This window comes from Hippocampus comes, unplaced genomic scaffold (assembly GCF_001891065.2).
Source record: "Hippocampus comes isolate QL1 unplaced genomic scaffold, H_comes_QL1_v1.1 scaffold7, whole genome shotgun sequence".
NCBI classification, from domain to species: Eukaryota; Metazoa; Chordata; class Actinopteri; order Syngnathiformes; family Syngnathidae; genus Hippocampus; species Hippocampus comes.
This window is the reverse complement of record NW_017842060.1, coordinates 9435550-9505543: the sequence shown is the minus strand read 5'-3', so window position 1 is coordinate 9505543 and position 69994 is coordinate 9435550. Positions and strand designations below refer to the sequence as shown.

General features: G+C 41.2%; 6 protein-coding genes across 13 annotated transcripts; 2 read left to right on the top strand and 4 right to left on the bottom strand.

The window, feature by feature from the left end:
- Window positions 1-22592: 22592 nt before the first annotated feature.
- Window positions 22593-34346, bottom strand: LOC109511458 (stromal interaction molecule 2-like). Of its 2 annotated transcripts, none has more exons than XM_019862578.1 (12): window positions 33071-34346; window positions 30195-30325; window positions 28489-28600; window positions 28302-28413; window positions 28087-28202; window positions 27571-27748; window positions 27309-27486; window positions 27056-27217; window positions 26397-26497; window positions 26035-26288; window positions 25345-25534; window positions 22593-25258 (listed from the first exon to the last, which is right to left on the bottom strand). In XM_019862578.1, exons 1-12 carry the CDS (start codon window positions 33192-33194, stop codon window positions 23803-23805), a joined length of 3114 nt encoding a protein of 1037 aa, XP_019718137.1. In that variant the 5' UTR covers window positions 33195-34346; the 3' UTR covers window positions 22593-23802. The 2 variants fall into 2 exon arrangements, with proteins under 2 accessions (XP_019718137.1, XP_019718139.1); XM_019862580.1 differs by having other exon boundaries at window positions 25345-25528.
- Window positions 34347-34486: 140 nt separating this feature from the next.
- Window positions 34487-40168, bottom strand: LOC109511459 (recombining binding protein suppressor of hairless-like). Its single transcript, XM_019862581.1, has 11 exons — window positions 39914-40168; window positions 39435-39473; window positions 39188-39283; window positions 38894-39059; window positions 38330-38504; window positions 38106-38243; window positions 37868-37980; window positions 36971-37111; window positions 35779-35934; window positions 35587-35690; window positions 34487-35330 (listed from the first exon to the last, which is right to left on the bottom strand). Exons 1-11 carry the CDS (start codon window positions 39931-39933, stop codon window positions 34973-34975), a joined length of 1506 nt encoding a protein of 501 aa, XP_019718140.1. The 5' UTR covers window positions 39934-40168; the 3' UTR covers window positions 34487-34972.
- Window positions 40169-40799: 631 nt separating this feature from the next.
- On the bottom strand, window positions 40800-47958 carry hgsnat (heparan-alpha-glucosaminide N-acetyltransferase). Of its 4 annotated transcripts, XM_019862397.1 has the most exons (19): window positions 47696-47892; window positions 47202-47235; window positions 46792-46910; window positions 46583-46719; window positions 46166-46281; window positions 46015-46084; window positions 45846-45915; window positions 45613-45716; window positions 45311-45387; window positions 45201-45231; window positions 44950-45110; window positions 44758-44873; window positions 44518-44639; window positions 43936-44062; window positions 43743-43829; window positions 42924-43001; window positions 42606-42676; window positions 42419-42531; window positions 40800-42162 (listed from the first exon to the last, which is right to left on the bottom strand). In XM_019862397.1, exons 3-19 carry the CDS (start codon window positions 46870-46872, stop codon window positions 41981-41983), a joined length of 1743 nt encoding a protein of 580 aa, XP_019717956.1. In that variant the 5' UTR covers window positions 46873-46910; window positions 47202-47235; window positions 47696-47892; the 3' UTR covers window positions 40800-41980. The 4 variants fall into 4 exon arrangements, with proteins under 4 accessions (XP_019717956.1, XP_019717955.1, XP_019717958.1 ...); XM_019862396.1 differs by lacking the exon at window positions 47202-47235 and having other exon boundaries at window positions 47696-47958; XM_019862399.1 differs by lacking the exon at window positions 47202-47235 and having other exon boundaries at window positions 47808-47902.
- Window positions 47959-48016: 58 nt separating this feature from the next.
- On the top strand, window positions 48017-50165 carry dctn6 (dynactin subunit 6). 2 transcript variants are annotated; one of them, XM_019862402.1, is made up of 7 exons: window positions 48017-48259; window positions 48513-48582; window positions 48694-48799; window positions 49270-49355; window positions 49457-49504; window positions 49600-49742; window positions 49870-50160. In XM_019862402.1, the coding sequence occupies exons 1-7, from the start codon at window positions 48140-48142 to the stop codon at window positions 49960-49962; spliced, it is 666 nt and encodes a 221-aa protein (XP_019717961.1). In that variant the 5' UTR covers window positions 48017-48139; the 3' UTR covers window positions 49963-50160. The 2 variants fall into 2 exon arrangements, with proteins under 2 accessions (XP_019717961.1, XP_019717962.1); XM_019862403.1 differs by having other exon boundaries at window positions 48195-48320; window positions 48518-48582; window positions 49870-50165.
- Window positions 50166-50923: 758 nt separating this feature from the next.
- Window positions 50924-61803, bottom strand: gtf2e2 (general transcription factor IIE, polypeptide 2, beta). The gene is made up of 8 exons (XM_019862401.1): window positions 61581-61803; window positions 59494-59674; window positions 54898-54980; window positions 53265-53372; window positions 52982-53164; window positions 52788-52881; window positions 52301-52416; window positions 50924-51503 (listed from the first exon to the last, which is right to left on the bottom strand). The coding sequence occupies exons 2-8, from the start codon at window positions 59651-59653 to the stop codon at window positions 51384-51386; spliced, it is 864 nt and encodes a 287-aa protein (XP_019717960.1). The 5' UTR covers window positions 59654-59674; window positions 61581-61803; the 3' UTR covers window positions 50924-51383.
- smim18 (small integral membrane protein 18) lies at window positions 55008-58844 on the top strand. Of its 3 annotated transcripts, none has more exons than XM_019862404.1 (4): window positions 55008-55955; window positions 57164-57245; window positions 57340-57357; window positions 58183-58844. In XM_019862404.1, the coding sequence occupies exons 2-4, from the start codon at window positions 57215-57217 to the stop codon at window positions 58521-58523; spliced, it is 390 nt and encodes a 129-aa protein (XP_019717963.1). In that variant the 5' UTR covers window positions 55008-55955; window positions 57164-57214; the 3' UTR covers window positions 58524-58844. The 3 variants fall into 3 exon arrangements, with proteins under 3 accessions (XP_019717963.1, XP_019717965.1, XP_019717964.1); XM_019862406.1 differs by having other exon boundaries at window positions 55011-55955; window positions 57164-57208; XM_019862405.1 differs by lacking the exons at window positions 57164-57245; window positions 57340-57357 and having other exon boundaries at window positions 55016-55955.
- Window positions 61804-69994: the final 8191 nt, after the last annotated feature.

Sequence of the window (69994 nt, the reverse complement as noted above, 5' to 3'; positions counted from 1 at the left end):
TTCAGAAGAGATTGAAAAGTCTCTTAGCGTCCTCCGTCTCATTTCTACGCCTGTCACAGATCTTTGCGGTGGAATAAAGAAGACGGGATCCTTAGGAGTCTACGTATAGATCAAACACTTGACAATGCCGTCCAATGAAACTGGAAACTCGAAATGGCATTAACTGTAATGACCCGGTGCCAAATCAGCACCAGCTTTTAAATCAGACATACTGTACATTTTGTGTTGGCTAGTTGAGGTTTGCGGCAGAGGAGACGTTTGAGAAACTTCGTGGTTGTGGGGGCGGGGGACAGCAAATGAGAACGGGAGGGGAAGGTTCTAGATAAGATGAGAAATAATTGCTTCTGTCATAAAAAAGAGGGGTAATGCATGGAGGGTGGAGGAGGGTGGAGGTTATATCACAGTCACACTCTCCAGCTTTTAAAGGTCACCTGTGATGTCAGTGTGGGTTGTGAGCACATTCTCACCATTGCGACCTCTGCAATGGCGCAAATTTAAAAATTTGTCTCACTGGTTTTATCATCCATGTCAGAGTCAATGCCAGGGGTCAAGTATTTTCAACTCTGTCAACTCAACTTCATTGATATGGCGCTTTCACAACAGCTTGCAGCTGTAACAAAGCATGGCACTGAAGCTATTGTGTGCCGAAAATATTTAATGTGAGAGACCAGCCACACACGGACGCTACACATTATCCACCCGTTGAAGTCTGCTTGCAGTCCCTCACAAATGCTCTTTGCTCGCTTCCTGTGAGTCTATTTCTGTTTCGGCAATGTCAGATGTCATGTGTGTGCCTCAACTGCGCTGACTTTTAAGCGAAATGTGAGGAGCCGGTTTCGTTGGCCAGGAAGTAAGTCGGTTGTGTTCCCTCCCACAATGGCGCAAACACCCCTTTCTGACTGTACCCCTCTGTAAAAATGCCAAAACAAAGAAAACTCCACTCATGTGAGTTGCAATAAAAATACAGCCCTCGGCATCAATATTTTACGACTTGTGTCATTTAACTTCCTGCGACCTTCGTGAGGATAAGCAGCTCGGATAATGAATGGATATTATATAATTAATACCTAATATAAAAGAAAAAAACTTGAGTTGATCATTTTCTTGGGGATTTTCTAGTAGTTATATGGACATTGGATTGCAGACATCTTGCTCAAAATGCAACCGACAGCTGTTATGTCATTACTCTATTTTTATTGTAGGGCACAATCTGTTCGGACAAGAATCACATCTTCCATTTGGCGAGACAAGTAAAGTCCTTTTAGGGAGAAATACACTCGAGTGGATGAACTGTGTAAAATCAGGACTTTGCACAGTCTTCGAAAATCCTCAGCACATGTCTACGCTATTTGTTCAAAAGCTTAACTTTAAACCGAAAAGGAATAGCACAACAAAGTATGATGCGATCAAAGCAAAGCATTTCACATTTCCTATTTTCCACTTGATGGTTCACATCTTGGCTTATTGGCCTTGGCTTGGGACAGTTGATATTCTCCTCAAAGTGCATCCTGGGAGACTGAAAAGCATGCCCCATTGAAGGATCAGTAAGAATAGCGTGATACAATAAGCAATAACAATGGAGGAGGAGAAGGGTCTCTTGTATTTACTCCTCAGTATCAGAAAATGCATTCTATTCAAGAGGAAAACTGCAGGCAGCAACAAAACAGAACACGCCCCTTGAGTGCAAAACGCACTTTTTATTGTAAGGCAATCAAAGGTGAAGTCATAGGCAGACATCACTGTGCCTCATCAATGATGTCATGTCATTATCTCAAAGCTCTTCGGATGTTCAACACCAACCCAGGTTGTAGTTCCAGAGGGGCATATTTGTATATCTGGGAATTGCTTTGATATACTGCCACATGTTAATCAGCATGGATGCTGCCAGAGATTTCAAACCCTGTGGAAAAAAAAAAAGAACAACACTTTGGGTCCCACCACATCAATGCCACAAATTCTCGAGAATTTTCGAGGGCTTCTGTCAGTCGCTTGGATCCTTATGGCACCCTTGTTAATCAGCTTTGAAATATCGTCAGGCGGCAGGAATCTATGAGCATCCGCACATTTTTTTGAGAGTGAAAATTTCGAGTCAGTTTTATCCAGGAATAAGTTACCCATTACTACTGTTGACGCAAAATGTTTTTCTTCTCCTTCTTGCTGACACGAGCTCTCTCTCTCTCTCTCTCTCTCTCTCTCTCTCTCTCTCTCTCTCTCTCTCCCTCTCTCTCTCTCATGTCTTGTCACCTTTGACTTACCAGTTTTCTCTACATTCTATCAGCCCCATAGGTCTGATCTTTGAATGTGTAAGAGGCTAACCCATCTTCACCTCTGTTTGGCTTATGTTGAACCTACCTGACCCACCACCTCCGCTTTTTCACAAGAACCACCCACCCTTTTCGCTCACAAGACACAGAGATGGGTTATCAGTGTGACTTTTCTGTATTTTCTTATCTTCTTTGACTCACCGCGTCCCTTTGAGTACGTTCAAGTTTTTTTCCCCCTCCCCAATCACCTTGATGTTACCCCTTTGGCTCTAAGACCTGGCAACTCTCCTCTTGCACTCTGCCGATTTTCACTCTCATTTCATGTCATCCTATCCTCTTAATCCTCCATTTACTTTCCAGATGTCACACATTCTACCCACTCCACACCCCCCCCCGCCTTACTTTCACGAGCTCATCATCTTTCACCTTTCCTATCCTGCATTCCCTCTTTTCTTTTTAGAGGCTCCTTCATCCTTTTTCTCAAATGCACGTCCTCGAGCGAACCTCACTCTACATATCCTCCTGATTCGTGACCCTAACACAGTACGACCATGTGATGCAGAACACACAGGTGCTTGACAAGTTAGATGACCGTATGTCTAAAATTAGACATCTACAATATTGTCCAACGGTTGAGTTTGTTGAACAACTTTTGAATCTAACTATTTGATTTCAAGTCCTCATGTAGCAATTAATCATTCTTGTAAATATATTTGTTCCTCGTAGCAAGAACCAGATACATTGTAGCCCATGGTCCAAGAGCATGTGATAAGCTAAAGCATGCCAAGCTGAAGCATGAGCTAGGCTCAGGCAATGCTAACCACTATTTTGTCAAGGTTAATGGTCTATTTCCTTGGTTATATTTACTTCATGGGGAAGTCAAACCAAAGAAATTCTTGAGGATAATATGTTCTATGCATCTCAACCGGCCTAAACATGGCATTTTGATAAATATTGCTTTTTGTGAGTTAAGCAGCAAAATCCACCGGTTGTAATCCATCTCATTGGCATTTTGTGGCCAATCACGGCTCATCTGTTTTTCTGAAATTGAGCCCTGACCAACATTACCAGAACCCTGAGCAACTGTGATGTCATTGTGATGTCAGTCGACACCAATTTGCAACATGGGTGCCCCGTGAGATGGACAAAAACAGGTGGATTATGACAAAACCTGTCTGGGGACACTTTTACTATAACTATAAGATAACTATAATCAAGATAACTAAAATAAAATCAAACACCTGTGCGAACCCAAATGAAAAGATGAAACAAATGGGGGGGGGGGGGTAAAAGGCAAAATAATCCGGCAGGCAGTGCAAAGGGGCTGGGCTGCAGACAGGGAAACAGACAGAGGATTTGGCACAGAGCAGAGGAGAACGCACCAACGTAGGCTATGCACGCGGGCCTGCAGGATGTCCTGCGTACCTCCCACCAATACCACGTTGCTCTCATTAATATTTCCCGTCTTTCATTTTGTTCATTGTTGTCAAATTCAGTGTTCACATATGTATGTGACAGACGCATGGGACAATTAGGAAAATACGGAACAAACCACATCCCGGATTGGTTTAATACGGGACCCAACAATTAATTCCCAATCAAAGGATGATTTCACATTTTACAGGACAGCTAGCAACCTTATCTGTCGACCTCTACAGATGAGGTACGGCGACCCCATTTGACTTAAATTTCCAATGCAAGCAATTTGTTTGAGCACTATGAGTAAAACCGGGCGGCATATGACCCTGGGCCAGGCAACACCCTCTGAACCAGTCAAAGAAAAACTGAGGGGCACAATAATGCTTCTGGTAACCACTGCAGGATGCTCTGAAGGGAGGGCCATTTAAAGAATGAATTGTCATTGCGAGGAACTGGAGAGGTTGACCTCCTCCACCTCGAGCATGCTGTCAAGAGCTGTAGACTGGACGAGCTCGGCACAGAACATCTTGAACTGTAATATAATCCCGACAGCAACAGAGTCACTAGTACTACCACCGTGCGTGTTATGCGCACAGCCGAGAAAGGACAATCACAAATTGTTGGCAGCAAAAGGATATGACAGGTAATAACCCTCCATAGACATGACAGGCCTCACACATCCGACAAAATATTCATATCAGGGAAAGTCATTGTCAATCTCGCAGCAAACACATCCCCACACAAACGGGCTGCATCGAATGCCAGATCCTCCGCCCACCTGCAATCAAACATACACACACACACCCACACGAACACACACTACCGTCCCAGCGGGCACGATGGCGCTGCATCTGTCTTGTAGTAGAGCCCGTGGCTCTTACCAATTAGCAGAGCAGAAGAAAGAGATTTGAAACATGATGACACCATAGTGTTTTTGCTCCCACAAGCCACAGAGGGCCCCCAAAGCACAAATCACAAGTGATCAGATCACATCAAAGTCCCAGCACAGACCAAATGACACACACTTATGCGCACACGCATACCCCCCCTTTAACACACACGCGCGTGCGCACACACACACACACACACACACACACACACACACACACACACACACACACACACACACACACACACCACGTGCACACGCTAATGCACACTAGCCTGTATCACAGCTCTCACACTGATGGAAACGTGCATCTGCAGCAATTACTGTATGGAATTCAATGTCCTAAATGGCAATGAAATGTTGTTGAATGGTGATGCAAGAATGGATAAAAGGGAAACTTTTTCATTGCAATAACTAGATGAACAGATTTTTAAGGTAAAAAGCATTATGCAATAGAGCTACATTGAAGATATCTCCACATACCCCGTTTTTTAAAATAAATATGTTCCCACTCTGTAGCATGATAGTTCCAATAAGTTACTGAAAATGATAAGGCAAGCTCTGTTCCTAAAACATTCTAAAATAAATCCGCTGTTTCGTGAACACGCCGCGTTTACTCTCTTTTACAGTAATTTCATATAACCCAGGGAATTCCCCCTTGCTCCAAAGGAGTAAGGTAAGAAGAATCGTGCCGTCGCCATGAGCCATTGCTTGTTACAGTATCAAAGCAGATTTTAATCTTTTTTTTTTGTTGTTATTGTTGGCGTTTTTTTTATACTCGCAATGGCAATTTTTTAAAATAAAAATAAAGTACCAGAATATCCTTTAAAAGTGCTTTTCGACCACTCTAGGTCCAATTTTTTTATATTTGTTTGACTACAATAAAAGCAGTGCGTGCAAATTTGTTGGGAGTGACTCGGTACACAGTCCTGCAGCTTGTCGCCGTGAGCCACTTCTTGTGTTTGCCTCACAGATGCATCACTCAATGGCTTTGCAGGGGTGTCTGTGTCCTGCCACTTTATCAGCTCAACTCTCATCCCATCTCAGTGGGAATATCCCGCCAAAATAAAGGCTAAGGGTTTACACTCGCCTGCCTGACCTTGTAAAGAGCACAATATGTAATCAGTTCACATGTTAATGGACCCTTGTGAACCGAGCGTGTATGTGTTCGCTCTCGAAGGCAAAAGTGCCCCTAAGTGTGTTCATGCATAGTGGGGGCGATGTTATAAAACAATAAAACCACTTAACTAAAGGAAAAATAACCTCGATATTGAGTCATTACCACGCTGTTGTCTTTTTCTCAAACTCAATGCCTCCCCTATATGGTGACGGACATAAAAGCTTGCCATTCATCTATTTTTCATGCCTCTTGTTTAGTTTCCTTGCAGGAAAGCCTGCATTCGAAGACTTCAGCCTCCATTCTCCACTAAAAATAGGATGTCTTTAATATCATCCACTACCTGCAATCCTCCATCAACTCATCTTCCCTCTCACTGCCTCAGGAGAGGCGCGTGTAAGTGTGTGTAAGGAGGTGTAGTGAGCTTGTAGTCGGTGCATCTGTGTGCGCGCACTTCAGCGTCTATATAAGAAAAACAACTCATCTCCTTACTCATCTCCTCCCGGAACAAATGCTTCCTGAGTGATTTTTTTTTTTTTTTCCGAGGCACCATTTCCCCTCCAACAAACGTGTGGCCTTTTAAAGACACTCTGTACTGCACACACGCACACGCGCACACACACACACACACACACACACACACACACACACGCACGCACGCGCACACACACAGATCTACACTGTCCGTCTGGCTGCCCCAGTTTGGAGGACACGATTCTCAGTGCTCCTCTCAGCATGTAGAGGAGGTAAAAAAATATCGGTGTCATGTCAAAAATGATATTAGGAGAGCAGTGGAGTAGGACGAGAAGACATTGCATTAATGTATTTGCTTTATAGCGTGTGTGTGTGTGTGTGTGTGTGTGTGTGTGGGTGTGTGTGTGCGTGTGTGTGCGTGTGTGCGTGCGTGTGTGATGCGTGTGTGTGCCTTTCAGTACAGATGACCATATGTTTCTTCCATGTGTGTGCTCTTTTATTCATGATTGTTTGCAAGCTGTTGCACATGAATCTGATTGCAATTCTTGATAGATTTTTGCTAGAATGGAAAACATAGGAGTGAAAACGCATGAACTATATTGGTTCAAATAGCAAATGGTTATAAGGGATGTCGTCATAGCTTCTTAACATTTCAGACAAATCCCGAATTATTGGATGTGAACAAATAACCTCTTTTTCTATAGGAGATGTCTACTTGTAACTGGAGCCAATGAGATAGCCCGTTGGCATGTATTACTGCAATCGTACGTAACATGTTCAAGATAGAGGCATCCATTTCATCTGACCAAAATGTATCCTTACCCTTTGCAAATGAGGCATAGTTGTGACCGCGACTGAAGTGCGAAATGTGTAAGTGTGCGTGCGGTGATCCAAGCGCTACGACTGCCCTGCGGTGTATCGCAAGTGAGCCGGCAAAGATAGGTTAGCCCCACAGGTTGGACCTTGTCTCTTCTTGTTATGACATGCAGGTAACATCAGGTAATAGAACCCCCCCGCCCCACTTCTCAGTGTAACCTGGCCTGAGGTTTCTGGCACAACTTCTGACCGCCACGTGCTGCGGTGCACCGGCCATCCTCCTCACTAATTGAATTATCATCTTTGAGAAACGGCTATGAGATGGTATTCATGTTGGACATGCCCCTTGGCATCAGCCAGCCGGCTGGGAGGAGGGAGCGGGGAAGCGTTCTTTGGTTCGAGACAAGCATGTGTGTGCGGAGATGCAGATGAGTCGTTGTGCTGAAGGCGGTGTTTGAGCGCGCGTTTGCGTACGTGTGTGTGGTGCGGCTCCACTCTAATTTCTGTCTCAGAGGAAAGTGTGATTGAACACAAGCCCTTCAGCCAGCGGCTCCAAACAGTCACATGAGGAAACGGCACAAGTGCAGATGACAAGAAAGTTTTTTTTGGGGGCCTTTATTTTCCTCCTCCTCGCCGTCTATCTTTCTCCATCTTTCATCTGCTTTTGCATAATTACATGGATAAGGATATATTCATCAACAAAGCGATTGGGTTTTCATTACTGTCTTTTTAATTTCTTTTTTTTTGTAGTAGTATTTTAGATAACCCATTTCACTGCCACACTAACTTTTTGGATGGGTAGGGTTTCAGGGCTATTATCTATCTATTGATCGATCTATCTATCTATCTATCTATCTATCTATCTATCTATCTATCTATCTATCTAGATAGATAGATAGATAGATAGATAGATAGATATATGGTCAGTGGTTAGTGCGTCAACCTCACAGTGCAGAGGTCATGGGTTCGATCCCTGTGTGGAGTTTGCATGTTCTCCTCGGGCCTGTGTGGGTTTTCTCCGGGTTCCCTCCCACATTCCAAAAACATGCATGGGAGGCTGATTGAACACTTTAAATTGTCCTTAGGTATGAATGTGAGCATGGATATATATTCGTCTCTGTGTGCCTGGCGATTGGCTGGCAACCGGTTCAGGGTGTCCCTTACCTACTGCCCGGAGACAGCTGGGACAGGCTGAGAGAGAGATAAAAGTCATCAACGTCATCATGAATGTGACGTTTACTTCCATTCGAGTTAAAAATGTAAAATAAGATAAGATAAGATGTCCTTTAATTGTCCCACACTGGGGAAATTTACAATGAAAGGGTCCAATCCAGCAGGTGAGACCCCATTTTAACATGTTGAACACTGTCCTCGAACAACGCTGGCCGCTTTGCAGCATATGTAGAACACCAAAACTAGATACCGGGTCCTAGTTTTTTCCAGTCTAGCGAGTCATCAGATGTGCGGCACCCAATTGCTCAAGTGCAGTGAAGAGTCGCCAACTGTAATTTTTGTTTTTTGTGATGGTCCGCTTCAGTCGCATTTGCCGACATTCATGTGCCTCATCCAAAATGGAGATGAAAACAATCAAATCAGTGATTGTTGGATGATTGTGTCTTGACTTTGTCCTGTTTGGCAACGTTTCTGTCTACATATAAGTGTAGCATGATGTCAGCGATGAAAGCTGAGCTCTATCCTTGCGAACCTCTCCAATGGCACAGCTCTTCCAGACATCATTAGTCTGTCTCCACAGTGACATACAAATAGGAGTACAGCCACAGATGGTTCAACTCAACCGGCAGACAGCTCGTTTACCTGCCGGTTGAGTAGAAGCACCCGTGGTGAAAGCCAGACGGTGGCAGGGTTTGCACTTTCTGGACCTGGAATTTGACACCTGTGAAAATCCCTTAATCACTTGGCATTTTTCAAACAAAATGCTTCTTTTCCATCATACCCAAAGAATGAAGCATCGTGAAAAGACAACATTGTGTCAAATTCAGGAAGTGAAGGCACTCGAGCGGGCTAGCTTTCCTGTTTCCTTCAATGGGCTTTGATGTTGGCATGTTTTAGCAAACGCGTTTCTCACTCCACCTTCTAGTTGCATTCTGCTCGGAATCCTTCAGTGTGCGCGTGTGTGTGCGTGCGAGTGTGGGTTTGTGTGTTGTGTCGTTTGCTGACCATCTGGCCTCACTTGTTCTTTCGATGGTTACAATCACAGTAGGTGGAGGGGAGAGCGATCTTCTCTCACTCATTTAACGCTTCCCTCCTTGTCTCGCTCGCTTCATTTAACCTGCTCCACTTCTTCTCCGCTATGTGCGCGCACCCATCTTTGCCATGTGAGTGTGTACGCGGGTGTGTGTATATGTGCGTTCCTCGTTTAGCCTCTCTCTAAAATGTCACCCTGTCTGATTATCTTGTGTCGGTCAGTAATTGAGAACAAGTCACCTGCGTGCCGCAAATGGGAGGTGTTTGGCTTGTGAGTCTGCACTCAACATCAGCATGACTCAACCTGCTGACTGCTAATCTCCATCAGGTCGACATGCGACTCACTCGCCCTGATATTAATGGGTATGAACACTCAAATGATTAAAAAAGATTAATCAGGCTAAATGGATAGGAAAGTGTTTCGTTGACGCTGAGAAACATGCAGACGTGTCGTCGTGAGAGTCGGTGTGATATTTTGGTCAAATCTGTTTGGCACTGATTAACCCCAGGCCCAAAATGTCATGTGATTTTTTTTTGTTTGGTCAACTTTCCATTCACATCCACAAACCGTATCGACAAAACACTCATTCACAATCGGATTCAAACATATGGGCAATTTTGAGTCTGCAATAAGAATAACTGAGTCTGACATGAGAAGAGGTCTCGATTTTCCAGTGTAAAATACAGTATGCAACACAAGTCATTCTAGAGGAATTTGATGCATAAATTCTTTAAACCATGCAGATGAGAATGTAAAAACGAAAGATCCATCGGCCACCGATTGGGATCTGCCTCACCTATTAGCTGTATGCATCGCAAAATATGAAATTTCAAAAGTGAAATCAGTGAACTTCTGGGTCTACTTTCCAAAGTAGCTCCAGCGGAAGCATCGGGTTAAGTACTGTTGTAAATCATCAGGGGAACCGCGTGCACTCAAAATGTAACGAACGCCACAGACGTCTTGTCACATTATGGACTTTTGACCAGTCAAACAAAACAAAACAAAAACGCATGAACGCTATTACTTTGTGACTGGGTTGTCGCGGGCGCGGAGTTCCACTTCTTGGTGTAAAGTCTTTTTGCTCACCAGACACTTGACAAGGCTATAAATACTGCAGATTAGCTTTCAGGGTCATAGACACGATGACAGCAAAGAACGACCCTGGAGTGAATGACGTGTTTGCTGTAATGTCTTATTTCACGGAGCCGGTCAATGATGTCAGTGATAGATCGCATCAGTTTTGACATTACAGTCGATCAGCGATTATGCATAGAATGCAAAATATCGCCCGCTTTCGATGCACTTAATTAGATCAGTGTACTTGAGATAATGACAGCAAGCATTCTACAACAGGTGAGTTTATTGTATGACCGTTAAGAAAAAAACAGATCATCGAAGCTTTATGATTGTGGCTGTGGGTGTCATTGTTTTGTTGTTGTTTGGATTTGTCACATATTGAATCTTGTTTCCTTGTGGTTGACGTCTTTTCCCGCTCATTGGGTCTCCCCACCCACTCCCCACCCCCACCCTGCCTGTGTTCGTCAACCCGGTCCCTCGTGTCTTCCAATCGGCTCACTCAGCCACTCGTGTATTGTCCAGTTGTTCGTCGTTGTCTTCCCTTTTTGCTTGTATTAGGTTCTCTGGTTTTTTTCTGTCTCTTTGGGTTCATTGTGTTTGTTGTTTCTGCTGATGTCTGTCAGTCACAGTTCTCCAATTCATGTCTTGTTTTCTTTTATCGGTAGCTTTTGCCCAGATATGGTGAGTTACTTTGTATCTAATGTTTGGACTTCTTTTGAAGTCATAGGTTTTTTTTTTCCTTCTGCCATTTTTGCCTTTTGGTTTTTTTGAAATTTTTTTTTTTTTTTTTTTTTCGGGTGTGTGAGCACTGCATCCTTTCATCCAGGCATTCGGCTCCAAACTCTAAATCGTCACAGTTTGAATCCTGAAAAAAATATACAGGTACTGTATATGCATTTTACATCATATTTGCTATGAGACAAGAAAAACCCAAACATTGTGATATTAATTTTTCAAGGTTCCACTGTCATGCGTGTGTGTGTCTGTGAGAAGGTTGTTAAGTGGGAGACACCCTCATTAATGTGTCTGCTGCTGCACAACGACGAACACAACTTCAGAGCTGCACCGTCTTCCTGGTAAGAAAATATCATCCTGCTGTGCGGTATCGTGCACTTGAGGCAATTACGATAATGCTTCACAAAGTGACATTAGGGGTGTTCACACGGCAACTTTTACTGCGGTGTAGCGCTGGGGCTGCCCCCCGTAGAGCGTTCACACGTACAAAGTTATACCGGTGTAGCCCCTAAAAACAGCTTAAACCGGAGCAAATTTAACCCTGCTCAGGAGGTGCTTTAAAAATTTACTCCGGAGTAAATGCTAGTTTGTGGGGCAGCACCGATATAAAATGGGACGTGTGTATGCTACGGGGGTAGACTCACTACGCGTGAGAAGAGTTGATTACATACGGGTATTGCATAACTTGCATCCTGGGCATTTTGCACTTCTTTCCTTTCTCTCTCTAATCCTTTTTGTCTGATAGACCACAGCGCTGATTTGTCTGGAGAAGTATAAACTATTGGTTTTTCGAGATGTCACAAACAAGGCGGGGAAAAGGAAGTCCACTTCACGCATGCGCATGTTTTATTTCGTATTGCACGGCCGCAGAAACTGCCGTGTGAAGGCAAGTGGCGCTGCACCCACCGTGGTTAACACATTTCTCTTTAGTAAGCAGCTTTATACGTGTGAACGCTCCACAAAATTTACACCGGTGTAAGATATATCGCAACAAAATACATCATGTGATTGAAAAATGACACGTAAGAGACACTTGACAAGGCTATAAATACTGCAGATTAGCTTTCAGGGTCATAGACACGATGACAGCAAAGAACGACCCTGGAGTGAATGACGTGTTTGCTGTAATGTCTTATTTCACGGAGCCGGTCAATGATGTCAGTGATAGATCGCATCAGTTTTGACATTACAGTCGATCAGCGATTATGCATAGAATGCAAAATATCGCCCGCTTTCGATGCACTTAATTAGATCAGTGTACTTGAGATAATGACAGCAAGCATTCTACAACAGGTGAGTTTATTGTATGACCGTTAAGAAAAAAACAGATCATCGAAGCTTTATGATTGTGGCTGTGGGTGTCATTGTTTTGTTGTTGTTTGGATTTGTCACATATTGAATCTTGTTTCCTTGTGGTTGACGTCTTTTCCCGCTCATTGGGTCTCCCCACCCACTCCCCACCCCCACCCTGCCTGTGTTCGTCAACCCGGTCCCTCGTGTCTTCCAATCGGCTCACTCAGCCACTCGTGTATTGTCCAGTTGTTCGTCGTTGTCTTCCCTTTTTGCTTGTATTAGGTTCTCTGGTTTTTTTCTGTCTCTTTGGGTTCATTGTGTTTGTTGTTTCTGCTGATGTCTGTCAGTCACAGTTCTCCAATTCATGTCTTGTTTTCTTTTATCGGTAGCTTTTGCCCAGATATGGTGAGTTACTTTGTATCTAATGTTTGGACTTCTTTTGAAGTCATAGTTTTTTTATTCCTTCTGCCATGTTTGCCTTTTGGTTCTTTTGAAATTCTTTTTTTTTTTTTTTTTTCGGGTGTGTGAGCACTGCATCCTTTCATCCAGGCATTCGGCTCCAAACTCTAAATCGTCACAGTTTGAATCCTGAAAAAAATATACAGGTACTGTATATGCATTTTACATCATATTTGCTATGAGACAAGAAAAACCCAAACATTGTGATATTAATTTTTCAAGGTTCCACTGTCATGCGTGTGTGTGTCTGTGAGAAGGTTGTTAAGTGGGAGACACCCTCATTAATGTGTCTGCTGCTGCACAACGACGAACACAACTTCAGAGCTGCACCGTCTTCCTGGTAAGAAAATATCATCCTGCTGTGCGGTATCGTGCACTTGAGGCAATTACGATAATGCTTCACAAAGTGACATTAGGGGTGTTCACACGGCAACTTTTACTGCGGTGTAGCGCTGGGGCTGCCCCCCGTAGAGCGTTCACACGTACAAAGTTATACCGGTGTAGCCCCTAAAAACAGCTTAAACCGGAGCAAATTTAACCCTGCTCAGGAGGTGCTTTAAAAATTTACTCCGGAGTAAATGCTAGTTTGTGGGGCAGCACCGATATAAAATGGGACGTGTGTATGCTACGGGGGTAGACTCACTACGCGTGAGAAGAGTTGATTACATACGGGTATTGCATAACTTGCATCCTGGGCATTTTGCACTTCTTTCCTTTCTCTCTCTAATCCTTTTTGTCTGATAGACCACAGCGCTGATTTGTCTGGAGAAGTATAAACTATTGGTTTTTCGAGATGTCACAAACAAGGCGGGGAAAAGGAAGTCCACTTCACGCATGCGCATGTTTTATTTCGTATTGCACGGCCGCAGAAACTGCCGTGTGAAGGCAAGTGGCGCTGCACCCACCGTGGTTAACACATTTCTCTTTAGTAAGCAGCTTTATACGTGTGAACGCTCCACAAAATTTACACCGGTGTAAGATATATCGCAACAAAATACATCATGTGATTGAAAAATGACACGTAAGGCATTCTACTTCATTCCTGTTAGTGGCATTAGTGCATTGTGATTGGTTGCAAATCGCCCACTGTTCCTCCAGCCACAGGATGTGGAGACTCACTGACTTACATCGCCCCGCCATGTGGCCCAATAAAATGTTACCACTTTTTAATCATACACAAGATTTTAAAATGAGAACTTATTCAAAAATCTTATCGAGCAGTTTAACAGAAACATAAAATCAACATTTCTCTCTAGTGTTCCACGCAGTTTTTAAATCAGTGCTTCATCGTTAATATTCCTGAAAATGAAAAAGGAAATCTCTGTAATTTTAAAGATTGTAGTCTTGTTGTAAACTCTGTACTACAATATCATTGAGAGCATTTCACAATCAATATGTGTCTATTAACATGGCAAAAATTGAAAAACTTTAAATACATCGTAATCACCAGACATGCTGAGTTTTTATAAATCATAAAACCCACCGTTTCTTTTTGTTTTTTGTTTTTTGCCTGCCAGGCTGCCACCACTTAAAATGACTCTGATGAACTCGAGTTGTTCTAGTAGGCTTATTGTGACATGTATTGCTTCCTAGCAGAAGCCTGAAGATTTGGCGCTTACACTGACGACTATTTTGAACTATTCATAATTCCCCTCCGCAATGTCAAAGGCCCCAGGTCCAGATGAAGAAACAAATGTATGGTTTCCTTTTCATTTGTGCTTTGCGCCAAATATACCTGTTTGAATCATGGCCAAAATGTTCAACATTGCTTTCAATGGACCGTAAGACACTTGTTTGGGAGAATTTTGTCATGGTCTTGTGTGGGATCGCTTGAGACTGTGCAGCTGCACTAAATATTGTGGCCGCTGAGTATATTCAATCCGAGGCATCCCTATTGCTCTGTATTTCGATGGCCTACCCACTAAGACTTGCAAAAGCACTTCCTACATAAAGTGTGTTTCCGTCATTTCGAAAGGGGCGTTTGTCCTTGAGGACTAATTAATTCAATGTAGCAAACCAGCTTGTGGCTAAAGTCGGCTGTTAAAATTGTAATTAATAGGTGACGATGTGGCTGTACAAAGATGTCTCATATTTAAATGAGTTTCTTGTTGATCCTTGAGGTTTAGTGGCAACTCAAGACAATTAAAAATACGCCGCTTGAGGCCCACCCCTTCGCTCGCTTTTTCGCTAATTGAGTGGAAATATGTCATTGAGCACCCACTCTAGATTTACCCCGACCCCCCCCCAAAAAAATAAATAAATAAAAACTCCCACCCATGCACAGTAGTACTTAATTTTTCCATTAGGACCCGGTATTATCTGAGTGATTGCATTTAGTCATGAATCAACCTTTTGGTTTCGATCTTGGGGCAGGTTTTACATGTTCTCCTTTAAATCATATACTTAAAATGAGAAATTACAAAGGACTATTGTATCTACTCTGAAAAGAAAAAGGAATAGTATGCTTTTAAGAAGAAGCCATAAACCTGGTGATCTTATGAGCAAACTGTCATCTTGATTTCAATGAACAAATTTCAAAATTGTCACATTGACCAAAACGCGATAGTTTAAGATCAGTAGACGATGTCTCGCTTTGGAGACCTGTCGAATGTTCATACAATATTATCCATCCATCCATTTTTCGATTGGCTTTGTCCTCACAAGGGTCGCAGGGGGTGCTGGAGCCTCTCCCTTCTTCGGGCAGTAGGCGGGGGGACACCCTGAATTGATTGCCAGCCAATCGCAGGGCACACAGAGACGAACAACCATTCACGCTCACACTCACACCTAGGGACAAATTCGAGTGTTCAATCAGCCTGCCATGCATGTTTTTGGAATGTGGGAGGAAACCGGAGTACCCGGAGAAAACCCACTCAGGCAAACTCCACACAGGAAGGCCGGAGTTGGAATTGAACCCGGTACCTCTGCACTGTGAGGTCAACGCACTAACCACTGTTCCAACGGGCTACCCAGAAGTCAAGTATGGTCTTTGCACATGCCACGACCAGAATTTGAACCAGGATTGCTGCGGCCACAACACAGGGAAGTAACCACTACGGCTAAAATCATCAGTGATGCAATTTGCCTCCCATGTTTTCTTGATCGACTTGTCTTCACAAAATGACATCAAAGTCTCTCTTTACTGATTGTGCAATTGCAGATGACTTGAGCTTTTGCCACCCGGAAGCGCGCGCGAAACCCTTGACTGACCTCATCTTGATATATAGAAGGAATATGTTCATTTTCACAGTTGGCAAATTTATTCTTACTTTCAAAAATCCAGTTTCATTCTCTCAATAGAATGATTTGGTTTTCTTTTCAAGTGTGGCCTTAGCATACTCCTTTGTAAGAAATAATAGGTTTCTTTGGATTGAAAACAAAACTGCCATACACGAAGCCAAGATGGTTTTACAAATGTGATAGCAATGCAACATTTTGCAGTTGCAGAGAGCATTCAAGCAACATACCAAAACATTCACAGATGCTACTCAATGACACGTAACCACTTGGGATGAATCCGAGGCATGTCAACAACCTCGACCGTAAAAACAACATCGTAATGAGTTTGTTTGGATCGCACAAGGACATGGAAAAACTCTTCTGGGCTGGGTGTAGAAAATGCGTCAGACATTTCGTTCGAGTAGACCTTGACTGGAAAATACAGCCGTGAAATGAATAATAGCGTTGTTTTTGGTTCGCGCACTGAATATAGGGAGCAGATTGTCAATGTCACATTTGTCGGTACCTACATGATGTTGTGCTTCTCAATAATCGACAATGAATACGCAAACATATATTGGCCATCTGGAAAGACGCACACCTGGAATCTAAGAATAATGTGCTCTGCACATATGAACACATTTATCATTTCCTGCCTTATAGCCATTATTATTCTTCCATGCAATGCAATTACAGCTAGTGTTTTTTTTTTGTTTTTTTTTTGAGTGATTGTACATATGTCTGCTAGGCAACCGAACAAGATAATTGGACAAAGAAAGATCAAATGCTCTTCTCTGTACTCTACAGTGAAATATCATTTCAACTTTAAATTGAGCGGTCAAGTTTAGACTTTGTCTGTTTTGTAATTTAAAGACTTGGAAAAAAAAAAAGTCTGATGGAGGCTCATTTGTGTAACCTTCACTATCACCTTGGCAACCCTTGAAAGGAGCCATGGCCACGTAAAAAAATAAAATAAAATAAATATATGTGCTAACATCTATGTTTTGATGCTTGGGTGCAAATTAGTTGGTGGTCTTTCAATCGTGGCTGTTTCTATTCATCCTTCCATTTTCTATAAGCTGCTTTTCCTCATTAGGGTCACGGGCAAGCTGGCTTATATTTTGCACCTTGGACTGGTCTCCTGTAGAGTATACCTTTCTATTTTTTCTTCTGACATTCACCAAAACACCATACTGAGGCTTTGTGGGTGTCTCAAAAAGCCAAAGAAAAAGTGAAAAAATTGCTCAGCAACTGACTCTCTCTGACCATACGTGCTGGTTGATGTCTACCATGTTGTGTCATTTAGGCTCCAGCATGCCCACGACCTTTGTGAGGATAAGCGGATTAGAAAATAGATGGTTGGATGGATGGTTTCTTCCAAAAATGAGATGTTTGTGCTGGCCAGGAGATGTTTGCGAGTCAGGTGGAATTTCTAAAAACAATCAATCAATCCATCCATTTTTGAAAACCTCTCACAGAGAGCCGCAGCCTATCCCAGCTCACTCTGGGCCAAAGGCAGACTACACCCTAGGCTGATCACAGGACACAGACTGCGTCAAGACACATGACCATTCACTCACAGATTCACACCGTTATTGAGTAGTAACCGAATCCAGGATGCTTGTATGGAAGTGAGATGAGTGAACTACCTACTCCACTATCAGTGACTTAGAAAGTCAGCATCTATCCACTCACTTTCTATAGCGCTTATCCAGTTCAGAGACATCAGGAGCTGTAGCTGAAGCGTATCCAGGCTGATTTCAGGGTCGCCAGTCAATTTCCAGGCAAGTATGGAGATCATTCACTGTCAGATTGACGCATTTTGTGGACTGCGAGATAAACTTTGGGAAGACATCAAATTTCAGTGAATGGTTCTGTGAAAGGTTATTTGTGTAGCTTCTATTGGTAACTGAACAAGTCACTAAGTTATACATGATGTGTCGAAAAAGTTCCAGGACTGGCGCTTAAAATATTATTTCAAACTCACATCACATCCTAAGGGGTTTCCCTTTCAATGTGGGCCAGGTTATCAACCAGCGTATCTTCAAAGTGGCATTTTGTTTTGTTTGGTGCGTGAGAAGAGGTGAGGTTTTGTGTCAGGACGACTCTGGCTGCTTCACCATGACAACAAGCCTGCTCATAACACCTTGAACATCTAACAGTTCCTGGGAGAGAAGACGCATTGTCATGCTGGAGCATCTTTGTGACAAGAGTCCTAGAATTTTTCAGATGCAACTCGTAACATCCGATGATGTAGCTTTGATGATTGATATTGTCAAGAGAGCTATGAACCCTTTCAGGGACTGCTGTTACTACAGTGGACAGTTGATCATGTTATCAGGTTACAGGGTGCATGAAGGGGTTAATGGCCTTCAAATGGGTCACATTTGTTTCACATTCATTAACATCGTTACCCTCACTTTTTGAACATTTTTAATCATTTCTCGGTGAATAATGCATGAGACATTTAAACGTGCAAGAGAAAGGTGGATAATTCCGGGCTGATTTAAATTCTGCGCTGAACTAAATAGTTTTTTTTTTTTTTTTGCATCACGGCTGAGTATCGCCCCCCCCCCCAAAAAAAAAAAACAATCTCTGCGGGGCACAGTGGCAAGGAGGAAATGACACTTCTCAAATTGTATCAATCGTATAACCAAAGTTGAAGGGCAGACAATGGTACTTTGAGTCCAGCCATCACACTAGGCTTCATAAAAGCTCCACATCGCCATCTAGTGCAGTGGCGGCATATGTGAAACACAATTAACAGAAAAGTGCCCGCACGCACAAAGCGAAAAGCTTTTCGTTTGAAATTCAGCCCCCCGCCCCACATCTTAAGGGCCGTTGGGCTGCATTGAGGCTTTCCTTGTTAAAGAACTGAAATTAAAGCCATTTTTTCTGTTCAACAACTGCAAGCAGGTGCCATCTTCACGCACTCGTGCAGACTGTCTGCACAATTCTCTATTATCGTCATCAATTACAGATTGCTGCTCTGACGCTCCGAGATGTGCTTTATCTGAAAATATGGGCTGGGCGTCCGACGATTAATCACAAACGACAACTCCACATCTGTTTCTCCTCCATTTTGAGGATATTCCAAAGCCGGACGCTATCAATTCGCTCACCCACACTCACAGTGCCGTGTTCTCAAACTTTCCTGGTTATCACCTGGATATGATTGGCATTTATAATCACCAGATGGAGATTTTTGTTTGAGCTCGACAGCAACAGTAATGATAATAATGATGATAATAATAATAATGATGATGATGATTCCTTTTTCTTTGTAGGACTGTTTTGCGAATCAACAACTTTATTTGAGGAGCAACTTTCTAAAATGATGGGGCTTTTTTTTTTTTTTTGCAGGTTAAACTGAGGGAACCAAATCAAAGGTTTTATTAAAGGGATAATTACCTTTTTTTATTTTCAGCAGTAAAAGAGGTTTTTTTTTTGGTATAATGAATCTAATCACTCCATTATTTTCATGTACAATTAACACCTTTATAAACGCGTTTTGTCACTTCCTGTTGACTCAGGCTATTCATAACCAATCACGGCTCATGTGAAGTTCGCAAACTGTGCATGAAAAATAATGAGGTTATTAAAATCGATATTGCCCAAATATTAACTTTTTACTCCTGAAAATACCCAAATTAGTGAAGTATCCCTTCACATAATAAAAATATGACAATGTATTTAACATTGTCTATGGCAGCAAACTTTACTTTCTTGTCTGGAAGAAAAGCTAATTACATTCAAAAGAATGGGGCTGGTTGAAGAGAAAGCATACCACAGCAAAAACTGTTCAAGCATTTAAACGCTGACCTGAAAAGGATTAGGATTTTGGAAAAAGAATGATCTGATGTCTGAAAAGAAGACAAAAGCAGAGATCTACCCATGTCGTGCAGATAGTTAAGTGTAATTCTTGATCTTTGGATAAAGTACATTACCCCTTTCACATTCAGTTATATTGTGGATGGCTCACATCAGTGAAGTCACCCCAGCCACTATATGAGGAGAAATATCCAAATCAATACTGAGCAATGTCAGCTTTATATCTCTCATCTGTGTACTTATGTAAAGAATAGCTGATGGGCATAACAAATATGTGACAAGTATTATGGTTCTAATTTCCTGTGGTGTTTCAGGAAACAGAAATGTGAATCCCACATTAATCACCAACGCAAGGCTCCAGTGGTCGACCGCGCCGTTGACATTTGACAAGTGGCTGAAAATATTTATAGCTTCTCTCCATGCCCTCATTTATATCGGTTTGTTACTGCTTAGAATTTGAGGGTAGGGGGGAAGCAAAGTTACAAATATACTCGATGACGATGTTGGACTAGCACGGCAACCGCAGTGTGAGGACAAAATCACATTATAGTTGGGGACTCGTCAATTTGCACACAAATGGCCCCTTTGCAAGCCCGCCTTGCATTGCTGACGTGAAAATTTTTCAGCACAGTTTAGCTTTAGCATCCAATGGCTCTCCAGGCTCCACTCAGTCATACATAATTTCTGTTTAGCTCCCTCTTTGGAATTGAGTTGGAGTTAAAAGTGCTTTCTCGCAAGGCCATGGTGGAATAAGTTAAATTGCAATGTATCACAGCAAATACAATTTGATGCATTGATGTAATGCCGCTGTGAGAGCAATGTAGCTGCAGTGATCCCCGCCGCTACAGATTCCAAACTGAAACATTTTGGAAGGAATCATTGAGTGATTCAGCTCTGCTGAGGCCGAAAAACACAACGGAATGTGCTCAAGGAGACCTCATTATTTGGGTTTAAATATGTTGTATTTTCAAGAGCATGGTTGGACATGAGCGTCCTTGAAGAAGAGGAGCAAAACACTCCAACTACGAGCAAGCTTACAATTTCCCAGAAAAAAAAAAAAAGTTTAGCATATTGCCTGCAAGAACCACCGGCCTGTTTTATTTTATTTATTTTTTTTGGAACGTGGGTTGGAAGTCGAATTAAAAATCGTCATTCCTCATCATAAATTGAAGTCGACTTCAAGGTTAGTTACTGAACTGTCAAGTCTCTGCCAGCTTTTGCTTTGGGGGCATGGCGAACATGTCCGTCAAATGATTTAGATGGACTGGAACCTACTGAGTGTGAGGACCCAGTAATCTATTTTGTTATCAGGGAACATCATTAAAAGGCGTGTCCGCGTGTGTGTGCGCGTGTTTGTCTGGAGAACGGCCAGCAGTGGCATCTGTGTCCCACTTTTTACCGTTTGGTCAGTGCTAATGAATCAAAGTCATCAATGTAGATCACCGGATCACACTGGACTTTGGTCGCTGCCTGTCAGTTTCCGTTTAGCCGCTCTGCGCTTGGCTCACATGTTAACCATAAATTGATTGCCATTTATTTTAGGTGGGTTTCATTTCATGTTATTAATCTCTGTAAAGCAACTCTTGTATTCCTGAGTGTGCAAGCGGTCTTGATTTTGCGGCCCCACTCACTAACACCAACACATACAACATTGAGGAGTGAATGTTGAGCTTCCACTGTGGTCTTAAAATGTATCCACAATGGTTTTCTCTTTCTAGTGTGCCCGCCTTGGCCACAAAGAGGCAATATGATACTATAGTAATGCAGATACTAATGAAGAAGAATAGTTTCCTCTTCTACAACCACTCTAAGTCACTCAGTAAGATGCTTTGATAGTCATTGTTCACAGAGGACAAAGAATATATGCCTGTGTGGATTGTTACATTAGCTGTCTACGCTGCTTCACCATTTGTGTTCAAATGTCCCTAGTTTCACAGTGGTTTTCATTGCTAAGTGTTAGCATGTCAGTGGTGTTTTGCTTTGTAAGTCCTACACTATGCGTACTTTCCCAAGGCAAATGTGGAGTTGTTTTAAATAGACAATCGGCAAATCTCTTGTTTTGTGTTCAGAGCGTCCTAATGAAAACTTCTGCATTTGTTCTGGCACAGACACTGATTGGCTCTCTTCTGACTACTACTTCCATACATGAGTAAAAATTACAAGAATTTACTTCCAATTAAGGACTGGTTTCTTCTCCTTCTCCACTTAGTGGCAAGTTGTTGTTCATTGTGCAATTGAAATCTTACTGTCTTTACCCTTGAGGTTTGAACTTTACTACTAACCAGCGCGGGCTTGCTCACAATTTAAGAAGTGACCTTCTAATGAAACACTTTATGATACTATTTACCATGGACAATAATTGGTAATTATTGTTTTGGACCTGAAAGTCATTGTGGAAAGAAAGTCGGCCAAAATCGATTTACTCTAACAACCACGAATCACAAACAGGTCTCGATGAAGCACTCCTGACCCCTGGTGGAGAAACAATGCAATACTTGTCAAGCTTTGAACTATACAGTACAGTATTCATTTAAATCCATAACTCCCTTTTAATTTTTTTAATTAAAAAAAAAAGGATGAAGAAAAAAATGCTAAAATAATTAAACGGTGGTTATTTTGTGCATCACGTGTAAATTTGTATTTCTTTGCAGGTGACCTTCAAAAATGTAATTCTTCTCTTCTTTTCAGGACTTCGAAAGGACTTTTGACTGCATTCCACGCGCACGTTGCAAAACAACGCCGTGACTCAAAACGGATTCGAAAAAAATGCACAGGCAGGCAAAATGTAGGACATTCATAATGCTTAATGACTTTTATTCTAAAGGAAATGTGCGGAATCAGCAAACAATAATATTAGGCTTTCTACAGTTCCGTCAGAATTGTAGGCCTCAAATAAAGAAACAAAGAAAGTTTATCATGTAATAAAAAAAAAAGCTCAAATCTGCTTTGAAACAATTCATCAATTAAACATCTTAGTGACACGTCTCATTAACAGGTATATAAAATTAAGAAATATTGCTCAAGTTGATTGAGTTTGTAAACAATGAGGGTCACGTTGATCCGTAAATGACATCAATATTTCAAGTTTCACCGAAACATATGCTTATTAGATCTGGCAAAACATAAATGGGATTGTGATGACAGAAAATTGTATTTATTACAAAGGGGGCGTGGCAGTAGTTAGAAACTTTTAGTTTTCAGATAAAACACATCCAAAGTGCTGATATTGCTTGGAAATGAACAAAAAATATAGTCAGCAAATATGCAGCGTTTTCCATGAAAATACAACACAATTATTGGCCATTGTGTACAAAGCTAATCATCAAACAAAAAGATGATGAAGTAAAAGTGTAAGAGATTTATGAATGAATTATTTACATATTTGCGCATTCATCTGTCAATAATACTAAGGATGCCTTTCGATGATCACATTCATATATAAGCTGCACATCTATAAGACCTTTGTGTCATCAAATCTGTTTATTTTGATAAATGTGTCATCCCTGTGACTTGATCTCCGATCCACAGCCAAGAAAACAGGTAGAAATGTACAACCAACCAATGTCAAAATGTCCAAAAATACTACCCCCCCCCCCTTCAAAGCACGCTGGGCCCCCACCTGGAGTTCAATTGGGCTCAGTTACTTTATTATGATCCATATGTCAACATAAACGGACGTCTATCAAATGACCGAGTGTAAATTCTTCTGAAGGGGAAAAAAAAGGAGGCTTTTGAAGGGATTAGGTGCTTATTTGTTTCAAATCTCGGGCCATTACTTTGAGACCATAGGATAACATCACTTTGATGTTTTGTGAATAATGTCTCGAAAAATTATTGCTTCATTAATACCTCAATTCTTTCATACACCCTGTAACCTGATAACTTGATAAGCTGTCTACTTGTAGGAACCGCTGTCCCTGAAAGGGTTCAAATGAAACCTCCGCTGGATGATTTCATTTCGGGGGGGGGGGTGGATACAACAAATGTGTGCTCAATCCCATCGTCAGAGTTTCTGGAGACCGCTTTGTTGTACCTTCTCTGTCATTGCCTCATTTTTCTTTTTGAAAAGATTTTTCAGCTTCAATGACTTCTTGCTCTTCTCTTTATCCCTGTTTCTGTCATCTTTCGCTTCAGTCGAGGATGGACTGGATTGGTCGGTTCCTCTTGCTGGCACCACTGGTGGCTCCAACAGTGCCTGACTCTTGGGAAAGCTCTGGGGAACGTTGAGAGTTGAGGCAGAAAGGCTCATTGGGGTTGCTGCCATGGAGTTGCAAGACTTCTCTAGGATTCCATCATAAACAAGCCGGCTCAATGGACCAACTGCAAAAATATCTGCAGATGGCTTCCATGGCACGTTGGAGGTCGCGGTAAGGTCTGGCTGCTCACTTTCACCGGGCACTAAGTTTGATTCAGACTCTTCAGATTCGTCCCTCACTACTCGATGACGATGTGCTTCTATGGGTGATTCGAGGGGGTTGTTTTCTTGTGTAAGCTGCTCATCTCTCGACAATCGAGGTGCTCTCCTTCTCAGAAGTACGTCACGTTCCTCTTTACATTGCCCCCGACTTATTGAGGCTTCGGAACCCAATTCTAGCTTCTCCGTTGAAGATGTGTGGTGCATTTGTCGCTCTGTTTCCTCTCTGGGGAGAGCCTGTGCGGACACAGTGTCTGCAAAATACCCCTCCTTTGAGATTTTTCTTGAGGGTATTATAGGCACCTCAGCCATTTTGTCTTTGGCTGTCCCTCTCACAGAGCAATCAGGCTGCCAACAAGGACTTCCATCCAAGGACATTCCCATTGAGTCTCTCGTAATCCTTCTGGCGACCAAGTCAAACGGACCCTCGGAACCTTCCAGTAGCTTTCTTGAGGCAGTGTCTACCGAAGCCCCCATCATAGCTCTTGATAACTTCTTTTGTCCAAATTCTGATGCCTCCACTTCATCCCAAACAATCTTCCTGACTTCAAGTGGAAACTCACCTCGATCTTTTGGTAGACTCCTCGATAAATTGTCTGTTACGTCCTCTATTATTTCTGTTTTGCAAGGTGGGAATTCTGCATCTAATTCACTGGCCGATACCTTTCTAATTACAAAATCCGGTGCACTTTCACTCCCACCTCTGGATCGCCTCCTGAATGACGCCTCAATTAACGATCCATCTTTTGACATCATCATCGAAGGATTTTCCAAAGAACAGTCCAGAGCTTTATCTTTCACCATCTTCCGGCAGGAAACATCAACAGGAGTTTCAAGTTCTTCCAGAGAAATTTTTCGAACTGGAGATTCAACATCGGATTCAGTTTCTTTAGTCGCAGGCTTTGTCAGAGACCTTTCGACAAGAGGTTCTGTTTCGTCACGATAGAGTTTTCGATGGGAGCCATCAGCAGGGGAACAAGGGTACATTTTGCTATGAGGAGGTGAAGTGGAATGGTCGGAATCTGAGAACCTTTCTTGGGAGTCTCTATTGAAACAAGGAAAAGGATAACGACAATTTGAATTAAAGATTTAAAAACATTGTACTGGAATATGAAGGTACCAGAGACTTACTGTTTCTTTACAGTTTTGCGAAAGACTCCGTCATCCTCATCGAAACAAGGATAGGGAGTTCGAATTGGGATGAGAAGGTCGGGGTCTGCCGAGATTAGAGTGGTAGGCGGTTGTGTGACGCCGTGACGCCGTGACCGGCGTATGGTAGACGTTCGAGGTCGAGGGGAATTCTTAAGTGGTACGCCTGCAACTAGAGTAAGACATCGTGTAAGCCAATCAGCAAAGCCAATCGTTGCAAACAAGCAAACAGAAAGAAGTACGAAAAGGTGGGCCACGCCTAACACATCATCAGAATTTCATTTTCACATGAACACTTATGATTACTACTTGGCACATGCTGGGCACTGCTTTCAACTCATTTGTAAGGGTGGAGGTTGGGACTGCGTAATTGTGTCCAATTTTGTCCAATGCGCAGTAAAATTACTTCTTTGCATTTAACTTGTCCCAAAGGATTATTGTGGTGTAACAATAAAAATATCTAGCAAGCAAGCTAACATACTCTACTTGAGGTGACAGAATCAGTTTTAAAATTAAGGCTCTGATTTTACTCATGACACATAGTATGCAATCATAACTTTTGATTTGAAAGGGCTGCAACTCGGAGTCAGTGTCGGCGGACTCAAATCAACGACCAAGTCACTCCACATAATCGCTGAACAACAAAGACAAAAACTTACAGTAGTACCTCACCTGGAATTTGAGACAGCATCGCCGCGGAAGACTCTTCTAACAGGTCCTCGATTGACTCATGAAGTGAGCTGTGCCATAAGTGAGATGGCTGAGGGACTCGGGGAAAACCAACAGCAAGCGAGTCTGAGTAGAGCAGAGCGGTGAGGTTGGTAAGGCCAGGATTCCTGATGATGGGGAAGCCACAGATGCGCTCTATGTGTTGCCAGCGATGGAGACGCTCCCGCAGGCATGCGGTTACGTCCGACAAGGCATTCCTTTTGGAGAGAGATAGACGTTAGTGCTTTATTTATCTCCTCTTGGAGAGACCTGTTTACTTTGGGAGACTAAAAGTCAAACCTAACTATAGTCACTATGCGACTCACTTTGCCTCGAGAATCTTGTGGTCAACCTGATCCAAAGATGAACTGTGGGCCACATGGAGAGTCCCAAACACTGAGCTTCTCTTCTTTTTAATCTTTTCTGCCTGAAGAAAAGGATGCAAGAAGATATTCAGATTGAAATGCTGAGTCACGATTAGTTGCTATTCGTACGGTGAATGTCAGAAAGGTTCCGGCACAGGTGTCACAAATACAGCAATCGCCTTGGAATCAAACATGCTGCCCGGGCATTCTCTGCCACGCCTTCGTGCACTCTTGTCAGGATTTTTTTTTTTTTATTTTAGATCCTCCACAGTTCTGTCATCATGACCGTCTTGATGTGGTTCAGGTCTTAAAACCTATTCCACCGATTACCGTTTTGAGTTTTGGGGAGGAGGAAAAAAATTAAAAATCACACAGAGCCAGCTCGGGTGAGTAGGGAGACTGCTCTCGCAGGGCAAATTCCTTCTCGACCAGGAACTGTTTGGAGGCTCTGTAAGCAGGCGTGTTGTCCTGATGAAGCAGCCACAATTTGTCTTGCAACACTGAGCTGCCCTAATTTGAAGGGACAAGGTTGTAGTTTGAGTTTGAAATCTATCTTTTGTGACGGCAGTCCCGGAACTTCTCTGACACACCTGTTTCGACTGTATTTTTCCATGTCTCACCTCTTCTTTGGCAGTGGCGAGCTGTAATTCAGCACTGTGTTTCTTGACATTGTAGTACTGGACCTCAACTTCATGTGTCAACTGGAGCCACTGCTGGAGGACTTCTGAGGCAGTCCAAGTTGCATGCATGTCCTTTTCCGCCTGCCTCAGTGCTCCACGGACCTGAGGCCACGATATTTGTCCGTTTTTAAATGCTTTGTTTAAAATTGGACCGACCTTTGCACATTGCTAGCTATGAATGCATGTGAGGTACCTGCACAAGTTCTTCTTCTGCATATCGGAGGCGACTTAGTTCACTGACGGCGCCCTGCCTCAGCTCTTGCAGTCGATGAGCCTCCTCCTGTGCCCCTATGATCTCATCCCTCATCTTCTCCTCCAAGTTTTGTTTCTCCTCCGCCACATTACGTTTCTCCTCCTGGGCTCGCTCCAGTCTGAATAGGAGGCAAATTGCATCGTCGTGTTGATAACGTCAATTCCTGGCGATGAAGACTGTGGGATTTGCCTTGTGTGCTTACTGTTCCTGCATGTCGAGGAGGCTTTGTTCAGCTCGCTGCAGACTTTCCAAATCCTTCATCATCTTGTTTATATGGATCTTGCTGCTTTTGTTCTGGACCTGAGCAAACCAGCAGCCCCCGACTCCCATCACCACTGACACCATGAGTAGTAGATCTTTCATATAATTGTGAGGGGGGCCTGTGAGAAAGAAAAAAAAATGGTTGTGATTAAAAAATGATGTATTTTTCATGTATCATGAATAAGTGGTTGATTGCTTCTTTGCGACGTCGACATAATCAATAGCAGCTGAAACGAAGTGTTATCTTGCACCTAATGTACCGTGAATACGAGTACAATTTTGCAAGATGGAGCTAGGGGCTTTATTGATCCAGACATTGATCATTTAAGACCTGCAAAATCTCTGGAGCTCTCTGAGAGTAAAAATTCAATCCGAGCATCGTCATTGTCATGAGTTGTCCTTCACATTTCGAGGAAACTTGTGTTAAAAGAGACAAGATTTCATCCATGTTCCTTACGGGTCGGTGGTCCAAACAGCACAACATCAAGAGCTTTGATGTTGAGCTTCTGTTTGTCTCTCTGATCCTGAACTCTCAGCTGGCCACTCAGGAATGAAGGCTCATTGGCTGCAATTCTATAGAAAAGGCAGAGGGATGCTGTTTTAGCTGCTCTTGTTGTTTTAATTAAGATGAGTGTGTTTTCAGACATTTGCTTGGACACAGAATATTATCACCTCGGGAGTGTGTTTCCATTGACTTTGAAGTCTTTAAAGTTCTTTTCGTACTGCGGCAATTCGACAAACTCCCTGAGCCAGCGAATAACGTCGTCTTGGGTCCAATTATGAACTGGGAAGTGAGAAAACAAGTGAGACTTGGTAAAGTTTCAAATGTTTGTACACATTTCATCTTCTGGACAAACACCTTCAGATGACTTCCAGCCTTTCCAAAGCTCCTCCACTGTGATGTGCTGGTCTTCTCGGTGCAGGTGGCTATGTTTGTTGGTCTGCTGTTGCTTCATGTCTTCAATGATGAACTGCAAGATTTTAAGAAAAGGTTTGGAGTCAGCAGCAACAGGTTGAAAACACCTTGGGGAAAAAAAAATCACAGCACAGTTTATATCCAAAATACTAATCTGATCGATTGATCAGTTGTATTGTTCTTTGCTTACGTTTTCTGCTTTAGGATCACTCGTTTTTTGTTTAGGGTTTTTTTTAGACTTATCGAATTGAAAAGGCTTTGGCAAGGTACAGTCAGGTCTCCATATTCTGAGCTACAATTCCGCAATTTTTATTCCTGTGCACCTTTTTTGCAAGTTTTATGGTCTGACAACATTATCCTCATTTACATGCCGCTCCAAAAGCAAATGAAAACATTTTATCCGCATACCGGGTAAGTAACACGAGCCTGCTCACCAACTGTGTGTCCAGGTCTGACCGGAAAAGTGTATTTTTAGCATTGTAGTCTGTGTATACATTAAGGAGCGGGGCTATGGAAGTAATGTGTCTCCACTTGCCAGCATACATTTACACTTGGCTGGTGAAGCATTTTCAAGTTCATGAACTTGAGCTGCACATATGGATCAACACCTCTGCCTTCCACAACTGTACACAGTTTCTCTCCGCTAAATGCATACATTCAGACTGAACTAATATGGTCAATGATTTATAGGTTTCATTAGTGGAGCAGAAGTTCAAGCAGGGAAGCCCTCTCCCGCGCCGCTTTGTCCAGCTCTTCCGGAGGGTTCCCGAGGTACTCCCAGGCCAGCCGGCAGGCATGGTCTCTCCAGTATGTCTTGGGCTGTTTCCAAGGTTTCCTCCCTTTATGACTGACCCGGAAGACCTCACCAGGGTGGCGTTCAGAAGGCATGCTAGAGCCACCTCATCTGGCTCGGCTCGATGCGGAGGAGCAACAACTACACTCCGAACCCATCCCATCACCCGCATGCTTCGATCCTTTCATCAACTTGGGTGACTTACAGGCAATAAGCATGCCCGCACCTGCTCAGCGCCACTCACCGAGGGCGAGTGGAAGGGCGTCTTACCCTTCTCACCCTTATGTAATTTGTCTCATCATAGGGGTTTTATCTGGTCCCTCACCTCGGACTTCTTTACCCCGGGTGACCTCGCGTGGCGTCGTTTGATTCTGTATTTAAAATAGATACTGACACTTGTCTGCATAGTGTCTAGAAATGTAGCCTTGGATAAAGATGAAGGCTTCATTTGATGACTGAAGACATCTTGGGACTGTGCTGTGACGAGCTCATGTCACTCCCTTGATGTCTCTACGGCAACCGTAATTCGAGGCCTTATATAATGGAGCTCAGAAGTCCATTCTGGAAGGTGAAAGGGCAATCACGAAAATCACATACATGACTGTGCAATGTACACGATGAACTTAAAAAACATTGAGATGACTGGGTCGATGTGCTGCAAAGAGTGCCAAATGTATGAGAGCAAACCTTTTTTGTCAGGGGGCCAAAAGCCAAGTTAAACTGTTGCTATCCTTGAAGTAGCACTTTTTCTTTAGCCAAAGCACCTGTTGTCGTTGATTTTAATTCTGCATGTCTCTTGCAACTTGGTGAGGATATGAAATTATTTCAGGAAGGATGAGAAAACATCGTACAGTACCTCCACACTCTCCTCCACCTCAATCCCTCCATCCTTGTCATCATCCATCATCTGATGGATGCTCTGCAGAGCCTCCAGGCTGTAACGATCGGCTTCACTTATACACGGTGGCGACACCACCATGCATGGGTCTACATGGGTCCAAAAGACAAATAAATGACACTGTTACCGTACAGTATACGACACTATTTCAATCAATACATAAATGAATGCTTCATTTGGATTTTTTAACTTATTCCTACTCCGTTTTGGACTGGTAGGACATAGTGTTCTCTGTGTTTTGTACTGCATGTTCAAAGTAAAAACAAAACAAAAAAAAGTCTGAATTAAAGCGATTGACTGGTTCTATAGTTTGAAAACAACATATTGCAATTATTTTGCAGTTCTAACAGAGAACTGCCTTGCTTATGTTGTTGAAATGTTTTCTCGAACTGACAGACCGCGCTGTTTAGATGATTGCTCCGTTGATGTTGCTCCAACAGACGGCACTTTCGTTTATTTTTTCTTTTTATTAAAACAACAAATAAGATGGTTTATTTTTGTTGACATTTTGTTTTAATTTTAAACAATTAGACAACACAACTTTGTTGCGCTAACCCCTCCCCTCCTAAAAAACAACTAAAGCTTGTTGACTTTGTTATAAGGTAAATATTTATTTGTCAGAACTGAATGTTCTACGTGAGGTTAGGACAGGGGTGTTCTAAAATATGATGTTGTAAGAGGCAGATGGTTTGGCTGTCATATACTGTAATTCTAGAAAATACGTGCTTAATGTTGACCTGGTTCATCATTCAACATATCAAAACAAACCGTCTTGGGTCAGCGTTGAACTGTATAGCATGTTCCGAAATTAGGATCTGAATAGAGAAAACCAAAATACTGTAGTGGAAAATGACCTACAGATTATTGTTTTTCCAGGTCTCTTAGTCACAGCCCATTTTTGTCTCTGTGACTCAGATATCTTTGTGCTCTGGACGGCTCGAGAGACAACAAGTCAAAAGATCTGCTTGTGAAATGAGTACAGTATACCAGAAAGTTCCTGACATGCTTGCCTCTCTGTGAAAAATATTACCATTGTCTGTACGTTGAATTATATTTTTTTTTTTTTGTACACACACACACACACACACACACACACACACACACACACACACACATATATATATATATATATATATATATAATTTTTTAAAGACGTTTACATAACACTAGTAGGCCTTTTCTATTGCTGTGTTTACAAAGGTACATTCTATAGACCAGTGATTCCCAACCAGTGTGCCCTGAGCTTAACTTTCACTTAATTGGTGGGACAATTATTTATTAATAACAAATAATGTATTATAAGAAATAAGAAATCCTTTATTAGTCTCGCAATGGAGAAATTCCCATTTCACATTGTCAGAACTGAATGTTCTACGTGAGGTTAGGACAGGGGTGTTCTAAAATATGATGTTGTAAGAGGCAGATGGTTTGGCTGTCATATACTGTAATTCTAGAAAATACGTGCTTAATGTTGACCTGGTTCATCATTCAACATATCAAAACAAACCGTCTTGGGTCGGCGTTGAACTGTATAGCATGTTCCGAAATTAGGATCTGAATAGAGAAGACCAAAATACTGTAGTGGAAAATGACCTACAGATTATTGTTTTTCCAGGTCTCTTAGTCACAGCCCATTTTTGTCTCTGTGACTCAGATATCTTTGTGCTCTGGACGGCTCGAGAGACAACAAGTCAAAAGATCTGCTTGTGAAATGAGTACAGTATACCAGAAAGTTCCTGACATGCTTGCCTCTCTGTGAAAAATATTACCATTGTCTGTACGTTGAATTAAAGGAAAAGTTATTTCAGTGAGTAACGATGGACCAACATTAACCTTATTGCTCGATGACATGAGGTTATTTAAGGTATTATTTGCTCAATCATCTTCCCATCTGTTCGTACACAACCAAAGCAAGGGTCACGCTCCCTTGGTTTCTGATGAAATCCTGCAGTTCTTCACTGATTATGGCTATTAATTCTCAATAGTGTACAGGCAAAGACTTTCTGAGCTACAAGTGCGTTATTAATAACAAATAATGTATTATAAGAAATAAGAAATATTTTATTAGTCTCGCAATGGAGAAATTCCCATTTCACAGCAGCAAAGTTATGAAAGAAAGAAGTAGAAGAACAAAATATAGGAGCTGCTGGAAAGGCAGCCACTCTCGCAGCGCCATATTGTTGTCCATCTATGCCAGCAACTTATAGTGACAGAAAGAACAAATAAACGCCCCCCCCCCAAAAAAAAAAGTATGAGATGGTAAAAAGCATGAAATTGTCATATGTATTCTCTTTTTGTGACAATTTTTTTGGGTGGTGCGCCATGTGATTTTTTTTAACTTAGAAAATGTGCCTTGGCTCAATAAATGTCGGGAATCACTGCTATAGAAAACAACAAAGTATCTCCACCCATTTTCCGAATCTGGGGGGGTATGCTTTGCCCTCAGGTACTGCGCACAATTAGTTTTATTTTCCCCATAAGCTGGAAATCCTTTGGAAGTCAGTCTAAACTTGAAAGAGTAAATTAGTTACTCTATTCATTACTCAGTTTCTTTACTAATTCTGCTACTTTATTCTTAAAGTAACTACCGGTAGTTAGTGGTGAGGGTGAAAGGTGCCACTTGCAGAAATTCTGATGTTACCCACATGTGGAAGTATTCTACAAATTAATGCTTTGTGATATTAGAAAAGAAACAGTAGTCCTATCACTTGAATAGAAAAAGTACGTAAAAGTAAAATGAATTGGTCTTTACTCAAAAATATGCATACGTGGAGTACCGTGTTACTTCGTGATGCTTTACAGGAATTACTGTGTGATTCATTCAGTCAACTTACCCCCTGGATTGAAACCTGTACCCCCACTTGGGAAACTGATGCCTGGCAGCTCACTGGCACTTTGCACAACGACCAAAAAAGCAGTAGGGAAAATGAGGAATAAAAACAAGACAAAGGGAAGCATGTCGAAAGTTGAGAAAATCCTGAAAACAAAAATGAAATGCGGACTGAGGAATGAACAAGTTAAAGTACCGAGGGCAACTGCACGGTGCCTAAACCGTTGCCCAGTGGAATTCCGGAAAAATCTCGGAGTTATATTCCTTAGATCATATTAAAAAGCCGATGATGGCGCATCCAGAAATTGTTCCATCTTGAAGATCTATCTGGTGATCACAGAACAGTATCAAATCCAGAGGATGAAGATGAACAAAAGATGTCTTTAATCCTGTTTCCTAGTGTTCACTTGGTATCTGTGCTGTTTAGATAAACAAAATCCAGTACTTCAGTCCTCTTTCACAGTTGTGTAAAGACCTCAAGACACCGCTCTCTCTATCTCTCTCTGTCTCAGTCCAGTAGCAGGGTCTCATCACATTATTAGGTTTCCTCATACGCCAACCCCCATCCCAAATGTGTAGAGGGTGGGAAAAAAAAATGCCGTTAACAGTTGTTCCGCTGACTGCCATATACTTATTTTCTGTCTTTGATTTGTTTTCGGATTATAGTGCTTACTTAGGTGGCATAAAAAGTTTCCATTTTAAGCTTTCGCTTGAGATCCGAACAGGAATAGCATGACATTGGTCATGGCTTTGCTGGGTCGGAGACTCGGATGAAACTCGTTTCAACAACTATGCCAATTAACTTTGCCTGCAAGTTATTGGTACGGTGTGTGTGTGTGTGTTTCAGCAGACATGCTCCACAACCTAGTCTGGCTGTAGAACCCAAATGATTATGCAAGTACATTAATAGCGCAAAAGGACACAAACAGTCTCACAGCCGCGCTAACAGTAGCCTAACAAAGTGTAAGGTTTCATTCCAGCAATCTCCTCCCAGTTTAAAAATAGTGGCACGGCGTTGACCTGTAGCCATGCCCAACAGGGCCCCTGCAGCATTGAGCTAAGTAGGGTGCACTAGGTTCTTGAATAGGAATACAAAATCTAATTAGACCCATGACCAGAGCTGTATTGGGTCTCCCTAGATACCGACAAGAAAGTGTGTTGAATTTAGTGCTGCGCCGTTAGGTCGATCGGCCGCCAAATCATGATCGGCCGATTTCTGTGGAAAATTACGATCGGCATGACAATGAATGGCTTTCATTGCCGAACACACAAAAAAAAAAAAAACGATCACTTACAGCTCGTACTTTGTAGCCTGCAGCCAACACATCCCCTTGCCCTTTCGGTATCAGAAGGACTCACTCACGGATGATCGGTATCCCTGATCACTAATACCCTTAGCTGAATTAACACCGAGGTTTCGATGTAACAATATGTTTATTATTGTTTATAGTGTGCAGTACTGAATCATACGAAGAGGTTTTCTAATATATTGTACTGCTCATGTTGCTAAATAATGTAATCAAAATAAAATTTACGTAACTATAGATTCAAAAGAGCAAAATTTCTATGTTGAATGGTATGTAAACTGAACCTCAGCAAAAGCTTGTAAAACAAAGCAGGAATACAAAGAAGTCAAATCTTTTGTACTCTATCTCTATACAAAAACTGCCGCAGCAATGGTTCCTGGCACACAACAATGAACAATGTCGTTTGCCCTTACGGTTTAGGAGCTGAAAGGCCCATCCTTTGCCTTGAGTCCAAAAGCCTGATATGCGTGTCCAAAATACTCCACTAGATGGAACCAAACACTTGCGCTTCCATCAAGTGTTCTCAAAGGTCCTCCTCAGAAACGCAAAACAGTTTAGTCATTGTGCATGTTTCAAAAATAACACGCTTGCTATGAGTATCACGATGACAACATGGACATGGCTGATGACCCTGATAACATGCCTGAGTCACAACTACGGTAAGCCACCTGGCCATTTGTGAGTGCGCCCAGTGAGGAGGGAGGTGAAGACGAAGAGGTCTGGGATGCTGATGCTGTTGATGAGGAGCTGGCGTGTGTCCTCAATATGGCCTCAGCAACACTGCAGTGAGGTCGGGGTCCTGGTTCTGAAGTGTAGGTGAAGGTGAGGGAGGTGGCATAGATGATTCCATCATTACGGACCAGCGTGACCGGGACCTGCACTGGCTGCCTGACCCAGCGCCAGCCCTCTCTGAAAGCCGAAATGTCCGGCACCACACAGAGGATGATCTCGCCGCATCTTGGAAGACACATGAATATCACAAAGCTTTCTGGATTTAAGTTCACACACACACACACACACAGAAGGTATACTCCTCACAAAGACTTCAGAATATTGGGCTTTCAGCTGAAACTTCAGCTAAAATCCTGAAATGTCAAATGAAGTTCACCTTTAAAGCATTTCAGGTCCAACCAGGAATTTAAGACAAAACCTGAAAGAATATCACTAACTTTTTTTGGGGAGTAGTGTACATTTGTACTCACAACTATCATACCTATATATGGTATCAGCCTCCACATCTCCAAACCACACCGTTAGTTTCGGGGAGAAGTTGTGTCCAGTCAGCTCTAACATGGCTACATCTCCTCCGCCATTTAACTGAAACGACACAGCCATCAAACATAAAAAAAGGTTGTTTCAAGGCAACAAAAAGCACATTGTCCAAACTCTGTGTGTGCGTGCGCACCTGCAGGCTCTCCACGACAGGTACAGGAGTGACTGAAGTGCTCACAGGGCCCATGCCCTCATAGAATGTATACTCAGCCTTGTCTGTGCTGATGATGGTCCAGCAGGCGCCGTCGTTAATGATCTCCTTGTTTCCTTCTTTGATGCATGGCGCAGCCTGAAGCAACAAATCATTTTACACTTACGTTGATATATGGTTGAAGGTGATTTCTGTCAAGTGACGGTCAACTCGTTATTAAATCAAAGGGTATGCTTACTTTCTCCTCCCTGTCCTGTGAATGCTTTCCATGGTTTGTTCAAGAAAAATATAAAAACCTGTACGTTTTTTATGTTGTTAGTTTAAGCCGACGGTTTATTCATTCTTTTCAATCGACATTTGAAGACCGACTTAAGCAGAAATTGAAGAGATTCCATCGGATTCACAGACTTTTCTCCTCACTGCATTGAAGCTATCTTTTGAAAAAATAATTCCTCTGTGGCCCCATCTTATGCCTTTGATTTAATTTTTCATCATCGATTTTTAAAACTTTCATCACGCAACAAAACTAGCCAATCAGAGACTGCAGAGACTTGAAGACGTGACTGAGAGACATGCCAATCATTTGCTCACATCCAGCGACGCTTACAGAGCCTTGTGGGGACACATGCAGACTATTTCAGTTTCTTGGCTGGATTGTTTAACTCCTGTCAGCAATAAAACTTAAAATGAAGGAATTGGCTAGCTCTCTGCTTCAAATCTTTTCTCAGTTTTGAGCGGTATTTCTTCAACAATGCAAACAGTCTTCCACTGTCTATTCACGACGCAGGAAGCGCAAATTCACCTATCGCCTTTTTTTTTTTAACCTAACCTGTTATTGACGAAAAAAGTACTATCTGCTGTTTCTGAGCTTTGTAAAATATCTAACTGCCACAAGATGGGGCTATAGCCTCGTGTCTCTCTCTCTGGGGGGTGTAGCCCCTCGTCTCTCTCTCTCTCTCTCTCTCTCTCTCTCTCTCTCTCTCTCTCTCTCTCTATACAGTATGGTTTTTTTTTACACTGCACAAAGCAGCCTTAAATTGGCATCAAAGCCCCGACGAGCAGCCTAAGATTCCACCAAGTGCAGACTACCGTTTTACTCATCATTGGAAGTACCTGTATATCATACTTGGTTTGATCTCTGACCAACTTGAAGTGCATTGCTTTAGGTGCCTACCTGGTATTGAATTATTCTATCCTGTGAGAGACAAAGGTACATCCGTTCTGTGTCTTTCAGGTAAAAGGCACACTTGTGGAGCTGTGACACTGGGTCATCTGCATCCCACAACGCTGCCTGCTTATCCACTTTACGGATGACCTAAGAAATTAAGGGGGGGGGGGGGAGCACGTTTAGCAGTAGACACGTACTAGCTTGGAAGCATCATGGCACATCAGTTGTACAAACATCAAATCTCATTAAATACAGTGTATAGACATAAAAAAATAGTGACAAAAGGCATACCTTGTAACCTCGTATTCCTTAATTGACTTAACCCCTTTTGTTCTTTCTGAAATTTAATTTGTTGTCGTACAAAAACATTTTGTACAATGACAACCTTCAGTGTCCCAGAAAGACCTTACAGAAGGCCGATTAAAAAATAAATCAATAAATACACGCAACTGTAGTATAGCGACCAACCATTAAATTAGACTGAAAAATAACATTCCAAATCCTCCATGCATCATGGTAATGGCAAGACAAGTTATTCAACATTTGTAATTCTCTCTTGAATCAGCAACATCATTCTGATAATACTATATGGACAAAACGATTGGGACATTTGTTTAAATGAATTAATCAGGTACAAAACAGACACAGAAGTGCTTAAATCTTCATCTTGAACAATCCTCGCTTCTATCAAGGCACAGAACACTGTGATGCACTAGAATGGAGATTGTTTCCTCATTTGGAGACTGTGACTCTGATTTGACTTCAGAAATGTTCTTCTCTACGAACGCATAGACATAACTAGGCAGACACATTCCAAAATTATTTGTCTTCCATTTTGCCTTGAGGTTGGCCAAGTTACCCAATTATTTTGTCCATCGAGTGTATGTGAAGTCACATGCATACCAATCTGGGCAGTGCCATGCCAGTTACAGAGCAGACCAGTTTGACTGTCTGGCCGTAATGAATGTAACCGTCTCGCACAGCAAACTCCTCCCCTTCAGATTCATCATCGTCCACTGAAGAAAATGAGAAAAAGCATCATGATGATGTGTGACATCACGACATGAAACAATGCTGGAAAAGAGCAAGTGGAAAGGGAATTCGACAGAACAGACAATTGTAAGTGGATAGAAGGACTCACAGAGATGGATGTAGAAGGCCCCCCACTGCAAGGAACTAGCATGAAAGTTTCCACCCTCCACATGTAGATACCTGGTGCTGACTGTTTGTGATCGCAGGCGGTTAAATAAAGCTACCTTTGTTCCCGATGCAATACACACTGTGAGACACGACGGCAAAGATGAGAATAGGTACTCTGTCGAACACATTCCAAAAAGAGCATATTGTGTATACGTTCATACTCACAGTCTGCATTTTTCAAGGACTGCTTCTTCTTGGAAGGCTTGGAGATGACTTTGATTCTCTTACTGAGGAAACCTCCAATGTTTGCGCTGTTGGCATACAGCATTCTCACAGACAACATGAAGTGTTTCCTTTTGTCTGTGTCACTGATATACAAGGTCTTAGCAGCGCAGAAGTTCTAGTGCGGGGACAAAAACACCAGAGTTGTTTCAGTAGAAGTGAAGCACAGCGTGACATTCTGAGCCCTACAGTGGGGAAATTCTGAATTATGAAGTTTGTTTTGGTTCTGGCTCACCTTAAAAGGACACACATCATTCATACAATGATGTACCATCTACGTAAATCTTTTAGGTCTTTACAATGTTCAAGGAAAATAACACTTTATTTCCACTTTGCTTCACAATGACAGAAGCATGAATCTAATAACGTTTATTATTATGGTTGTAGTATGCAGTAGCATAGAATCGCAATAATATGTATATGTAGTACAGTATAGTATATATATGTAGTAGTACTTAACATTGTATTCATATATCGCACTACCTTCAGTGGCACAAGAGTTCTCACCTTCCCTTCCAAATTGAGTTGCTGCATCTCCACTTCACTGTTGCCAATCCCGATGAAAGCACAGGGTTGAGCCTCCTGCTCTGTGCAGCCCTCCTTCTGCATCGCCTCGAGCTTCTTTTTCCAGCCGCTTCCCAGCAGATAGACGCATGGTGGAGGGCAGAAAAACCTACCCATATAAATAAATAATTAGGGATGATCATCAAAAAACGACATTCTTTGTGAAGCCAAGTACACACACACACACACACACACACACACACACACACACACACACACACACACACACACACATACCTTTTCTCATTGCCGTAGGACTTTTGTGCCACTTTTGCATGCAGAATAAGGACTGTTTGATCATCTTTTTCCTTTAAGTACACTCTCATTGCCTCCCTGAAAAGATCATGTTAACTCTTTGAGTTGGACAAAACATAACAATAACAAACAGCTCTCAGTATTATGCAGTCCGGTTCTACCTAATCAGAGCCTAACAGAGTAACAATAATAAATGCCACACATTATTTTTTTTACATATTTTGTTTACCTTGTTAAACGTTGGGGTTGACAGAGATCACCAAATTTCCTACAAAAATAAGGCAAGTTGAACGTGACTAGAAAAAATAGAATTATTATTATACATGTAGTGATAGTATTGTTACCAAGAAAAAAAAACATTCAAAGAATCATGAAGACGTATATCAGGAACAGATCATGCACTGAGTCGGAATGAATGGAAAAAGTTACTTATTGATAAGTACAGTATTAAAACTTGTACTGTAAATAGGAAAAATATTTTTCGCTAATGGGAACTCAATAAATATTCATGCACGCACGATCCACGTTAGGGTCTCTAGCTTTGTTGACATAGTTTGACACTGTGCGACCACATGCGGCAGGTACTGCCGCCAGAACTTTGTTTGAGCACCTCTCTGGAACACAGAACCTTCTCAAACTTAAGCGAACCCAGATGGTCTACACCAGTATTGAGCAAGCAAACATTTACTCAATAATATCTCCACTTACCCAGTAACAACGGGCGCCATTTTCCAAAAAACGCCCCCCTCCCTCCCCGAATAATCGCGAGACCCCTCCTGAGGGTACCCCACACCGAGCCCACTATCACCATACCACCAGGGCCAACGGAACCAAACTGGAGGCAGCAGGAGGAGTACGGTCCAAGTTCGGGGGTTGACAGAAGGGCACCGAATGGTGAGAAAGTGAGGGAGGCAGGAGCCGCGACGAGCCGCCCAAACAACAGGCGTGGGAAAGTTGTGAAGTCGCGCGTGAATAGGAAAATTCTCACAATAGACACCCATTGACAGCGCTCGGTGCTATCGCGAGATCAACAAGCACTCACACATCTGTTTTTTTCCTCTCAAGGACGTTACAGTCTACATTCCCACGGTGTGTTGAGCAATGAAACAAGTATGGAGACGTGTTGTAACACAGGACAACGGTTAAATATCACACAAGCTCACTGGTCACAACAGTAGAAATATCAAAATAAGCAAATCCAATGTTAAACCAAGAAAAAGGAAACATTTTTGCTTTAAAGTATCTAAGTCTTAGTGCAAAGAAAATAAAACTACTGTATAGTTTGCAACAGAACAGATGTGGATGTGGCAATACATTCGGGGGGGGGGGGGGGGGGGGGGGGTGAAACAGTCAAAACAATGCCACCATTTGTTTCCATTCAGAAAAGGTTTATAATTTGTTTTAAAAGAGAAACTAACAATTGTAATAACAGTAACATGGCCCTCCAAATGCAGATTTTTGGCATTTACTCAAACAAGTGGTTCTGCTCTAGCTAGTGCATATTTTGGTAAATGTTGGGGTTATTTTGTTAGCAAATTAAAAAGAAATACAGTTATTAATCAATGATTAGATCTGAAACCCTTATTTACATTTATTTTTTTATAAAGACAACATTGCTGACATGTTCCACAAAAACTGACCTGCATTCATTATGCAAAAGTGTACTCAGTCAGCAGGTACATGAGAAATCAAATGCATTTAAACGAGATGCAGTTTACCGTAGACATGCCAAATATATCGTAAACATCATAGATATGAACAGTTATTACCGGTATATACATTTTTCAGAGGTAAATTTTAAACACACAACCCACATTTAAAGTCAACCTCAACAAAATTCTGCTTTGTGTGTGTGTGTTTTTAATATTAATATCCTTTCAATAGATGAACAGTAAAAGTATAGGTTACAAAATAATATCATTGACAGCAATGGGATTTTTGCATGACCAAGCAATATTTAGGAAGTCTGAACAAGACACTGGCAAATACATCTAGCAAAAGATCAGTCAAGGTAAAATGAAGTGGATCACTTTCAGAGAACTTTTGTTAATGGGCTACCCAAAAACAAACTAACTGATAGTGTGTCAGCACAGAAGTTAATTTATTTTGTGGTAACTATTTTTGGATACCTGAGGGGAAAAAAACAAGTCATGCCTACTGCTGTAAAACCCAACAGACAAAACAGTGAGCTAAAATACCAAAATTACTTCACTGTTTTGCAGAGAATTTATGGCAGTGCAGAGGTCTGAAATAGCACTTGGTTCATGACTATACATTCAAACAATTTCAGTTTTACATGAAATAGAAATATCAAACGTGAAGGTGAATGTTTACTGCTGGGTGACGACTGGAGGGATACCAAGGTCCAAGTGGCCTACAAAGGGGCTAGACAGCTACACGTGACTACTTTCATACTTGCAGGCTGTGCAAAATCAGGAATTAAAAATCAGTTATTAGTGTTGAGGAAAACAAAGATTAACTCTGACCATCATCATATTCCCAATACATCAATCTATTTTGGTCCTAGTACTTCCTGAGTCACAAGATATCTAGCACAAGTCAGCTGCTAGAAAGCCATGTCGAAAATCATTCAGTGTCCTTCATACAGTATGCATGTGAGCAAAATAGCAAAACATTAAGAAACAAGATCATGCAAACAGAACAGTCATAGAGATTTTCAAATACAGCCCCGATGCGGTTGAGTCCCCTAGGTTCCAATTCCGAGCATTTTAGAAGATTAATCCAGCAAGGCTGAGTCCAAAATCACAGCACCTCTTAGATTTTCCAGAATATCTTTTTCCTGTACAGCACGTAGGAGATGAGAACCCAACAGGAAACAGCCACCACATTCTGGGTGAGGTGCTCAGCATGGGACTGAGTGTTGGCCATGCGCCAGCGGAAGGGGAAGTAGTCCTCAAACACCTCATGGCCCACATACACAAGGATGGAGTTCATGCCTGGTTAAAAAAACAAAACAAAACAAAACATAGGTGGAAGATAGTTGTGATACTGTTTAGCTTGGGGATTTTTTTTTTGTTCTTATTTCCTGAAACACACCCCATCTTTGTCACGACAGAATGTGTGCCACAGCACTTGTATGTAATTCCATAAGACCATGCAGGTGTACCCAATTTTCGGCTTGAAAGGTCTATTAAGTGTTTTCTGCATTGCTAAACTGGAATCTAGCGTCGCGACAATGAGTGCAGTGCTCACCTGGGTAAAAGAACGGTGCTCCAGACCACCACTTTTTCACATCTATGGTGTAGTAGACCACAACAAGCAGTACATAGGCAAAGCAGGCCAGTGTTGTCACATAGGACAGAGACCTAGAAATAAAAGGGATGCTGTATTCAAGTATTTTAGTAAAAAAACTTGAAAGACCAGAGAACATCATAATTACCATAGATTCTTATTGACAGGTATGAATCCGTGGTCTGTGGAACACTTCGTGAGAACAGCTGATATGATGCCCTGTGTGTGACACAAAATACTGATATATTATACCAGATTGTCATGACCGTGCGGGTGTGGTTAACAAAGTATTCCATGAGCAGAGTTTTAATGGTTACTTTAAATATATATTCTAATAAAGTTACCCGTTTAAAAAAATGTCATCGCTAATGTAATCCAAGTACTGTACAGTGTACCATCATATCAAAGGACTGCTATTTCTCGAAAATAACACGCGCTTGAACATTATAAAAGCTGAAGTGCTCACCAAAAAGAGACCCCAAATGAGGAACCTTGATATAATACTTGAATGAAGATCTCTGTAGTGTAAAATGATCTTTCCTGCCTGAGAAAGTTGAAGAGACAATGGTTAAAACAGTTTGCAGTAGAGTTCTTCTTTGCTCTAATGAGCTACACACATCGAAAGAAAATTGTTGGTACCTTTCTGTTATGAAATATAAAGGTACAATGTTCACTGAACAAACATGAGTGCAGGTGGGGGGATTCTAACAATTTACTGAAAATGAACAATTGCAAATCAGACATTACATACATTATACTTGACTAATTATTGTGTTGCACTACTTTTTGAGGCAATCGATCACATTTCTGAAAACTCAATGAGATGTGTGCACCTGTCAGCATGTATTTTTTTCCCCAATCCTCTTAACGGCTCAGACCGGATGCTCCTCAGAAAAGGCATATGGTTTGTTTTTTAGCCATTTATTCATGTTTTGGCTGCATCTGTGCTATGTGTCATCTTTTTAGAGGAGCCATGACCTGCAGCTGAGGACAAGAGAGTCTTTGCATTGAATTGAACCTTGCACAGATTCAAGACACTCTTTGCTGGGTGCAAAAAAAAAAAAAAAAAACAGCCCCAGAACATCACCAAGCTCTCCCCATGTTTCATGGTAGGTTACGGTATTTCTTTGTTTCCGCCTGTGGCTTTGTGACTTGTTAAATATGCATTCCTTTCTTGTCAACAACCATTGTGGGTTGTTCTCTCTTAAACGGCGTGTCACAATAATTTGGCCTACTTGTGTATAAGTGAAACAAAAATCGCTAAGAAAGAGACAGAAATATGTACCTGTAACCCCAAAAAAGCCATGACGATGGAGTTGATGCTGCCAAGGACACCCTCAGGATCATATGGTATGTGAGTGGCATAAATGACCTTCAATGAAAAATAACTTTAGTCCACAAAGTTTGCAATACGAATATTTTCTAGTGTCTGGTATGTGTCCATTTTAGTTAGCCAGTTGTATTTGTCTCTCACTCACCCTTGCAGAGGGCGTCTGGTAGATGTGGTTTTCTCCGAGCAGCCAGCGGTCAACAAGACCAGCTGCTCCACCAGTACAATTTACATACATGCCCATGTCCCCGATCCCACCTGGACCAAGATAGCCACTGTTCCAAAAGAGAGGACAGACGAAAATCAGATTCACAACAATATAAAGGCAGTTAAAAAACGTTTGTATAAAATAGGAATGTGACCTATCACCATGGCAAAGTTTGGCTTTGAAAACATTTACCCACGATTTACGGAAGCCGAAAAATGTGTCGGATTTTGAGTAAATCTTGTGCACAGCCCACTTCGGATCGGCCATTGATTTTTTCGTGCAATTAGGTCTGGACTTGTGCTAAAAATTTATCTGGCGAAGTCACTCTTTTGTTATTTTTGATTTCGGCTCCAGTTGTACAAGTTGTGGGTCACATCTTTTTGGATTGTGCCAATAACAAACCAACCAGGCAAAAAGATAACCGCTTTAGTGGTGGTATCCGTCCTTTCGGCAAATTACATGACAACATATCATAAGTACCCAAACTGTACACACTAACACACTCCACTATCTTTAACTCACGTTGGGCAGCCCGGTACAGGAAGCAGAAAAGTGAGGCAGAGCCAAAGGATTTCTAAGAGGAGCACAAAGATCCAGGCTGGCCAGTAGAGCAACACTTCAATGCAAGAGTACCACCATGCATCCTGGGGAAAAGACATATATTTCCTCATAGACATATTAACAAAACATGACCACAGTCAGGATGCAATTAGATGTAATTTACACCTTTGTAGCTCTGAAGTGTATATAAACGTGTCTAACCGTTGGTAGGATGTCAAGATGAGCCCTTGCCACCAACAAATCCAGGCAGGCTACAACAAAGTATGACCAGGCAAGGCGCTGCAGCACACCTGGGATCCGCAAGTTGTCCCATGACACTGCGGTGTGGAGTAGAACTATTTACAGAGCTGAACACAGCAGAGTAGCAAAAACACTCACAAAGCTCAAACTCACAAAATCCCTGGCAGTAGTTGGGATTGATGATGAGGACGCCAATAATGAAGAGCTGCAGGCTTCTCCACACTACTTTCTTCAGCAGTGAAGTACGGCTGGAGCCTGAGCGGAGCATGGAATTGATTGAAAGTGCGATAGATGTTCCCATTATGAAAACAAACCTGAAAAGAGAAGTGAGCGCTAGAAATCATGACAAACATAAATGGGAAGTGCATAAAAATGGAAATGACGGTTGAAACTTGGATCTTTACCAAGGGAAGACCAGATCTGCAACAGTTAGGCCTGCAATGAAACAAAGAGCAAAAAGTCCCTCAGGATCTGTTTTTGGGGGGTATTTAAAGACAATGCAACAAATCCTCACCGTTCCAGCTCTCATGTCTGAAGAACCAATATCGCCCTCCTCCATAGTTCACAAACACCATAATAATCAAGGAGATTCTGTCAAGTAATTAACATGACAGCGTAAGACAAATTAGTTACAATTGACACTTCTCCAACTCTGGTTTTAAAAAAAATTATACAGAAGTTACATTCCTTTGCCAAGCACACCTCTATTCTGTTACTTGTCAAGAGGTGATACAACTGCCAAACCAAACAGGTCCACCAACAAAGTTTAAGTAGGCGAGTGGGGCACATTGCACAAAATAAGACAGCCAGTTTTACCCTCTGAATGTGTCGAGAGATCGCAGCCTCTTGCTGGGATTGGGTGGGGGTGGAAGGATGTTGTCAGTCACTGGCATCACCATCCTGCCAGGGGAGCCCAGCTCCTGGAGAGAGACATTCAGCTAATAGCACCACTGAATACATGCTACCTCATTCAGTGACCAAAGTAGAATACACACATCATGCTTCTGAAAATGAAGGTAAAAGACACAAGTACTTGGTTAAATACTCACAGAGTTGATCAGCCTCTCTGTCTCCATGGTACCCCCAATTCTGAAGAGGACACTTCTTACTAAATCAAGTCTTTTGAAGAGATAAATAATTGGTTATGAATTTCATTTTACATTTAAATGTATTTAAATTCGGCCATCATTTATTTTCACACATCATGTCATGACTTACGCTAAAATCGCTCTTCCCAAAGCAGTCAATAATCCCAGCCCAGCAAAGACAAGGAATGCCACCAAAAGGGCTGCACAGATTTTAGGACAAGAATTACACTGCATCAACAATTAAAATCATTCTTATAGTATAATTTGTGTGATGGACTTACGTATGTAACTATTTACTGGGTCTGCATCAGTCACAATTGAGCAGTTGACCGCCGAGTTATTTATATTTTTCAGCCATAGAGAATAGTTGCCCTGCTCCCCAAAGTGGAACGGAACGCTGCAGATGAAAAAGAACTTGATTGTCACATCATGCAAAAACAACTCAAACAATTGGCGGTTAGAATTCTGAAGAGACCCACTTAGCAGTGAGGAGCCAAACAAGCTTTAGCCAGCAAGAAAGTACAAAGATTGCAATATGGAGCAAAGAATGAAGAACGTTAAGTACAAAGATCTACTCTGAAGCAATGGAAATACAAGGAAAAAGACTGGACTTGGTTGTTGTTGTTTCTTACATTATTCTTTTTTTCATTTCATTTACTGTTCCACTAATAGCAAATATTGTGGTTTCTCCAACTTACGAGCAGAGGTCGAGGCTGACAGGGGTGGTGTTGACTTGGAGTGTAATTTCATGTTGTGTGCTAACAATGAACTCTTCCGAGCTCGGCTGACCTGGGCTTGTCACAGCAGGGACCACCCCTAGCTGTTGATAAAGACACTAACAGACCCAAAACAGAAGAAAAATTACATACAGATTAGGACAATTAGGTGCAAGTGAATATACATTTACCTGATAGCATCGCTGTGACACCCAGGACACTGCCACCTCGGTATCCAGTTCATTGATGACTGTCAAAAAAGCTTCATCCATCTTTAGGTTTAAGTGTTGCTTGGACTGAGATAATCCAACTGTAGAGAGAAACAGAAGCACATCATCAGTTATGACATCCACTTTGCGTGTATGCGTTTGTGTGCACTGAGTATGCGATGATGAAGTTCCTCCTTGTCTTCTGCAACCAGCCACACCCTCATATTCTTTGCAACAACAAGAATATTATATAAATTAAATCTAATTCGAACCAGTATATTTACCAACATAATGACGTGCAAATGGAATTACGTGCCACACAAATCAGAGAAAGGCTATTTTGATGTCCTAAAACTGATTAGAAAGTCAGACAGAAATGCACTTTAACTTACCGCGCAAAATTGACTTCCAATCAGCATGATTTGACTAATATTCCAAAGGAAACGGATGTGGAATTTGATGGTGAGGGAAAAATGAGTACACAGAGAGATGACACGGTTAATGCCTTCAAGATAGAAGCATGTGAGCTAGTGGGCTGGCTTTGTGACGGCTGCAGTCACATGCTCATTTAATCCGACAAATACCCCCGAGAGGGAATTTTAAAAGCCTGAAGGTTGTTTTTTAAGATTTACGTGAATGCATAGACGCTGTTGAATTCGAGTGCAGGTTTAAAAATGGCTCTAATGTGTTATCTTGCTCACACGGGATTGAATCAAATGCCTTATAGTTAGTAAATATGTAGGATTCAGTGAAATAAAACGATCTCTCGAGATGAGGAACTGGATATTTAAGTCACGTGGAAAATGGTGTGATTTAATTAGCTATTAGCTTGCTAACCTTGCCATCCAAGTGACAATGCGACTTTAATTCTACCGAATATACTTACAGGAAGACAGTTCAGCTTTCAGTGGTGCTACACAAATGGCTATTAGTGAGGCAATAACTGGACAGCAAAGCATGCTATATTTCTTCGGGTTTGCCATTTCGCTCTCTTGTACCTTTTTAACCGGGGCGACTGAAGTTGCTTCCCTATTATTTTTGTTTATGTTCCTTTTTCCCATGGCAGAGAAATATCACTTCCGACTTGATCCTGTTTTTTGGGTATTAGTGGAAGAGAGAAGGGTCAAAGTACATTGGCAATGTCAACAAACGAGCGTTTATTATATTCGTGAATCGCCTTTCGATCGATATACGTTTGTGTTGGTGAATTGGTCACAAAGACAACACTATAACGCGGTTGGGTGGATAATACAGACAGCATTTTACTGATATTATCAAACAAGTCACGAGCTATTGCAGTTTCTGTGCGTCTAAAAATAACTGATGAGCAATGACTGCACAAGAGAAGTGGTTCGGAAATCTGTTTCATGCCTCGGAGGGGAAGAATTTGCGCATGCCCCTTAACTTCAACGGTAAGGCTGTCAAGTCGATTATCGAGTGCAGTCGAGTGGGTACAGATCTTTTCTGATTTCATCTATCACAATGGCAGATAAACAAAACTCTCAGAAAAGGTAAGGACGAGGAAAACCTACCAATTGACGACGCCGGGCTACCTTATTTAGTACTTGAGGCTAACCAAAAGACGAATAAATCGACGTGTAGCTAACGTGTAGCTAAGTTGGGCGTCTACGCTGTGTATAGCTTGTTAGCGGTGCTCGGTTGTTCGCCAATTTTTGCAAACGTGTATGTAATATGTTCGTTTTTGCAGCGTCAAGATTGCAGCAGGGGCTGTGGTGTGTGTTGAAAGTGAGATCAAAGGGGATGTTACTATAGGTAAGATGCTTCGCTTTGTATAGCGTACAAGCAGCTTCACGGTTGATAATGTAGCAACCCACTATCGGTACACTGCATCCAATTACGCTGTATTCTCTTGCTTTAACTCAGGCCCAAGGACAGTGGTTCACCCAAAAGCACGAATTATTGCAGAAGCGGGACCCATTGTGATCGGAGAAGGCAATTTGATCGAGGAACAAGCTGTCATCATTAACAGGTGACGCTGGATGTCAGTCACGACTGATGTAAACCAAAAAAAATTAATAAAACTACTCGTCTGTTCGCAATCACTCCCTGTCCACTCATTCGTGCCTGGACCAAATTGTAGCTCTCGCCAACTGTAGTTTGATATTTCCAATTCATTTCCAGATAGCTGTATTTCACATAGGGCATATACCTACTGCTGAATTAATTGCACTATTTACTGGCACCAATTTTGAATCAGGATGATAAGATCGAATTTATCAAGGGAAAGACGGAGATTAGTTGGGGAGGTTGTTGTCAAAATTGTTTTTCATCTGACTGAGGAGTGAACTATCAATATAAAATCCTCTTTACTGTATAGGGATTAAGGAAGTGGGGAGGGAATAAATCCGAAATCCGACCTAGTCTTTCAATATATATATATATATATATATATATATATCACAGAATACCTATTTTACACCCTTGTTTCTGTTTTAATAGTCATCCAGAAAACATCACCCCAGATGTTGAAGTGGAACCAAAGACGATGACCATTGGTATCAACAATGTATTTGAAGTTGGCTGTTGTATCCTTTTCTTTGTCATTACCTTTCTGAGTCATAATTGACCTTTTGTAAAGCTTTTCGCCTGTCCAAACATTACACATCTGCCCTGACTGATTCTGCAGTGTCACAAGCCCTCAAAATTGGCGACAACAATGTTATCGAATCAAAAGGTGAGTTTTCCTTCCACAGATTGGAAATACTGTAGAAGCATTCTCTTGATTATATCCTGTTGTAATTACTCTGTGTCTTCTATTGTATTGTCCAGCTGATGTAGGTAGGAATGTCATCCTAACCAGTGGCTGCATCATTGGCGCCTTCTGCCAAGTGAACACCTGCGAGGTCATACCAGAGAACACAGTCATTTATGGCTCTGGATGTATGAGGCGGGTGCAGACTGAGAGACCACAGGTATATTGATGCAAATATTGTTAGATGGGTTGGCAGGATTGCTTTCACAATGGTTAAAAATGTTGATACGTTAAAAATCAGAAAAATCATCACCCTGCATAAATGTTGCTTCTCTTTTGTCTTACAGCCTCAAACACTTCAGCTCGATTTCTTAATGAAGATTTTGCCCAACTACCATCACTTGAAGAAAACCATTAAAGTCAGCCACACTGCTAGTTAAACATGCAACGTTGGAATTGTGAACAGCAAAATCTGAAGTCGGTCAAGATGAAATGACATATGTACATATTACTCAACATTATTCTCATCAGTACTTTTCCTTGCTGGTATATTCTACGAAGCATAACACCTTTATACTGCTCCCTCTGTGCTAAACAATATGATCTGATAAATTAAACATGCTCAGTTTTGTACTCATGATGATTAATTGTTCAACTTCTTCAACAGGAATGCACGGTTTTCATTTTAATCTTAACTTTGGGATTGATTAGAGCAATTTTTAAGTGTATCACTGACAGTGAAGCTTTCTGGAGAGAACATAAAATGGCTGCTGTCCGCCCAATTTAAACACAAAAAATTAGGGCTGGGCAGTATTTCAGTATTTAACGCAATAGAGACCTGATCATTATCAATTGCACTCATTATAATATTGATTTAAAAAGAAAAAGGGGGGGGGGCAGAAAGCCAACCCAGTCATTCTGCTGGAGGCAGATTGTACAGTATGGCATTAGATTTGTGCCACAATTACAAGCGCAATCAGATATTTTGAAGGGTATTGTTGCTCATGTTTTAATTTTGATCTTTAATGAAATCATAGTTTAAAAAATACTTTATATATATATATATATATATATATACTGATAAGAAACATTTATTGTTATACACTTTGCAACCATATCACTCAGCCCTATGAAAAGGATAAAATTACATTGTCGTTGTGACCTGATATTTGGCGTATATTTGGAGATGGGTCTACTCATCAGATCCATCTCTCTCTGTCGGAACTAAATACCAATCAATTTTGCCCAAAATGTGTGCGCATGGCAGTTTCTACTGAAGCTTCATGTTACACCTTACACTTGAACACTGCCGCCTTGTAATGCAGCAAATCTAGTATCTTAGTGCATATTTAATTCGACAAAACCTACAATGCATCACAACAGACAATTTAGAAGACCTTAGAAAGAAATGTAGTATTTTATTAAAAGCAGGATGGAATGGCCCCGCAAAGTAAAACAACTGAAGTATTAGCTCATGTTGACATCAAATATGAGCCATGCTGGAATGACATCTGTGACGCACAACAGAATTTTTTCTTCTGCGCGTTTTTTTTTTTTTTGAAAGTGAACTATCAGTATAGAACTGTATTTAAGAAGCGTTGCAGAAAATATCTTCTATACACAGATTTTGTGTTAAAGTATAATGAAGAAAAGCTATTGACACACATTTCAGCCTGGTTTTGTTTGTAAAGTGGTGTTAGGCCCTTCAACGATGGCTTTGTCCGGAAAGATTGATATCCTGTTATCAAGCGTCCTTCTGGCTCAATAGCTAAAATGGATACCACAAAGCAGTCACTATTCACAAGGGCTGCAAAATAAGCTAATACAGTATTTGAGCCGTCCGCTTTCCAAGTGTTTGATTTCACTTTTTGACCGGCACACCATCTGCGTAGTCCTCCAATACTCCTGCCAAATGGTTGTTGTGGGTCTTGAAGTGTCTCTTTCGCTGACCAGATTGCTTCTTCCTCTTTTGAACTGGTAACTGCAGGGAGCACAGAACAGTCAGCGCAGTTATGGCAGTGATGTTTACAACAAATGTTTGCAGTTCATTCATTTCCAGTGAAATACGAGAGGCAATCGAAGCTTCAGCGGAAAGGGGCTTGGCCGGACCTCTCGAGGCAGATGGGCTCAGAAATCCATCTTTCCGAGCTTCAGGCCGATTAGATTGTGTCCCCTCAAAAAGTAATGGGGCCAATCACCATCTTTTAATGTTGGCTTCAAATTATTCATTTACAATTGCGGGTGTGCATTTGCAAGTTCCAGTGATGGACTAATGGCATTCGAAGTAATGGTGTTATTTTTTGGGGGGAAATGTGCAATCTAATAATCATTTGAATCATGATAACACCATGCCTGCCAAATTTTGTGAGGTGCTACTTCAATTAATAGATCATTGAATCTATTTATCAGACCATCGATATTCCTTCATGGAGTTGCATGATATTCCTACAGAAGTGATGATTGGCTCAGGCAGTGTTAAATGTGTTGTAAGCCAATCAAGTCTACTTGGCGGATGTTGACAAACGAGAGCAACGGTGACTCCGCTAGTTCCTTGTGAATCCACACCTTAAAGTAGTTTAACGAATAATAAATTACAATGTCTACCAATTTTGTTTATAAGTCCAATCAATATCCAATAAAGTGACCATTTATACAGTTGGCATTTTTCCCCTAAAAAAAGTAATGCAATAGTTACTTTTTCCAGTAACTTTTTATATTGATTAAGGAGTAATTTAGGATTTGGAGATCAAATTGATTCGAAACCAGGAAGATACTGACCACTTTCTTTGGCCCCGATTCTTGCATGGAAGTGATGCCTTGCTTTTTCAAGTACTCTTCAATCTTTTCTTCATCCATGGAATCAACTGGAACACTCCTCCACAGTTTCTGAAATTCTACCATGAGAGATTCAGAACAAAAGATGATTTTGACCGAATTAATAAAATATGTTACACTAACAGAACTGAGGCATTGTTAAAACAGTTTTCCATTTTGTGGTAGAATGTTACCTCTTATGTTACAATTATGAAACCATAGTATTTATATTAAAATATAAATATATTTTGATAGGTATTGTCAGAGTTTTTCTCGGACAGGTATAAATACTTATTTTATTTTCACAATCCTTGTCAAATGATAAGGATTGTGAAAAAAAAACAAACATTTTCTATACCGCTTGTCCACTTAACTTCAATTGTTACTACCTATAACAACAAAAAAATTTGACTGCGCAGACGCACACAAAGAGCCATGTAAAAACACTGACCTTCATCCACCAGAAATTGGCAGTGTTTATCGTTGTAGAACAGAATCTTCCTCTTATCTGGTCTTGTCACAAATGTGATCTGATCCCCCAATGCCTGAAAACATTTGAGAATTAATTTTTGTGAAGCGTGGTAAAAATGTAATTTGCTGTTCAAGGAAATGACCATCATGAGGGGGATGTTTGATTGGACTTACCTTGATGGCCTTCGCCGAGTTGGGGAGCCCCTCCTCCACTTCGTCCAGCAGCACTCCTCCCAGGCCTAGCTGGTCATGTTTGTCCAGCAACCTCAATAAAGCTTTTTTATCCTTCAGGTTGTACTTGGGCTTGAAGCCATATGTGCCATCCCGCACCTCAATTTTTGGATTACTGACCAAAGCCTGCAGCGAGGAGAGAATAGCATTAGTGAGTATTTTTACTCTTAGAACTCAGCAAAGACAAGTGAACGACAATACTTTGGATAATGTTGTGTATACAGACCTCAGTCATGAGCCACTGCTTTTGTTTCATGCTAATGTCGAGTAGTTTGGTCTCGTCCAGAATTTCCTCTAATGTTAGGAAGTGCGTGTCGCCATTCTGATGTCTGGTCTGTGAAACCAGAACATGTCCGCACATAGTTGAACGATAAATTCAGTTTAGTACACAAATTCACAGATTCTAAAACTACAGAAGAAGTATTCCTAAGACTAGCAAGAGGATGAACTAAAGGCCCATGTCAATTCGTACCCAAGGTTTAAAAGCCCAGTGCTGACAGATGAGATATGAAAAGGATTTTGGGAGCAGATCAGCGAGTTTACAAAAACAATAACCCATCACCGATCCGTTCACGAGCTGGATAAATTTGTGGATCCAAAAACCTGATTTATTTACTATATACTTTAAAAAAAACAATGTAATTGAAAGGAGGCACTTTATTTGGAAGGGGACTCTGTACTGTATTAGGCTTTACACAATCAGGAGTTTTAGGGCCGATCACAGAGTTAAAAAAAAAAATCCAAACAGACCATCGATATGCAATATGTGTATTATTTTTTTTTTAAATTTACTGTACATTAAAAATGTTATCAAAAAGAATCAAATAAATGAATAATCAAACCAAGGAATGTGATTTGAATATTAAAAAAAGCAAAACTTGATTTTTAGTACTGTAACAATGTAGCTGCTTTCAAAACGTAATAAAATATCACTGAATACTTTTACTGGAACCTTTTGAAAAATTTTATGAAGAACCTATCAATTTATGTGTTGGAACTCCTGATTTTGTACAGCAGTCATACTCCATTGATTGACAAGGGGCTTTGGCATGCATGTATTTCTTGAAGGCAAGACAAGATAACAAAAGGAGCAGTGAGTGTGCTGTTGACAGTGACAAGATCGCCATTACGCCTGCAGAGACAGTGACGAGGTCACCATTACGCCTGCTGAAGTAGTAAGGGAGTGTGTGTGCAGTTGTCATGTTTGCACTGTGGTTGAGAGGAAAGACAATTCATCTGTGCTGTATGTTGAACATAGAGCATATTTTACAATAAAGCTGACTTTGACTTTATTTCGTATTTCATTGATTGATCAGTGAAATAAAAACATTACGGCCCATCAAAAAGAAAATGTGCATTACATGCAAAATAGAGGCTGATTCAATCCAGCCGATCAGATCTGTGTTAAATCTAATCAAATGCCCATATTGCAGGCAATCTGTCAATTTGAGTCAGGTTATGGGATGCTTCTGTGGAGCAACAGCATGATCAACAAGCTGTTTGTGTCCCCAGAGAAAAAAATGGTTTCTAATATGCTGAATCACAGTGGACTCCAACAGCAAAGTCAAGCTTTACTTGTTTGATGGTTATTGCACACAAAAAAAGCCATTTTCACAAAGCTGGAATATGCCTCAGCAAACAAGAACCATTTATTTAAATGATTACCTCTCTGACGGCATCAATCAAGACTGTGCAATACTATGCCTGCGTTTGAATTATTGACAACTTTTTCCACCGGATCTCATTAGATTGTGCAAGGACGGCTCATCCGAATATTGTGGCAGTGGGTACGATACATCTAATATTACTGTTACATCGAGTCGCTATCGTTCAGGGAGGTCAAACAGTTTCCATCTTACCTTCATGTAATTGACTATCTTTGCAAGACAACCAAACTTGTATCCAGAGCTAGTTTTAATGTTGAAAGTGCCATTGCTAGACTCTGTAAGGAAAGTCGAGAAAAAAATTGGATTAGATTCAGTAAAATGCCATCAATATTAACTACTAGAATCTCCAGAAAAGTTGTAAGAGTAGTGTTATCAGTAAACGAGAAGTGACAACCAGCGGCCGTAGCAGGAAGTGAAAATGGTTGATTGAACAGTACCAAATAGTATAACTCTCAGAAAACAGTAAGGAAATGAGATAAAGTGTATGGAAGTATATCAAACTTGGAATCTTACTGTGGATTGATAGTTGTGTGTTACTTCAATTGAATTTTAACAAAAGCTCAGTGATAGGCTAAAAAGAATGAAATGGGGGCATTCATAGTTCAGAAGAATTAATAAATTACTGATGTGCAAAATCAATCAACTTGACAACCTCTATGATTTGTACTTTGGAATAATCGCATGACACGCAGTTGACGCAAAATTGAAGTGTCTATTTGATGGCAACCAGCAGACGCGTTGATTCAGTCGAAACACATTTGCGTTCTCAAGAACATACATCATCATATCATGCTACAATTCACTTTAAACTCACTCATATAATAATGAATTCTGTGTAAGCCTTCGCGACTCGTCCCAATATGTGCCGAGAGCCCAATGAAAAATCTCAGCCCATGGAGACTGCAGAGACGTTCCAATCAGAGCAGAGAGATGCAGTGATTCATGAATGATGAACAAAGTGGGCGGGAGCAACAACGACTGTTGAGCCGCTCATGGGCAGGCTGCTGGAATTGTGACAGGCCGGGTGACAAATGGGTCGGAGACAAAGCCAGGGGAAAAGAGCCAATGACTGAGAGGAGACCGTTCTCAGCCATGAGGCTTTGCAAGGAGCGGCGGCCGGTGCTGCATGAGAGCTCAGAGGCGGAGTGAACGCAAAGGGAGGGAGGAAGCGGAGGAGAGGATATAGGTGGGGCAGCGAAAGGAAGCGAGAGCATCTATTGACTTGCGTGATTGCGACACCACATAAGCAGGTGGGTTTCTTCTCTTTTTTTCCTGTTGTGTGGGGTTTTTTTTGGGGGGGGGCAGGAATGTGTGGCATGCAGGCTGTTCTCAGACTACGCGGCAAAGGAGGTTTCATATCCAGAGTAATATTTACGTCCGAGCAAAAATGGATGAAGAATGAAAGCCAGCCATGCTTCCTGTACATTGAGGCCAAGATGGAACATGCACACTATAAAATAAACATGAATGCGTCCGATCGGTCTTCAACGAGGCTGCCAAGCATGAATGCGCACTCGTGTGCACGTCGAGGTGGAAACTGAAGCCCTCACTGACAAATCAATGATGGAGAGACAGCTGTGAGGAGCCAGGCCGATGAGAGATGGTGCGTGAGTGAAAGCCAACTGCCAAGTGTGTGTCCAGACAAGTGGGTCTATAGCGCTTTTGAGAGGACTGGGGTGGGGCTCACTTCGGTTCAGCAGATGCATTGGTATAGTAATGTGGTATTTTATAAGTTTCCTTAGTTGAGCTACATACTATAATCAGAACCAATGTAAAAACAGCGCATACACAACAACAAACAAAAGTGCATTGGTTTGCCAGGATAAAGCGAATACAAGCCCACTGGAAATGTAGTTACCTTGAGTATTCCCTTTCTCTCTCGAAAATGTATTATTATAGTAGATTTATTTACTTACATTCAAAGAAAAAGTACATTTTAAAAATTCTGTTTCAAAAATATTTCTTACACACGCTATTACACACATTTGCAAACATGTACGACGGCAAGCAGTAGTTCTTTTATTGAACCATTTAAAAAACCTTGAAGGCCTGTCTCCCATGCAACAGCCTCTTTAGTGTCCATGTATAATTACGAGTAATGTTTTTAATTTCTTGATTGTATGATATCATTTTCTGTCAAGTCTCTAAATGTTACTGTACATAGTGAAACTTGATTTGAGGAATATCGTGGCAGTCAGAAAAATCGCAGATCAATCTGTTCTTCTTACCTGTCACTTCAGTAAATAATGTAAACTTGTTTTTACAAGTAGGTTTGATTCTGATTCATTGTTTTGCCTGACATAAAAACATTATCATTCGCCAGAATTGACGTTGATGGTACATCAAATGCTTGAGCTAGCAGGAGTATTTGTTTCGGTAAACAAAGTAACTTGAAAATTAGGAATAGAAAGTTGGCCAGCATGTTGACCAATGGTTTTATTTTTCTTTTTTTTCTGAGGCCTAAGCATACAGCTTCTTGAACCTACGGTGGCTTCTACCACAGGTGATCATGTTATTGTTTCCGTTCACATGGAAAAATGGTATTTCCAGTCATAGACTCATCATAATGAAAAACATATGTTACAACAAGAGGCACCTGCGATTACCCCTTTTTTTTTTTAAATCTCGTTTCAGGAAACTGGGTCAGCTGCAGTACGTGACTTTCCATGTCTTAGTGTTATGTGTGTCAAGTGGGTAGGATGTCTGTCTGGATGTCTGTATTTCGAGGTATATGTGTGTGCATACGCTGGCAGACTGAGGATTTTGAACAGTCGTAATTCGCTCAAAAGGAAAAATTTTAAAACGGCGGGCCTGTGAATAAAACGGGAAATTTGGCTTGATGTTTCAATGTATGGAAGTTAACTTTTAACCAACCATCTTCTCCTACTTATCCAATCCAGGGCCACAAAAGCCATGGAAGCTGGAGGTTGGATCTTTTTGTGCATATTGACCGACATTCATCGGTTTTCAAGTGAACAAAATATCTAAACTAGAGATGGGTGTGATGTATAGCTGTATCAAACTATCATGCTAAGAATAAGTTTAAGTGTAAAAGCAGATTAGTAAGTAAAAAAACAAACAAAAAAAAAAAACAAACAACTTAATAATCATAAGAGTAAAAGTACATTTTTATCTACTTGCTAGAGCATAAATACAGCATGTATTGACAAATTGTTTATATTCAATCAAATCTCAGTGTCTGTTCCACGCGGCAACCGCCCAGAGCAGCACTTCAGTTTAAGTGTTGTAGTGGGGAGTTATGTACACACAAAAACATTCAGCAAAATGAGCACTTAAATAAAACTGCAGCAGTCCATGAAGGAGAGAAACATTGACATCGATCAATGTCAATACAAATTACAATAGCAATGTATGTATCGATATTGCGGTTTATGGCTCGATGGGGCCCATCTACAAATGATGTCTTGTAGCCAGAGGCAAACTGGAAAATAACTTTCCACTTCTATTTTCATCCAGGAGCCATGGCCAACATCACAACAACGAACGCCACCAACAATCTGCCCTGGTACCCAGAATCCGTTCCTCTCTCCCAGGTGCCCCTGCACCAAGGCTGGAATGTGGCCTGCTTCGTTATCATACTGCTGTTCATCCTCACCGTGCTCTCTCTGACGGCCTTGGCCCTGCTCTATGAGCTCCTGGACTGCGGCTGCTTTGCCAAAGAAAAAACGCAGCAGCAACAAGAACAACAAGAACAACAACAAGAACAACAGCAACTCCAGATGGTGGAGTCAGGCAACTGCAGCAATCTGGTGACCGACATTTCCATTGAATCTGAACCTCACACGGAGGTGGTATAGAAGCGGAGCGGGAAAAGCATTTAGGGCTTCAAAAACTCAAGAACCAGTCAAGATCAATTCAATGGACAATAAAAAGATAAATGCAACTCTTCACTGACAAGTTGTCTAGATTCCTTTTACACACACCTTAGTACGAAAACAAAAGCAAAAACACACTGTAAATTCATGACATTCACATTGCTGTTAACTCTCTCACACGTTTCAGTTCACTAGCTATGGATGAATCCAATCATAATAAACCGGCAAGTCTTACTACAAACAGCTAATCAGTGGAATGTTGCTTACCTGTTAAGTTTTGGTTAAAAAAACTTGGCATACTAGAAAAAAAAAAAAAACTGACTGCAATTTTGGAATTAGCATGTCAATTTTTTAAACTCTTGTAAAGTGTCTGAGTACGATGAAAAGCGCATTCAAAATTAAATGTATTATTATTCATTCTTGTTTTAAACAGCATAAAAATCTAACTGAACAGATTTGATTATTATTGCTGCTGTTCCCCAGTATTATTTATGACTGTTTTTGGGTTGATCTGTAACATGTCAGAAAATAGGCAAAAATTATGCTAATTGTATTCTACAGTGAAAGCAAGCATTTGATTTTGATTCAACAAAGTCTACATAGGACCATGGAAGTCGGAGAAAATATATTGTTGAGAAACTGAAATTCCAAGGATTTTGACAATTTCAAAATAAAAAAGCTATTGAAATGATTCATTGATTATCCAAAATGATTAATCGATAAGTTATCGATTCATTGATCAATCGCCGCACCTCTACACCCGATTTCTGTATCCAAAATAATCAAATTCTTGGATTTGTTTAGACAACTTCTGTATGACAAACATAATAATGTAAATGGTCATATTTTAAGGACAAATGTGGATCGTGCAAGGAGTAACACTGAGGGATATAAAAGTTTAAAGCACAATGCAAGCAAAAAAGTACTTTCTGTTGGTCTCATGATCGCTCACCAGCACTCGGTTTAGAACCCGATGAGCCTTCCTTTTCTATTCTGGGCTTCTTTTTCTTGTGTGATCCAGAATCCGATGCAGCTGGCCTCTTCTCAACAACCGGCGTGGATAAAGCTCTCTTCTTGAAGAGCTCCCTCTCCCTCAGAAGAGCAGGATCCATTCTGAACAATTGTCAAAATATCTGAACAGAACAAAGTGAAATGCATTCATATTTATTCATACGTACACTTTGTTTCATTACCTCATGAGTAACTGAAGCTGCACCGTAAATATGTGAATAAATCAAGACATTTAAGACTGACTATAGAGATTACTCCAGTGATCAAATTTGAATGTTAACAAGTCCAGACAGGTCCTGACAGCAACCGCCGCCTATTCTGAAACTCTTTGTGGCCATCGAAGGTTTCCAACTGCTGAGTTGACCGCAACGAAGCAAGATGCTAAAGCTAATACTTGCCCTAGTGAGGCTCGGTCCCATAGAACAGGGGTCCCCAACCTTTTTTGCCCCACGGACCGGTTTATGTCAGACAATATTTTCAGGGACCGGCATTTAAGGTGTGGCGGAAATAATACAACAAAATAATATGGTATGAGCTGCATGAAAACTGTGGTGTTTTCGAAATATAATAATAAACACAAGGAGCGTCTAATCTGGCCGCAACACTCCAATCGCTATGGCAATGTTTAATGCCTTCAAAATACGATACAACGCGAATTCAAAGTGCATGAAAATGACCACTCACCACAGCACCGAGCTTGATTTTCTGCAACCAGACGGTCCCATCTCGGGGTAATAGGAGAGACAATGACACCGCTAAGGCCGCCGTCATTTGCGATCTCCAGCAGTTTTTTTACTCATTTTGCGAGCTCCGGTGTTTGTTTTTAGCCTAATTGGTCGCGTTATGGAGAAGCGTGGCTTGACGTGTGTCAAGCTGGACACAGACGGATGTAACGGAGAATCCGGTAAGTTTTCAAAATAAAACATCTTTCGTATTCCGAAATAAATAAAACGGAATTAAGGCAAGTTCTTTCTGTGCGGCCCGGTACCAAATGCCCGGCGGACCGGTACCGGTCCGCGGACCAGCGGTTGGGGACCCCTGCCATAGAAGGCAAAGCCAATGCATGTGCACAGAAAAATAAGCCACAGTTTGCTCAATTCTCAAACACCTTTCATGAGGCAGATTTTAATTTTTATTTTTTTGTCAATGCCAAAACTTGCCACTCTGTTCCCAGAGTGCATTGCGTGGCGCAATCCTTTTAATTAATGGAGTTGAGAATGTTAATCCTTGTTATATATGTGTGTTTCTGTTACCAGTAGCTGAATGCGTGTCCTATTAAAATTCTAGAACTTTTCACTGTTTTTTCTATAAACTCATGTTGACAATTATTGTAAGAAATCACAAACACGCTAATTCACGGTAATTTTACCAAATTTGCTATTTCATAAGTGTATATCAAACGGGTAGCCCTTGTTGTTAATCAGTCCCCAAAAGTAGCTTTCACTTTCAAAAAGGTCAGTGACCCCATTCTGTGCAGCATATTAATACAATCTATACTACTTAAAAGAGCAGATAAAAAGATGAGCACCAGTACATTTAACCATGTTATTGGTTCATCATGTAATGTTCGAGAGAGGTGATATGTCGCCTTGTTAATACTTGAATTAATCTGTAGCAAGACTGCATGCAAACAAGCGACGTATCATTATACAAACATAAATAAAAGGAAGACTACGAAATAATATCAGCCAAATAATGAAATTAATCCAAGGTAAAAATAAAGAAATACATAAAAATACATTCAGGAAAAAATAATGTAGTTCACGGCAACGTTTGAGCTTAATTAGGCATACTATTACGGTTGCAAACTGAGGTTTATTAAAATTAGCTCGTTTAAATCTAGCTACAGATGTTTGGTAAATGTTAATAATATCGCGCCAACTAAATTCTCCAGACAACCGTCTAACCGTGCCCGTTTTATAAACGACAAACAAACAATCAATACGCGTCCAGTAAGCAAACGATAATGGCTTGTCAGTCACTTAGGCATTGTTCTTAACCTAATGTTAGCAAAACTAGTGCGCTTACCAGACGGACACTTCTGTTGCTCTCCGGGGTTTAGTCCGGGAGGGCGACCGTAAAAGTCGTCCTTTTAAACTCAAACAGCAATTTGCTACTGCGCCTTTTGTTCCTGTTGAAATGTCTGTAAGACTTTATTGGACAACTTGATAAACGTAATGAATTGTTTGGTTTGCGTTGCTTCCGTTTGGGTTCCCCTTACTTCTTCTTCTACTGCGGCTCAGACGTGACGGTTAACAACTTTTGATCACATCAGTACCTCCTACTGGCGATGCGTGTGTATCGCAATACTAATGTCCGTCGTTTGTGCTATACAGTGCTGTGAAATAGTATTTGACCCCTCCCTGATTTCTGTGTTTTTTGCATATTCATCACATCTAAAGGTTTCGGTTCATCAAACTAATTTTAATATCACACAGAGACTACCTAAGGAAATACAAAACGCATTTCCTAAATGCCAATTTCATTTATTAAGGCACAAAAATGGTTTCCATTGATTTTCATGAACCAATAATCACCATGCGACAGTACAAATATGTTTTTTAGTACATCTAAAGTGAATAAACTAGAATGAATATTTTTTCGTGTATTGCTGAATCGATGAGTTTTTCAGTTTCATCCAGGTAGTTGGGTATCACCCCTACTGGGAAGTGCATTGGAATGCAGCATCTCCATGTGTGTCAAGGATTAAAATAAAATAATAATAATAATAATCATGATAATCATAATAATATCAAAACATTTATTACAATTATTTTCAATTTTAGTTTACTAGTCTGTGCGTTTTAATGATTTTTTCCCCCACTATGTCATTGTTCAAATTGCTTAATTTGCGAATTTCCTCTTGAAATACGGGGTGCGACATTGAGCAGCCACCCTCAACTCACATTGCACGATTCCACCCGAATGCAGAAATGGCACAATACAATAGCCCCTTCTCCGGGAGACAATTACCAAGTTCTCGTTTTCTCTCCACCTCTCCAATGTAATGTTTTTAGACACGTTAATATGCATTCTGTTTTTGTTTTTTTTCAGAGCCAGGCGAATGTATTTAATACATGTATGTTGCATACGTATGTTTTTCTGTTGATCATTTTTCTGCGATATAAAACAGACAAGATTCTGCCCCCATGTGGTCGGCAGCCAAAGGTGGACATTCGGACACAACCATGGATTTAGATATGAATTCACTATCAATAGGCCACTCGCGGCCTCATTACACGTCACTGAATAACAATATTCATCTATTTTTTTTGTGTCACCTAACCTGTGTGATTATGCAGTTGTACTTAATGTTTTGGCAAGTGACTAGGCCGTACAGGTTTTAAGTACCGGTACTTCTTTAGACCACTGGTGTGACAAAAAGGCTATTACTTCCCAAAGTATTTATATTCATGTGCCTGTATTGCATTTTTGTCTCTAATCATTTCTGCACATTGATCAGTAAATATGTCGGCACCTTGCATAATAGCTTACGAACATGTACTGACACGGAGACCCAACGAGCCATAACTTCCCCTCTCCAGATATACTGCTGCTGTTGTTAGACTCAGTGCATCAGTGCAGAAAGCTGGAACTGCAAGTTTGCTGACTGCCAAATGTGCTGCTGGGTAATGAGGTGGGGGAACAGGTGAGACGAGGCCACCGACTATCCAGGTCACTAAAAGCAAATAGAGAACCCAGCATGTTCAAGAAGCAGAAAGTAAAATATGAGCCGCAAAGTGCAGCAGTGTAAAGAGTGAGGAAAGAGGCTTAAAAAGCAAATTTGATCTCTGTTGGTGCACGATGCACATATCCATGCATACATTTTGTGGCAAAGAATGAACCTTTAGGCAAAAGTGCGCAAAATGGCGGCTCACTTAAGGCTTTGGTGAAAGCATTAAAAACATCACAAAAGCAAAATGCAAGCGTTTAGTGATATAAATGGGCCACGGGCAAGCTAATTATTGTAAGCAAGCTGCAGATGTTTCATTCTAAGCTTAGAATGAGTTCAATATCTAAATACGTGATCATAAATGCTGATATATTGATCGCTTGTCTCATATTCATCTTCATTCTCCAGTAGTCAAACTCAAATGCTTCTTGGCCAAGTGACGTCTCACATTTCCCCAACAGAGGAAAGTTTGGTCATCTGTCCTGTAAAATGTGAAATTTTGAGAGAGTTTAATTCCCAAGAGCAATGGTGTTTCTACAACCAGAATTTATGGTTGATGTATTGTAGACTATAAAAGTGTCAACTTCTACTTTTGTAAACATCCTCACATCATCCTCCGACAGTCTGGTCCTGATATAAGTGACTATTTTATGTCCAGTCCTTGAAAAACAAGATGAAACATGCCTCCATATGTTCCTCCAACTTTCACAGATTAATATAGATCAGAAATCAAATTAGCATCGCCAGAATTCCAAATGCTTGTTATTCGACAGGTCAGGCACAAGAATGATTGAGTCTGTGCAGCCTACTTCAGGCCCTAATTCATAATGAATGAAACACTGTCAAGTCACTGCATAGACTGCACGCGGGAATGAGGGAGACCATTTAGACATCAGAGAATATGAAGACTTATGAAGTGGCAAACATTAATTATTCTGCATTGGAGTGCTGGTCCTCATTATTTCAATTGCAGTCACTTTTGAGCCACAAAAACTTGGTCATATCAAGATACAAGCACTGCCAATTAGAGTGATGATGTAACCAAAGCAGAGAATGAATTCAATTCACTTTCTGTGTCAGCGTGGGCTCTTTATTCCCCCGTGGAGGTTGAATGTTCACTTTGTGTTTCACAGCTACAATTTGCCATGAAGGGTCATTTCTGAGCAGGGAATGCATTTTCAAACACATTATGCATTCATGTGTGTGTGAATGAGGGTGGCGGATAGCATGTGTGAACGAAAAGTGAAGATACCGCACCAACTAGCGAGAGAGGTCCATCCATCCCTTTTCGATACTCCTTGTCCTAGAATGGTGGCTAGCCCACTCATTAGGGTCTGAGTTAAGGTCGACCTATCACTGCTCCACCTTATAGTGGTCCCCAGTCAATTACAGGGCACATACAGACCACCATTCACACGATCACCCATTTCCATGGACAGTTTAGTAATCTATTAATAATGTCCTTTTTTATGTGAAAGAGAAGTGGAGTAACTGGGGTCAGGGGGGGGGGGATTCACACAAGCGCGGGGAAAACATGCGAAATCCACACAAGAAGGCTTGAAAACGAGATTCACACCCCGAACCTCAGAACCATGAGACAGAAGTGCTAGAGTGAGAGAATTGAGGTCGGAAAGATTAAACCAACCAGAGGCATCCCCAAGGGATTTACAGACACATGAAAAAATACCGCATTATGCGTCACCTCTTCAATGCCGCAAATTGAAAATGTGATTTTGCTGTGCCCCTGTCAGTCATGGGCCCTTACAATCGTTATCGCCTTTCTTCCCCTCATGACGCCCCTTCAGTCAACTAATGAAATTCTGCATGAAGAAGAGGCGTGAAAGTGACAACTTTCAATAAGAAACTGTGTGTGTGTGTGTGTGTGTGTGTGTGTGTGTGTGTGTGTGTGTGTGTGTGTGTGTGTGTGTGTGTGTGTGTGTGTGTTCCCTGTCAGCACCTTGCTGACAGTTCAATATCTCAAGTGAAGTTTCAAGTGAAATCACCTGGTGTGTACATATGAAGGACATGACTGCACACAAATACTTGACAGGATCAGTTTTTTCTTAACGCATTCTACATTGTTGGCTGTGGTGCACTGTTGGTGGCTCTCAAGCTCAGAATAACAAAAGCCCCTTCTACATATTGGAAACTGGTTATTTTAATAAATATATCAGTTTGTTAGTTAGCAGAATAATGTAAAAATACGTGTCCAATTCTGAGGTGGGACAAATAAAGACACAAATACATTTTGGTGCAGATCTCTGTAAAAGTTCACACCCAGGAATACAGGAGCTCGGCAGAATTGGGTTTTATACGCAAATTTATTTAGACCTGTCATAAAAAGGCTCCAGCAAAAACTGACTCAGTTAACATGCTTTTTGACGTACTACATATGCGAAAATGTTTTTCTCTTTGCTGTATATAAAGACTGGCAAAAAAAAGTTTTTTGTCCGGAACAGAATTGGACTCTCAAAGCGAGGACTCAGAAGGGTTTGAACAAAAATAGTTTTTTACACCCAAAAATAGGCAAGATTGACAAAGTACAACAAATGACGCTGGTTATAAAAACAGCAAAAGGAGTCAAACCAAAAAATGCTTGCAGAAGGCAAGGATTATATAAACATACTGTAAATAGCTTGTCATGAAAAGACAAGAGTAAAGCCAAACCGTGAAAGATACAAAACCGTTAAGCAGCTGAAACAACAAAAATGCTTACTATGAAAAGGCAGAAACCAGGAGAGAAAATAGGTGGCGTGAATGAGATCGAAGGTCGAGCAAATTCAACACTTGAGACAAAGTTATGAGTAAGATGAAGAATAATGGATTGTCAGCTTGGCAGTCTTTTTATACATGACTAATTGAGATGCGTGAGAGGTGCGCCGCTGGAGGGAACGGCACACCACTCCAGCTGAAACAGAGATGAAGACAAAACAGAGTCATGACACTCCAGCCACTTCATCCATCACTTCGTTACCAGGACGACGGGGAATCTCTTCACCACCCAAACCCATTGGCCCCTCCCACAAGTAGGAAGTCCATAAGAAGAGACGTTACCTTTTCTGTCCGTGCCCGGCTGCGCCACATGGGTGCAAGCTTGACCTCCGAGCACTCAGCCCCAATGATCTGCATCCAGTCAAGGGGAAATAAGGTCCAAATTTTGTGATCATGTTAGTTTTTTTTTTTTTTGAGCTGTGCTTCATCTGGTTCCTTACCTAGAAACCGGTTTGCCCTGGATGACTCTGCCATGGGTATTAAACCCCAAACAATTAACCGTGATAAGGTGACGGCTCAGGGAGGGTCGATTAGAACATCTGATATTTAAGTGGGGTTAATTAGAAGCACTTTGACTGGCGGAAGATGTGTGATGCTTAACATTTAACGTGTTTCAATATGAGTGGTTTGTTCTTAGCACAGCCTCATCCCCAGCCACATGTCAGTTGTTTAGTTTAATTCCCTTCTCAAAAAGATTTTTTTAAATTGAATAGTACAAGTTATCGGTTACATTAATGGTGGAAATCTATTTGAAATGACTGATTTGGGTCATTTTTTATCTCATCACAAAAACGGCATTTGAACACGGGTGTGTAGAATTTTTATACCCGCTGTATAAAAATAATGAGCCTGGTGCCAATACCTTATTAATGAATATATCTTTCACAAGCCATGAGATGTAATAGTCTCCCTTGGAACCAGGCTGCAGAGACTGATGAGCTCAAGCTGGCTCACAGTCAGCGTTTTAATTCATGCCAAATATATTCAATGGGTAATACATGGGCCCCTGGAATCTATGCAGGCCGCAGAGGTTTATCCAAAACAAACTTGGAAAAGTGCTCATTATGGACCTCACTTAGGCCATGAGGTCATTTTAATTTTACAAGAGGGAATGGTCCACAACGCCCCGATTGACTGTAATTTCAGACTATTTTGCAGTATTTTGTTTATCCTTAACTGGAAACAAGGAAATCATTACAGACGTGTCTTCCAGATGAAAACAGAATACAAATTCAGGTCGACTCAGAATCTGTACAATCCAATTCAACCAAAGCTGTATTTACAATTGGCCTTTGCTAATATAATTACCGGTACGTTCAAGTTACTGTTAGTAGGTGAAGAGGTATTAAATTAAGAATATAACTGGTTGCAATTTCCAGTAGTATAGATAGGCATAGCATCATGCTGAGAGACATCTTCAGGGTGGTGCAAAAGTAGGTATCCATCATTCTAACAATCCATCTATCCGTCCATTATGTATATCTATATCTCTATCTATCTCTATCCGCTAGTAATCCAGCGTCCTGGTAGATGGGGCATATCAAAATGGTAGTGGCAAGTGAGAATAACTATCCCACTGAAATTTATAGTTAAGATTAAAACAATCACCTTCCCAGCAGATTTATGGCAAACGGGAAACTGTACTACACCCTGGATAAGTCACCAGTCAATCACAGGGAACATGTGAGACACATATCCATATTCAGACTTTACTGAGTTGGAACGGAACCCTTGCTGCCTTCACTGAAGTCAGGCGAGACTACCACGACACCGTCAACATTATGCTTGGTTTATAGCATTTCATTCGCCAAACATTGCATTGTTCTTTGATGATACCTAGTTCACTGCAACATCCAGGCTTTTCAACTGAGCACAGGGGTGTATGAACTGCAGAGTGGATAAACGCTATAGTATTACAAAAGTACTTACAAATGCAATTTCTATCCAAAGTTGGTGCAATACGTTTTGTTTGAATCTCTGACGTCTTTTTGTTTTTGTTTGAGTTATTGGAGTTCTGGGAAAATTCGACCGTGATTATTCTCTCATACTTGCTGTGGAATGTACTTTAAATTCAGTGTCCATTGGGTGGCAGTAGCACAGCATTATAATCAGTTGCAGCAAGCCCAGTGAGTCACAGGTCACACAGGAGCAGCAGCAACTCAGACAGACGGACAGAGGGGATAAAAAAAATAAAAAATAACAGGCCAACCTGCTCAACTGGCCCAGGTCTCAGAGCAGCAACTCCTCTGCTAACCTTCCTGGATAAAAGCACCGCCTGTCTGCAACAGAGCATCATCCTGGTTTCATTCGCTCAATAAGAGTAAAACGGATCACAACAAGAGGCATGTTTTATGGAGGAGGCATAAAAGGCTTGATGTGGTATCATCATCCAAAGGTGGCGATCCCTGGCTAAATCGGACAATTTAGAAGTGGGGAAGTGACGCCTCTTATGGATTTCAGGGCAAGCTATGAGGTGGCTGGTGAGGCATAGTTATGTAAGACAGCACAGGCACTACAAGTAGAGTGCAGGGAGAGTTTCTTTACAAAGGCACTTTTTCCAAGCATTCGATGCATTTTTTGGAACAGACAGACTATCCAAGGACTCGCAGGCTTACATGTATGAATTTTTAAGAGGACGACCATAAATACAATGTTATGGTTTTCATGGGATGCAGTGGCTCAAAGCCCAACCTGATGTTGGTTCACTTCTGAGCCCTTCTGACGATGTCAGTATTCTTGATACTGAACCCTCAGTTGCTCACGACGCTGCATCATAAATTGGGGAATATGGACAGCATTCAAGTATTGTGAGTAACTTGAAGGTAGAAAATAGCTATATAAGTAAATGCACATTTATGTAACTTGGAGATATTCAATTTTCTTGAATATACAGCAAGAGTAAAAGTGAAGATGTGTGAGCAAATTTAGTGAGATATCAATCACTTTGGGGTGCTAAATGAGTCTTTTTTTATTATTATTAAATATTCCTTTAATGAAAGCAGTGCACTAAACCACACAGACAGCAAACATCATTCATGATTAATTACAGTACTTAAAAATGGAAATACTCGATTTAACATCAACGTTTGCTCTGACTAATTGGCTATTTGTCTTTCTTCAGAGTATACTATTGTGGTTTCTTTATATATGACATTGTACAATGGTTTTAATTTACCTTTGAGCAAACACGTTGGTACTGTGGTCTGTCTGGTTCAGGTATTGAAGTTTTAATTTGACAGCGGAGCTAATTGTGTGCAAAGACAAACAAAAATAAAACTAGTGGCCCCATACTTGATGGTTTCATGCTCAGCGGTTTGGCCAGAGCGGTTTCACGTGATGCCCAGGTGGAAGAAAACTTGGACTTGTGTGCAGGCGAAGATAAGGAAAAAAGAAAAAGGAGGAAAGGAAAACAAAAGCCTTATAGGGTCTCTCATGGCAGTTTCCGAGCTTCATCAGGACCACACTTGGGTGGTTTGCCTTCAGGCAAGTTGCAGAGCCGGCTTAGTGCTTCAGCTCGTACTCCCGACAGCCAGCTTGTCACGGCTAACCTGCCACGTGCGTGGGGTTTGGACGGTTGAGAACCCCAAATTCGAGCTAGTTAGAAGTCCACCGCTTGTGGTTTCGAGCGAGACTTGGGAGCGCAAAAGAAAAAAAAAAAGTGAAAAAGCAAAAAATAAAGATTGCCGGGAAGCAAGAGGTCTTTCAGCAGACAGCGCCGTCAGAGAAATGCGGAAAAGAGTGCTGCGATCTTTTGGGAGAGCTTAGGAGAGCTTTTTGGAGAGCTTTTGGAAAGAGGGAGGACATAAAAAGGGAGCTCTTTTATCTACTCAGGACAGGCAAATGTGAAATATTGTAGATTTGAGCCCATTTAACCGTCCTTTTAAAAGCTTTGTGTATTTCACAATTCAAAACTAGCATCGATTTCATGTCTTGGCTGAAAACATCTTATGCTGAAACCCATCTGAAGTTTATGCACCAAGGATATTACTTTTGACAA

Bases quoted from the DNA above. Each gene is read 5' to 3' on its own strand.
- hgsnat (XM_019862396.1), bottom strand. From the start codon at position 47,870: ATGGGAAAAAGGAACATAAACAAAAATAATAGGGAAGCAACTTCAGTC. The intron at 44,063-44,517 runs GTGAGTTAAAGA...CTTTTGGAACAG, and splicing joins CCTGTACCGGGCTGCCCAAC to TGGCTATCTTGGTCCAGGTG. The intron at 43,002-43,742 runs GTACATATTTCT...CAACTTTCTCAG, and splicing joins TGGCTTTTTTGGGGTTACAG to GCAGGAAAGATCATTTTACA.
- LOC109511458 (XM_019862578.1), bottom strand. From the start codon at position 33,194: ATGCTTCCCTTTGTCTTGTTTTTATTCCTCATTTTCCCTACTGCTTTT. The intron at 28,601-30,194 runs GTACTGTACGAT...AAAATCTTGCAG, and splicing joins AGGTGGAGGAGAGTGTGGAG to TTCATCATTGAAGACATGAA. The intron at 25,535-26,034 runs GTGAGGTACTAC...GTCTTACTCTAG, and splicing joins GATGCTGTCTCAAATTCCAG to TTGCAGGCGTACCACTTAAG.
- dctn6 (XM_019862402.1), top strand. From the start codon at position 48,140: ATGACTGCACAAGAGAAGTGGTTCGGAAATCTGTTTCATGCCTCGGAG. The intron at 49,356-49,456 runs GTATCCTTTTCT...CTGATTCTGCAG, and splicing joins TGTATTTGAAGTTGGCTGTT to TGTCACAAGCCCTCAAAATT. The intron at 49,743-49,869 runs GTATATTGATGC...TTTGTCTTACAG, and splicing joins TGCAGACTGAGAGACCACAG to CCTCAAACACTTCAGCTCGA.
- LOC109511459 (XM_019862581.1), bottom strand. From the start codon at position 39,933: ATGGCGCCCGTTGTTACTGG. The intron at 39,474-39,913 runs GTAAGTGGAGAT...TTATTTTTGTAG, and splicing joins ATGGCGCCCGTTGTTACTGG to GAAATTTGGTGATCTCTGTC. The intron at 38,244-38,329 runs GTGAGTATGAAC...CGTGTCTCACAG, and splicing joins GTCCTTGAAAAATGCAGACT to TGTGTATTGCATCGGGAACA.
- gtf2e2 (XM_019862401.1), bottom strand. From the start codon at position 59,653: ATGGATCCTGCTCTTCTGAGGGAGAGGGAGCTCTTCAAGAAGAGAGCT. The intron at 54,981-59,493 runs GTGAGCGATCAT...CTTTCCTTACAG, and splicing joins GGGTTCTAAACCGAGTGCTG to AGTCTAGCAATGGCACTTTC. The intron at 53,373-54,897 runs GTAAGATGGAAA...CTGGTTTCACAG, and splicing joins AGATAGTCAATTACATGAAG to ACCAGACATCAGAATGGCGA.
- smim18 (XM_019862404.1), top strand. From the start codon at position 57,215: ATGTTATTGTTTCCGTTCACATGGAAAAATG.